The following is a 72,089-nucleotide window of genomic DNA, read 5'->3' on the forward strand; positions in this document are numbered from 1 at the left end:
CACACACGTATACACGGACACATGTATGCACAGATACACACATAGGCACTCACACAGACCCTTACAGACACACACACACTCCCATACTCACACAATCATCCTCTCAGAGATTTAGACCACTCTACACTCACGCACACACATATATACACTCTCTCTCACAAACACTCACAACCCCGACCACAGACACACACACACACGCTCCCACACTCACACATGCACCTCCTCACAGACTCAAGACACTCTACACTCACATACACACACTTATATACTCTCTCTCACACTCGCAATCCCCCAACCCAGACACATACACATGCACACATATACATATATTTTGTGGGGTGAATTTGTACTTGCAGAGTTACATTGTACTTTGCTCAAAAACTGCATGAATTCATGTAAAACTTTGTTATCTCACCTTTTAGATTAGAATCAATCTAAACATCATGACATAGACAGAGAACACAGGGGCTAACACCTTAAACATATTGTCTAGCTAACACCAATATGTTAGCTAACCTGAGAATGCAACTTTAAAAAAAAAACATTTTGTGATTTACACATGAAAGAAGTGAAACTATCATGGTATTCGAATAGATGAAAGACTCAACAGACAATCAAGGAATTTTTCAATGTATAATTTCAGTTACATCACACTGTAAATTTTTGCTATAAATTCTGTGCCTTACAATTGTGGCCTCCACAGCCACCTGATGAAGGAGCGACGCTCCGAAAGCTAGTGCTTCCAATGAAACCTGTTGGACTATAGCCTAGTGTTGTGTGATTTTTAACTTTGTATTCATAATAGCTTTTTCAAGAGATAAACATACATTATTACTCTATTGTTTCGAGCATTTTGTTTGTTTGGTCTTTCTTATGAAAAGATAGATACAATTTTCTCAAACACAACTTGCTAGATTGTACTCAACTTTTCTTCTTTTAAAATTACTCTGAATTCAAAATTGACAACAACAGACTCAAGGGTTTCTTTTATGTACAACCCCAGTGATATTGTTGGGCTGACAGGTTTCATTTGTGGTCAATTAATTTCCTCCCAAAATGATGTATCCTATTTTATCTTGATACAAATTAAAACCACATACTTTTTCCTTTGGCTCTTCTTTTAAACTAAGATATAAAGTTTTGAATTTACAGACACCTTAAAATTCAATTAAATTTTCCAGTGTGTGTTTGAATTATCAACTTGTATCAAGTAATTTTATCAATCCCAGTTTCAGAAACAATTACATCCAGGCTTGGTAGTTTTAAACAGTTCTCTTATATTGAAGATTCAAGTGATTCCAGTCAGTTTGGGCTTCTCCTGTTTTCAAAGACTTTGTCTCCACAAGACTTTCGGCTTCCTTGCTCTGTTCTTGAAGTCTGTTTAAAAGCACAAAAATAAAATATACTATGACTCTGCAAGTATAATTTTAGAAATTCAGAATTTAGTCCTATGCAAAATGACACAGCTCCTCAGACAGAAGGCATGTGGAAAGGTTTAAAAGCTGCTGGCCACAAGAGTTAACTCTACTGGTCTGAGAAGGGACAGGCCTAAATCACCCAGTGACATCATGTTGTATTCTCACATATTAGGTTTAAAACTGTCAAATTCTTCTGATAATTTCAAATTGGCAATTTAAATTTCTATTGTCTTCAAGAAAACTTTATCAATACTCTTTTTAAAGAATTTCAGAAAAATACAAATAATGGACAAAATATTTTCATTCCAAATTCTGAGTTCAAATTGAATGTCTTCTAAAAACACATCTATTTTTTCAGAACAAGCTAAACCATTTTTTCACAACATTTTTCTATAGCAGTTTTTAAAAACAAAACAGTTTTTAAAACTTTTCAATCAAATAAGATTTGAAAGTCTTGTCCACCCCTTCTGGCTTATGGGAGACAGTACACACCAACTTTCTCTCACTGCACAAGGATGGAACAGTTGCTGTTAATTACGTTCCCAAGGTTACTTCCTTGTCTTGCAAGATAACAGTCCCAGCTGCTGTTGGTTCACAGACTGCTGTCTGGCATGTTTTTATTTTTGCTGTATTAAAAGAGAAGTCCATTTTATCTTTGTTTCAATATCATGTTCCAGTTTGTCCAGTCACAATGTTGGGTCCAATTGCAGCCTTTTCTTTGTACTACATATAATGGCTACAATGCTTTCCTATTGGTAATTATATTAATCCTGTAGCTGTTTTTCCAAATCTCACAGCGTTTTATTTTCTCTAACCAACTATAAAGCACATAAATGGCACTGTAGGCTAACCTATTCCAGATAGTTTCCAACTCAGTTGTTCCTTTCATAACCTGTTTCAAAAGTCTAGCAAGGACACTCATAATTATCATCACATATTTCTACAATTTTCTGTACAGCTCCCACTGTCAATGATCCTAGTTTTTCTAAAACTTATCAGTTTTTGAATATGCCAGCAATATGACAACTTCAATTAAAGACGGCTGCTTCTCACAGCTTCTCAAACTTAAAGTCAATCAAACTGTTGCTACTGTCATACATGAGTTAATTAAGTAAAGAAAGTACACAATGTGACAGTTGAGGCTGGTTCACTGATACCAGATGACAAACAAGCTGTTGGCATGGAATGTTTCAGTGTCATTAAAGTGGTATGAGTAGCATCCTGCTCTCCAGCCGAGGTGTTAAAGAACTCGTCCTTCAGTCTTTCTCCTCTCCTTTTCCCTCTTGAATGTTTTGCTCAGACTCTGCTTGCAGCATCAAGTGTATTGTTAAGCTGAAAGTGCTGAACATGTTCTTTAAAGTCTGTTCAAAATGAATACAGGAAAACACATGCATTTTGATATAAGGCAAATTTGTTAGCTTAATCTAACTTAGATACATGCAAACCAATGAGCAAATGCATTAGCTTAAACTACTTCAGGCAAAGTTAAAAATCACACAACACTGAGTTATAGTCTTGAAAATGTATTGCTGGAAAAGCGCAGCAGGTCAGGAAGAAGGGCTTATGCCCGAAACGTCGATTCTCCTGTTCTTTGGATGCTGCCTGACCTGCTGCGCTTTTCCAGCAACACATTTTCAGCTCTGATCTCCAGCATCTGTAGCCCTCACTTTCTCTCTGAGTTATAGTCCAACAGATTTATTTGGAAGTACTGGCTTTATTCAACAAATGAGTCTCACTGCCTTCTACCCATCATGAATTCCTGGGTGATGGTCAGCACTTGGAGTTCCATCTCAGTTTCAATGGCCCTGGTTTCATGAACTCCAATCCAATGGAGATAAGTCCCCCAAGTTGGGAAAAGTCCTAGTCTGAATCTGATTTTACACAATCTATTGCCTTCACTGAGTACTTTTCCCATGCATTCCTTTGTGAAATAACTGGTCCAGGTGTCTCTGTGTTTTTGCATACAACCTGTTCCCAAATCCAGCTAAGGTCATTGCAATTACCATTCATCCAAAACAGACTGTTTTTACATCAAGCCTATTTTTCATGTATTTTCCTTCCATTGCTTATAGGCATGTCCAATTAACCTTTAATGATTAACATTACAAACACCCTGTGGTACTGCCCTTCACTACTTTTGCTCCATCCCTTTTTCTTGTGTGTGCCATATTTGGGCAACCATGGGGAAGGCAAATGAAGGACCCATTGGAACCCTCGAGGCTTTTCCAATACTGGCTGAAATCACAGGCCATACATAACATTTGGGACTTGACAGATTAGACACTGAGAGGATATTTCCCCCCAGGAGAGAATCTAGAAATAAGGGATATAGTTTTAATACAAGAGATCCCTCATTTAAGACAAAGATGCTGAGGATTTCTTTCCTCCATCATTTTATAATGATTGACATTCTCTCTGGCATTGGAGGCTGGGTCATCAAATGTGCTGGGTTAGAATGCCTGCTGAAATTAAGGGTTATAGAATCATACAGTGTGGAAACAGACCCTTTCGTCCAACCAGTCCATGCAGACCATGTTCCCAAACCAAGCTAGTCCCATTTGATGCATTTGCCCCATATACCTCCAAACCTTTCCTATTCCTGTACCTTTTCAAATGTCTTTTAAATGTTGTAGCTGTGGGGCACAAGCTGAAATGTGGAGTTAAGACCACTACCAAATGAGCCTTAAATCATGATCTTTTTGCTTGACCAAGCAAGGTTATGGGTGGACTGGCCGACTCCTGCTTATGTATTTTTTGAAGATCACTCTTGGGATGTGCATGTGAATGCTTGGCCAGCATTTATTGTCATCACGAGTTGCCCTTGACGAGGTGGTGGTTAGCTACCTCCTTAACCTGTTGCAATCTGTATTGGACATTCGGGTTAAGTTTGTCTTTTTTCCTCTGATTCAGATTTCTAAATGTCCCACTCTGAAAAAGATGGCACTTTTATTTGTTTAGTTTGATGAATATCATTCAACTCCAAAGATCCCTTTCGTACGTTGGAACAAAGTTTACTAGCGCACCAACTTCCTGTCCACCCGGATCTATTTAAGTGTAACCCAGCCGGCGGCAAGAGCTCGATGAGTTGACTGAGGTGTACAGACCGAGGAAAAAAAAATAAAATTCAATTAACTAAAGAGGGGGTTAAATAGTGAGTGAAGAAAATAGTGTGAAAGAGAAAGAAAAGCCCTTTCTGAAAAAAAAACTCTTATTTTCTCTAGCGACAGTCGAGATCTTGTCAAAAGAAGATTTAAATAAAAGTGAATAGTTTTTCGGTGCCAGTGACAGTCGAAAGTGGCCGGGGAATTATGATTCACGTTATTGCAGAGATAAGCACCGAAAATCAAATCTTTTACTCGGTGCTACTCTTTTCATGGACCGTGTATCTATGGGAGGCCTATCTGGCTCACAGACAGGTGAGTGGGTGTCTCCATCAAACACCTTCCCCCAGGTATGGTGGTCGGGATGGAGGGGTGGGGGAAGAAAGAAGCAAACACCAAAAGACCCAAAATCCCCCGTTTGGAGAATCTGAGCATTTTGTTACCACGCCCTGTTTGGTGGAGAAAGAAATCGCACCCCTCGCTGAGACAATGTATCCGACAATCTTGATACAATGTAACAATGTATGGAGGCGTTCGATACATTGTAACGGTGCAGCAATCTAATAGGAAGCTTTGAATATCATCTCACTAAATCAGCTTTGATGCTCCATTGTAGCTTTTGATTTAACGTGTAAAGACTTGGTTACAATGTTTTTTAAATTAATAGCTGAAGTTGAAACTAAAATCCTCCCCTCCCCTCTCAGCTTTAGGCTTGGTTGACGGTTTTTGAATGAGTTGGACAATGCGACAGTGGGGCTAATGCCCCTCTCTGTCGCACGCATAATTCCTCTCTGCGCAGTTAAATTTTATATACGATGGCTTGAAATGATATAAATTTTGTTTTCCACTGACAAATCAAACATTCATTGGTCCAGTTGTAAAATATTTGAAGGGTGGGAAACGATCGGGAATCGGTTGGGGTAAAGTCATTAAGGTACAGGAGGAATGCATTTGGCCATCGAGTCCGTTCCAGCTCCCCCTGGAGTATTCCAATGAGCCCCATTCCCTTGCTCCTCCGCTGGTAGTCCCTTAGATTTATTTCCTTCAGGTGTCAGTTCAATTTCCTTTTGAAATCATTGATTGTCCATGCTTCCGTCACATTGGTGGACAGAAAATTCCAGGACATTACCACTTCCTCCGTGGGAAAAGTTCTTTCCCATGCCCTTCCAGTCTATAGCCCTAAACCTGTAAAATCATCACCTTTCGTGAACAGCTGCAAATGACTAAAATTGTAACCTTGCGTTAATGTGTTACAAGTTTGGGATAATCACTTTGAGTAATAGAGATGCACAGCCTGGAAACTGACCCCTCGGTCCAATTTGTTTATGCTGAATTATCCTGAATTAATCTAGTCTCATTTGTCAGTATTTGAACCATATCCCTCTAAACCTTTCCTATTCATATACCCTGAATAAACCCTTTGACAAAGGGTCAGTTAGACTCAAAGCATCAGCTCTTTTCTCTCCTTACAGATGCTGCCAGACTTGCTGAGATTTTCCAGCATTTTCTCTTTTTTGGTTTCTATACATATGCCCATCCAGATGCCTTTTTAATATTGTAATTGTACCAGCCTCCACCAAATCCTCTGACAGCTCATTCCATACATGCACCAACCTCTGCATGAAAAAGTTGCCCCTCAGGTCCCTTTTAAATCTTTCCTCCCACCTTCAGGTTTGGACTCCCTACCTTGGCAGGAAAGATGTGGACAATTCATCCTATCCATGCCCCTTATAATTTTATAAACCTCTATAAGGTCACCCCTCAGTCTCTGATGTTCCAGGGAAAATAGCCCCAACCTATTTAGCCTCTCCCCATAGCTTAGAACCTCCAAACCAGACAGCATCCTTATAAATATTTTCTGAACCCTTTCAAGTTTCTCAACATCCTTCCTATAGCAGGGAGACCAAAACTGAATGCAATTTTCCAAGAGTGGCCTAACCAACACCTTGTACAGCTACAATATGACCTCCCATCTCCTACACTCACACTGAACAATAAAGGCAAGTGTACCAAATGCTGCCTTCACTATCCTGTCTACCTGCGACTCCACTTTTAGGGAGCTATGAACCTGCACGCCAAGGTCTCTTTGTTTGGCAACACAACCCAGGACCTTACCATTAAGTGTTTATGTCCTGTCCTGATTTGCCCTACCAAAATGCAGCACTTCACATTTATTTAAATTAAACTCCATTTGACAATCCTTGGCCCATTGTACTCTGAGGTAATCTTCTTCATTGTCCACTACACCACCAATTTTGGTGTCATTTGCAAACATCACTAACCATACCTCCTATGTTCACATCCAAATCATTGATATAAATAATCAAAAAGTGGACCCACATCGAACCTTGCAGCACACTGCTGGTCAAAAGCCTCTACTCTCTGTCTACTACCTTTGAGCCATTTAAAAAATTCATTCATGGGACAATGGTGTTTCTGGCTTGGCAGCATTTGTTGTCCATCTGTAATTGCCCAAGGGCAGTTAAGAGTCAACCGCATTGCTATGGATCTGTAGTCACGTGTAGGCCAGATCAGGCAAGGATAGGAGTTTCCTTCCCTTAAAGGACATTAGTGAACCAGATGGGTTTTTTTCTGACAATTAACAATGGATTCCTAGTCATTGTCAGACTCTTCATTCCAGATTTTTTAAAATATTGAATTGAAATTTTACCATCTGGTCTGACAGGATTCGAACCCAGGTATCCAGAACATTATCTGGATTAACTGTCCAGTGATAATATCACAAGGCCATTACCTCTCCCCTTTCTAGCCAAATGGCTAGTTCTCCCTGTTTCATGTAATCTAACCTTACTAATAAGTCTACCATGTGGTACCTTGTCAAACATGTGACGATATTATGGTTGATTATGATACTTGGGAGTTTTTCACTCTGGTGCCAGATGCACATGCATATGATTTGGAAAGTTGTGTTGAGTATTGAAAAGAAACACTTTCTTAAAACAATGCTGTTATACCTGACATGTATCCTTGCTTCAGGGTTGTGTAATAACATCTGTGAACAGGTTGATTAGAAAATGTACAAGCTTGAACCAGTTAGTGTTAGCAAATTGATTGTGTTGAGAGACTGGCAATGCTTTGTTTTGGTTTTAAAAAAAAGACAGGACAGTAATTCCTGGATTGATCTGAATTAGATCATGTCTTTGAACTAGGGAGGTCAGGTAGAGCTTTCATTGCACACAGGTACTTCTGCTGAAGAGTGGAAATATTTGGCAAGGATCACTTCCGTAAATTATTTTCCACAGTTAAAGTTCATGATTCACACTCTGCCTAGTCTTTCAGATTTTTTAAAAGATGTGAGACTTTGACAGTTTGATGATCACAAAGTTTTTTTGTGAAAGAATTATATTTAAAGGAGTATCTTAAAGGAGGAAATTAAACTAGGGGAAGAGTATACAGGCATTTCCAGAGCTTGGCAACTGGAGGTTGGGCAGTTATGATCAGGGGAGCTGAAGAGCCCAGAATTAGAGGAACACTGAGATCCGAGGGTTTTGGAATAAAGGAGGCTTGAAGGTGATACAGAGATAGAAAGGGGTGACGTCATGGACGAATGTGAAAACAAAGATGTGAATTTTAAAATCAAGAGTTTGTTTATCAAGAGCTATTTACAAATGGTATCCATATGAGTTCCAACACTCATCTCAGAATCCTGTGTCACCGAAGTTGCAAAAAGACTAAACTTCAGACTGTTGCCCGGGAAAGGGATTGTAGACTGGACTGGGGGCACCAAAGGCTCTTCAGTCTTTCCAATATTTAATTGGAAGTAATCCCTGCTCATCCAGTACTGGATGTCTGTTATGCAGTCTGACAGTTTAGCAACAGTGAAGGAGTTGAGAAAGGTGGTTGTGATGTGGAGCTGGGTGTCATCAACATGCATGTGGAAAAAAAAACTGTATTTGGACGACATGGCTGAAGGGCAGTGTGTAGATGAGAAATAGGAAGTGGCCAAGGATAGTTTTTTGGACACTAGAACCAAGGACTTGGAGCAGGGAGAGAAGCTAATTCCAGTGATTCTCCAGCTGTGATTAGATAAGTAAGAATGGAAATTGTCTTTTTGTAAAATTATAATCCTATAAACTAGACAGTAAATGCAAAAAGGATGTTCCCAATAAACAGGGAGTCCAGAACCAGGCTTCAGAATCTAAGGGTGTGGGATAAGTCATTGAAGACTGAGATGAAGAGCAAGAGTTGTGAGCTTGCAGAATTCTCTGCCACAGAAAGCTGTTGAAGCCAAAACATTGAATGCTTTCAAGAAAGCACTAGATATAGTTCGTAAGTGTGAAGGGATCAAAGGGTACATGGTACTGAGATTGATGATCAGCCTCAATCATATTGAATGGCATTGCAGGTATGAAGGGCTGAATGGCCTGCTCCTCCTATTTTCTATCTTTTCTATCAGTTCTTTTAAGACTGAGATAGATGGATGTCTGGAATCTCAGACATCGAGGGATAAGGGGAACGGTGAGAAAGTGGAGCTGAGATTAGATTCCCAGATTGGATTAGATTTCCCACAGTGTGGAAACAGGCCCTTCAGCCCAACAAGTCCACACCAACCCTCTGAAGAGCAACCCACCCAGATCCATTCCCCTACATTTACCCCTGCACCTAACAGTACGAGCAGTTTAGCATGGCCAGTTCACCTAACCAGCACATCTTTGAACTGTGGGAGGAAACTGGTGGAAACCCACGCAGACACAAGGAGAATGTGCAAACTCCACATAGACAGTTGCCCGAGGCAGGAATTGAACCCAGGTCCCTGGTGCTGTGAGGCAGCAGTGCTAACCACCTGTGACTATAAGAGCTGAATGGTCCTCTCCACTCCTATTCCTTTCATTCGTGTGTAAAAATCAGAAGCAGAACTGATGCCTGCAAGTGAGATCTCCCCTCCCCATCCCACCCCAAACAAAAGGAGAGTGAGCTACTTATCATCCACCGTCAATTGCCATTGATCGTAATATGGGTTGGATTTTGGCACCAAGTCTCCATAAATGAATTGTTACATTTTCTTATAGCCTCTGATTGGCTATTGTAAAATTTCTAATTGATTGAACAAGTCTTCTAACTTCTGCCATTGGACGAAAATTAGTATTTTATTTCAGGATTTCCTATTGTAAAATGGGGAAAAAAGTGTAAAGCAGCTCATGTATTTAGCTTGATTACCACCCCCCACCCACGCCTTATAATGTTCAGTGAATTAATGCACTGTTTATCATTGCACCTAAGTCATAAAGGACCAGAGGTACTCCAGAATTGGTGGACTGTGCTGATCTTGACCAAGGTACTACACAGATAGCTGCTGGAGGGAGAAGGCGGAAGCAGTAGTCGGAATTTCTGGTTTGGGTAACTATGAAGAGATCCCTGCTGAAACGTGAGTTAGACTTGGTGTCTCTGTGGTTGATGAGACTGCTCGCACTCTATTCAGGCTTGTAAACAACCACTTTACTAAAAGGCATGGGAGGCAGGAATCAGAGAGAAAATGACAGTGTATTGGAGAGTAAATGGGGATATAATACATTTCTACTGCAGACATGATGCATGAACTGTCTCTTTCACCTTTTTTTAGCGCAAGACATACAGAGACACCACATTGGTGCCTGAAGAATTGGGAAAGATCATGGATTCTGAAACATTTGAGAAATCGCGTCTGTACCAGCTGGATAAAAGTACTTTTGGATTCTGGTCTGGGCTTTATTCTGAGACTGAGGGGACAGTGAGTAGTGCTGTGTATGATATATTTGTACATAGAAGTTTGATTGTCTAATTCCAAATATATGATTAAATGTGTATTTCTTATGAAGTCTTAATTTTCTGTCAGTTATCTTGTACTTTTTAACTTCAGTGTTGTATTAGCTTTCTTGCATTTTTCTACATTATCATGGTAATATTTCATTAGGAATTTGGTTTTGCATTTTTCTTGATTTTATTAAAGTTTTCTTGCAATGTTTCACGAGTGCTGTATCCTAACCTCAGGAAATAGGAAAGGCGGGGAAAGTTAATGTCTTCCAAAAATCTGAAATGATGTACCCATGTGCCTTCAAATATTTATATGTTGTGGTGCAGCTGTCAATTGCTTGGTAAAACAGCATGGTGTTTCACATCTATCCTAAAAGTCCTTCCTTCTTCTGTTTTTGTCCTTCCATTAGGAGTTGAATTTGAAGTGAAATGCAGGTAGAACAAGATTGTGTGTGTGTATGTGTATGTACTATGTGGATTGGAGTTGCAGGGATGCATTTGTTCAACTGTCAGTAAGCGTAATGCTCCTGATGGCTCACGGTGGGAGAGTGACTGGACTGTAAGGAGGTCAGGAACAGAGTGGTCCTAGTGGAACTTAAACTGAATATCAGTGAGCAGATTATTGCTGATCTAGTGCCATTTGATAGCACTGTCAATGATATCTTCCAACACTTTTCTGATGAGCAAAGGTAGACTGACAGAGCAGTAATTGCTTGGATTGGATTTTGTAGACAGGACATACCCAATCAGTTTTCCACATTGTTAGCGGTGCTGGAACAGCTTGGCTAGGGGCACAGCTAATTCTGGAGCACAGCTCTTCGGTAATGTTACTGGAATGTTGTCAAGGCCTTTGCTGTATTCATTGATTCTCAGGCCTCTGAATGAAGCTGGAATGGGCAATTTCTTTGGCATATCTAGCTGAAGATGTTTTAACCCTATCTGTTGTAATGATATACGGAACGCCCCCATTGTTGGGAATGGGAATATTTCTGGAGCATCCACCACCTGTTAGTTGTTTTCGACTACTGCCTTTCATGATTGAATGTGGCTAACAAGCTGTGCTACAGGAAATAAATGTGAGATCATAATCCAGTACAATGCATTTGTGTGTGCTAGAAACTATGTAGATAAATATTCAGACCTTGTTTTATGTGGGCATATATTGCACCTTATTAAGAAAAAGGGTCATGAGACAGCCAAAGCTGCTATATCCCCATAGTGACATCCTTACCAATCAGAATATACATGCCTGGCCTGAGAATTAAGATTAACAGTTAACTATTCTTGCTGCATTGCTATGTTGATGATGGCCTAACCAACCAACATCTCTCATGCTATATTATGATGTGGAGGTGCTGGTGTTGGACTGGGGTGGACAAGGTTGAAAATCACACAACACCAGGTTATAGTCCAACAGGTTTGTTTGGAAGCACTAGATTTCGGAGTGGTGCTCCTTCATCAGGTAGAGGATCATAAGACACAGACTTTATAGCAAAAGATTACAGTGTCATGCAACTGAAATGCTATATTGAACAAACCTAGATTGCTGTTAAGTCTTTCATCTTTTAGAATGGGTTGCAGGTTTTTGTTCATTAATATGTAAATCTCAGAACTTAATGAACTGAATGAAACCTGTTGGACTATAATCTGGTATTGTGTGACTTTTAGCAATATGAAGACGTGGTGTCTCTTTTTCTCGAGTCTGTTTCTTCTGACCTAGTACTGATGAGTGAAGATGAAAAGTCTCGACTTCTAGCAGCTTTTTAGCAATGTTTAATACTGAAGGTTGATACCATGTTTAGTGTGGACAAGCTATAAGTGACAGGTCGGAAACAATTAAACTTATACCATAATCCGGTGGATTTCAGATATTTCCCCTCTCGCTGCTTTTCTCTTTTTCCATTCCCCCCTCCAAAAGATTTGTCTGCAGTTCCCCCCTTTCATGGTTGGATAGCCTGGTGATCTCAGTGCTTTGATTGAAGAATGGTTACCCTTTTGAGAGTGAGATTTCAGAACCGATTTTGTAAACAGTCAAAGAGAAAATGTGAACCCCAAAGCAAAGTGTGAAGTGTTGAAGGCACAATTCTCATCTGGTTTAATATTGGGTGATTTTGGGTACAACTGTGGCCCATTTGTTACAAGTAAAGGTTTAGTACCAAATCATCACTGGTTTAAAAAGCTATCATTGTAACATGATTCGTGTAATTGTACTTCTCTCTTTGCAGCTTATCCTCTTGCTTGGTGGAATTCCTTTTCTATGGAATGTATCCGGACATGTCATTGGACGTTTTGGTCTAGGACCTGAGTATGAAGTAAGCACTCTGTAACTTAGAATATCAGATTTTCAATATTGAATGATTTTGGTGATTCTTCCTGGCAGTACCATAGAACACATCCTTCAGTTTGGCTTATATCTAGCTTCCATAATGTGGTTTGAATCTCGTCTGTATTTTCCTCTGTCTGGGGTGAGGGGGAGGCGGGCATCATATACAGATAGCTCGCAACAATCATTTAATTACTTTCAGGACTGTGATCCTAATTTTCCTTACCAGAAAAAAAAGCAAAAATTAGCCTTGTTCCATTAGTCAGGTTGTTTTGTGAAGTTATTTTGGGTTATATTTTTCAATCATAGCTTCCCTATAGCGTGGAAGCAGGCTGTTTGCCCCTTCAAGTCCACCCCACCCCACCAAAGAGCACCCCCACCCCCTGTCCTGTCCCTTTAACCCTGCATTTTACATGACCAACCCACCTAGCCTGCATATCCCTGAACACTATGGGCATTATAGCACGACCAGTAAGAACATAAGAACTAAGAGCAGGAGTAGGCAGTTCAGCCCTTCGAGTCTGCTCTGTCCCTCAAAAAGATCATGGCTGATCTTTTCTTGGACTCTGCTCCACTTACCCACATTTTCACCATATCCCTTAATTCCTTTATTTTTCAAAAATGTATTTACCTTAGCTTTAAAAGCGATTACTGAAGTAGCATCAACTACTTCCCTGGGCAAGGAATTCCATAGATTAATAACCCTCTGGGTGAAGAAGCTTCTTCTCAGTTCAGTTCTAAACCTGCCTCCTCTAATCTTGAGGCCACCCTCTTGTCCTAGTCTCACCGGCCAATGGAAACATCCTATCTATTTCTATTTTATCCATTCCCTTCATAATTTTATATGCTTCTATAAGACTCCCCCCTCGTTCTTCTGAATTCCAATGAATATGATCCAAATCTACTCAGCTTCTCCTCACAAGCCAACCCCCTCAACTCTGGGATCAACCTAGTGAACCTCCTCTGCACTCCCTCCAGTGCCAGTGCATCCTTTCTCAAGTAAGGAGACCAAAACTGCATGCAGTACACTAGGAGTGGCCTCACCAGCACCTTGTACAGCTGCAACGTAACCTCTCTGCTTTTAAACTTAACATCTTTAGCAACGAAGGACAAAATTCCATTTGCCTTCCTAATTACTTATTGTACCTGCAGACCAACCTTCTGCGACTCATGCACAAGGACACCCAGGTCCCTCTGCATAGCAGCATGCTGCAACATTTTACCATTCAAATAATAATCTATTTTATTGTTGGTCCTACCAAAATGTATGACTTCACATTTACTAACATTGTATTCCATCTGCCAGACCTTTGCCCACTCATTCAATGTATCTATGATCCTCTGCAAAGTTTCACAGTCCTCTGCACACTTTGCTCTGCCACTCATCTTACTGTCATCAGCAAATTTTGACACCATGGATGTGGTCCTCAATTCCTAATCATTTATATAAATCTTAAATAATTTTGGTCCCAACACCGATCCCTGAGGCACACCACTAGTTACTGATTGCCAGCCAGAATAGCACTCATTTATCCCTACTCTTTGCATCCTGTTAGTCAACCAATCCTCTATCCTTGCTCATATTGTACCCCCAACACCATGCATCTGTATCTTATGCAGCAACCTCTTGTGTGGCATTATGTTAAAGACCTTTTGGAATTCTAGATACACCACATCCACTGAGTCCCTGTTGTCCACCTTGCTTGAAATATCTACATAGAATTCCAAAGGGAAGCATGACCTGCCCTTCATGAACCCGTGCTGCGTCTGTACATTGGGACAATTTCTTTCATGATGCCCTGCTATTTCTTCCTTGATAATAGTCTTAAGTATCTTCCCCACTGCAGAGGTTAAGCTCACTGATCTATAATTCCCCATCTTTTGTCTAGTTCCTTTTTTAAACAGTGGCGTAACATTTGCTATTTTCCAATCTGCTGGGACTGCCCCTTAACTTGCACATCTTTGTACTGTGGGAGGAAACCACAGCAGACAGGGAGAATATGCAAACTCCACACAGTCAGCCAAGGGTGGAATCAAAGCCAGGTGCTGGGTGCTGAGAGGCAGCAGTGCTAACTGCTGACCCACTGTCATGACCTTTCTTTCTCCCTCACTCCTTTCCTAGTCTAAATCTCTCCATTATCTTGCTTTACATGGAAGAAATGACCATTGAGCTGGTCAAATTTTTCAGTTTTAACTAACCCGGCCTCAGCATGGAAGGTGAGATCAGTCTAACTGGTAGCTTTGAGTGAGGAGGTGTGGTGGACAGGGGGTTAATTGAAGTGTAAAACATAATTGCTAGAACTTGCAATGACTCTGTTTTTCCTATAAGGTTAATTGAAGAATTTAGAATTTCTTAACATTTAGCCTCGGCTTCTTTGCCAAACCATAATTTTTAAGTGCAGTTATTTTAACCCAGCAAAGCTATAATTTTAACATTGTTATTTTATTCAGAAGTTTGGTACAACTTTAGTTCCAATCCTTTTTTTTAACGCTCGAGCTAGACCAACTGTCACCATTCATCCTTACCCTGCCTGAGGCCTCAAAAGTAAAATGATTCTTGCCTGAATACCATATTAGCTAAAACCAATCAAGGACAGTCACGCTTGATTAGTGCCATCCAAATGAAGATCGTGCAGAGATGAAAGAGGCACTCATTGAGAAAGGGAAGAGGAAGAGGGAAAATAAAACTAATCTTTGGTCAAGAGGCAGCGCTCTCACCTTTTGACTCAAAGTTGATTTGAGCCGTGTTGCTGAAACATCAGTGTATTAGCATCCTGGGTTGATAACTCAGTGCAGTGCTTGTGCAAGTGCTGCATTTCAGGGGAGGCAATGGCTTTGTGGTATTATCACTGGGCAATTAATCCAGAGACCCCGGTAATGTCCGAGGGACCTGGGTTCAAATCCTGCCATGGTAAATGGTGGAATTTGAATTCAGTGTGGGGAAGAAAATCTGGAATTAAGTCTGATTATAGTCTTCAGGGAAGGAAACTGCCATCCTTACCTGGTCTGGCCCATATGTGACTCCAAACCCACAGCAAAGTGGTGGACTCTTAAATTGCCCTTAGAGCAATAAATGCTGGTCGAGCCAGCAATGTCCACTTCCCATGAATGAATAAAAAAAATTATTGCAAGTACCATATATTGCATGAGATTAACTGAGCCCTGTGGGCGGCACGGTGGCACAGTGGTTAGCACTGCTGCCTCACAGCGCCAGAGACCTGGGTTCAATTCCCGCCTCAGTCAACTGACTGTGTGGAGTTTGCACATTCTCCCCATGTCTGCGTGGGTTTCCTCTGGATGCTCCGGTTTCCTCCCACAGTCCAAAACAAAGTTAGGTGAATTGGCCACGCTAAATTGCCCGTAGTGTTAGGTGAAGGTGTAAATGTGGGGGAATGAGTCTGGGTGGGTTGCACTTCAGCGGGTCGGTGTGGACTTGTTGGACCGAAGAGCCTATTTCCACACTGGAAGTAATCTAATCTATCTGCCCCCTCAGATGGATGTAAAAATAACTGACAGTATATAACAAGACAAACAATTATATTCTGTGTCCTGGGGAACACTAACTATAACCAGTTATCATGTTTTCATGGTCTCATTTTAAGTCTACACCTCAGCAAGTTCCAAAACATTTTAGCTGAAGGGAGCAGGAAAATGTCAAAAGAATAAAGTACATTTGAAGATGGCCTATTGTTTGTACCAAACAGTGAAAATGTTTGGATGGAGGACCTACAGAAAACATTAAAATGGCTGTCTGCGTCCTTTCTTCACTCCATGCATGTACCTGCTTTTCAAACAAATCGGACATCTATGCACTTTCAGGGAGTAACTTGTAGTTTCAATTCATTACCACTTACAATGAATCTACAATTCTGAATTCTCACTTGCAAAGCTTCATATTGGAAGATATGGATGTGATTTCATTATTTTTGAAGTTATGTACAAATTGTAGAGTATTTCATATGAGGAATCCGTCTTTTCAGAATTGTCTTTGTGGTGCAGCTTGTGCTTTTATTTTAAGGAAACTTTTCCTTCATATTTTTGTTTTCTTTGAACAGATAACTCAGTCCTTGGTATTCCTATTTCTCGCAACATTATTCAGTGCAGTCACAGGTCTCCCTTGGAGCATCTACAACACCTTTATCATTGAAGAGAAGCATGGTTTCAATCAGCAGGTCTGTGGATTCCAGAATTTCTTTAAGTGAAAAAATTAATTCTTGGAACAGACTACAAATGGCTTGTGAATTATAGTTTGTTAATATATCAAACATTAACATTTTTAAAGTTAAATAGGATGGACACTCTGTTCCACTGCTCTCGGAAAAGGAGGCCAAAATATGATCAATATTGTTAAAAACAAAAAGAAAATAACTAACCACAAGTTATAAGTTTTTAAACTTCAATATTTCCTTGAGTTTGATTTCATTCTTGAAAATAGTACATACACAACCAGAGTGAGCCTTTATCTGCTGGCTATCAGGACATGTAGCAAGAATTAATGTCTGAATAACATCCCTTGTCACTGTGCTGCAATATTTCTCATGCTGATCGTCAGCAAGCCATTATAGTGAAATTCACTGTCAAGACTATAAACTGCCAAACAAATTAACTGAATAAAATAGGATAATGAAGAAGGCTTTTGGTATGCTTTCCTTTATTGGTCAGAGTATTGAGTACAGGAGTTAGGAGGTCATGTTGCAGCTGTACAGGACATTGGTTAGGCCACTGTTGGAATATTGCATGCAATTCTGGTCTCCTTCCTATCGGAAAGATGTTGTGAAACTTGAAAGGGTTCAGAAAAGATTTACAAGGATGTTGCCAGGATTGGAGGATCTGAGCTACAGGGAGAGGCTGAACATGTTGGGGCTGTTTTCCCTGGAGCATCGGAGGCTGAGGGGTGACCTTATAGAGGTTTACAAAATTATGAGGGGCATGGATAGGATAAATAGGCAAAGTCTTTTCCCTGGGGTCGGGGAGTCCAGAACTAGAGGGCATAGGTTTAGGGTGAGAGGGGAAAGATATAAAAGAGACCTGAGGGTGGTACGTGTATGGAATGAGCTGCCAGAGGATGTGGTGGAGGCTGGCACAATTGCAACATTTAAGAGGCATTTGGATGGGTATATGAATAGGAAGGGTTTGGAAGGATTTGGGCCGGTTGTTAGCAGGTGGAACTAGGTTGGGTTGGGATATCTGGTCGGCATGGACGGGTTGGATCGAAGGCTCTGTTTCCATGCTGTACATCTCTATGACTCTAATAAACAGATAAATAATCTGGTCTTACTAAATATTATTCAAACTTCATCATGCTAGTATGAAAAACAGCCAAGGTGCCTCAGCGACACTAACCCCAAGTATGTAACTAACCTGTGAAAGAAATAATCCTTTGCTTCGCTGTCATTATTGAATCTTCAAGCTCCAAGTTGGCTTTGCTGTTGGTTCAGCGCAGCTTAAGAATATAGCTTCAAATATTTCCGAAGATATCCTTGTATGCCAGACAGTAGCAATTGTTTAAATGTTAGCAGTTTGGAGAATTCAAAACAATGTTTGCTGACTGCAAATCTGCTGTCAAATATAAAAGGTATGGTGAACAATATCTGGTGATATTTATAATTCAATGGAATGATTTGACTTGATTTGACTCCTCCCTTTAAGACAGATTTGATATGTTCCAAACACTTGAGATTCTATTTCATAGTCACTGAATGGACACTAATTAATCTGTATTGGCAAGCACATTGCAGCGTTTCATTGTTTTTGGCATGATACGCAAAGCTGTAATGTATATGCCCTGAGGCTTACAGAGACAGTTAACAGTAAGCAATATTAACTGTGTTTGGTGTAGTCAGTCAAAAAGATAATGTATTTATATGGGGGGAAACAAGCAACTTGCATTTATATTGTGCCTTTAACATGGTGAAGTGTCCAATGGAACTTTAAAGGAGTATTGTCAAACCAAATGTAACTGTTTATGCCTTGTAAACTATTAGGGCTAGGGCAACAAAAGCTTGACAGAGAGGTAGGTTTAAAGAGTATCTTAAAGAAGGGAGAGATAGAAGGAGAGAGATTTAGGGAATTCCTTAAAAACTAAAGAACTGTAGATGCTGGAAATCAGAAACAAAAACAGAAATTGCTAAAAACTCAGCAAGTCTGGCATCATCTGTGAAAAGAAAACAAACTTAACGTTTTGGTCCAGTGACCCTTCAGAACCAATTCTGGCTAGAAAGGGTTGCTATATTTGCTGAAGATGAGGATGGAAGAGTAAGTAATAGATGGAGATAAAGTCCAGAGGGACAATGGAATGGGTAAAGGTCAGCCTGGGAAAATCAAAAGCTGCTAATGGGACTGTTCGTGACCGACAGTGGTTGGTTGTGGTAGCAACCCATGTGATAACAAATTCTGGATTAGTGGTGCTGGAAGAGCACAGCAGTTCAGGCAGCATCCAAGGAGCTTCGAAATCGACGTTTCGGGCAAAAGCCCTTCATCAGGAATAAAGGCAGTGAGCCTGGAGCGTGGAGAGATCTCCACGCTCCAGGCTCACTGCCTTTATTCCTGATGAAGGGCTTTTGCCCGAAACGTTGATTTCGAAGCTCCTTGGATGCTGCCTGAACTGCTGTGCTCTTCCAGCACCACTAATCCAGAATCTGGTTTCCAGCATCTGCAGTCATTGTTTTTACCACGTGATAACAAAGTCTGGTCTGGTGGGTCGGGTGGTGGGGTGATGGAGAGACACGGGGGAAAGTTATTGAACACTGTATTGAGTCCTGAAGGTTGTGGGGTCCCCAAGTGGAAAATGAAATATTCTTCCAGCTTGTGCTGAGCTTTGCTGGAGCACTGTAGCAAGCCTGAGACAGAGATTTTGGCTGGCATACTTGGTGGTGTGTTGAATAGGCAGGCAACAAGAATCTTGGTCACTTTTGCAGACAGAACATTGTAGTGTCCTTCTCATATCCCCCTCTTCGGCATATATACCAAACTTTTCTTAGCTGCAATCCGTTCTGACAAAGGGTCACTAGATCTGTTACATTAATAGTTTTCCCTCCACAGACGCTGCCAGACCTGCTGAGTTTTTCCAGCAATTTTTGTTTTTGTTTAGGAAATTCCTTGCTTGAGGCAAAAGTAGCTGATAGCTTCATATGCCACAGAATGAATAGAGTATATGTTATTGAGTTTGTAAATTGTGAAACTAAATCTGCAGTGTTCCAGTAACTGTTGTAATCAGGGCTTTTTTTTTTAAAAAAAGAGGAAGAGTTTGTACTTTCCTCTCCATTGCTTTTTCTCACAGACTGTGATCTTGTTGTGCATGCATCCTCATTCATTGCAGCCTCCCGGTACCCGAATGAAGTAGCTATTCCTTTGTTTAAAACTAAACCAGTGAGTGTCAGGCTATTTACATCAGGCACACTGATGTTGATCCTGGTTCTGTCTGGAAACGAAACCTCCCAACCCCTTTCAATGCCCTCCCTAGATCAGGGCCACTGCAGCTGATTGCATTGATTCCATTACTGCCCTGACTGATGGCCAACTCAGAACACACCAGGGATTGAACCAGGAACTCGCTTGCCTGGACAAAGCAAAATCCAGTGGTTGCTGAAAATTTACAATGAATTCTGGAAAAACTTAGCAAGTAAGGCAGCATTCATGGGAAGCAAAATATGGTTTGTGTTTGAGGTTTGTGACTTTTCATCGGACCTGGTCACCATGGTTTAGTATCATGCTGGAGGAGCCACTTATTCATTCAGCCTTTACTGGAATTTAATAAAAAATTTTCTTCCTCAAAATAGGTTAGAAATGTTTTGACTAACTTTTATTGAAGTTTCCTGATTTACTCTGTATTTCTGAATGAAATGCGGCATGGTGGCTTGGTAGTTAGCACTGCTGCCTCAGAGTGCCAGGGACCTGGGTTCGATTCCACCCTCTGCTGACTGTCTGTCTGTGTGAAGTTAAAAGTCACACAGCACCAGGTTGTAGTCCAAAAGGTTTATTTGGAAATACAAGCTTTGGTGTGAAGGAGCAGTGTTCCGAAAGCTAGTGCTTCCAAATAAATCTGTTGGACTATAACCTGGTGTTGTGTGATTTTTAACTTTGTACACCCCAGTCCAATACCAGCAGCTCCACATCATGTCTGTGTGAAGTTTGCACGTTCTCCCCTGTGTCTGCATCTGTTTTCTCCAGGTGCTCCGATTCCCTCCTCAGTCCAAAGAGGTGCAGGTTAGGTGGATTGGCCATGCTAAATTGTCCATAGTTGCTAGGAGTGTGTAGGACTTGAAAGGGTGCAAAAAAGATTTACAAGGATGTTGCCAGGGTTGGAGGATTTGAGCGACAGGGAGAGATTGAACAGGCTGGGACTGTTTTCCCTGGAGTGTCAGTGGCTGAGGGGTGACCTTATAGAGGTTTACAAAATCATTAGGGGCATGGATAGGATAAATAGACAAAGTCTTTTCCCTGGGGTGGGGGGGTCCAGAACTAGAGGGCATAGGTTTAGGGTGAGAGGGGAAAGATATAAAAGAGACCTAAGGGGCAACTTTTTCACACAGAGGGTGGTGTGTATATGGAATGAGCTGCCAGAAGAAGCAGTGGAGGCTGGTACAATTGCAACATTTAAAAGGCATCTGGATGGGTATATGAATAGGAAGGGTTTGGAGGGATATGGACCAGGGGCTGGCAGGTGGGATGAGACTGGTTTGGGATATCTGGTCGGCATGGATGAGTTGGACCGAACGGTCTGTTTCCATGTTCTACGTCTCTATGACTCTATTAGCCACGGGGAATGCAGAGGTACAGGGATGTTGGGCAGTGGTGGGGGCTGCTCTTTGGAGGGTCAGTGTGGACTTGATGGGCTAAATCGCCTGCTGACACACTATAAAGATCCTATAAAATATCTCTTTCTTCCTATGTGTACAGGACTAAGAGGTTGCATAAAAATAGCCTACCGTACCTCATTCAGTTATCTTCCTGGCTCCACAGTCCCTTCTGTGAGAAAACATTTGACTGGGATGAATTATGAGCAAACCTGCCAAATAGAGAGTAAAATGGAAATTACTGTTGTGTATGGAAATCTGATTCTGTCTCATGCTGGTTCTCGAGATTGGTCCAGATAACTCAGACACTTGCTTTGTAAACTTTACAGTCTCGCTGTCTAAAAATCGCAGATTGATTCTGACTCTTCAGCTAACCTGTATGTGCTAAGTACCGTAATGTAAATATGCTGGAGTGGCATCTAGGAAGACTGGTGACAGTCTGAAACAAAATTCGCTTGATCTTTTTAAAATTTAAAAAGCACCATCAACTTTTGGCTTCTGTTGGCTCTACAGAAATCACAAAAAGCAGATTTAAGTTCAGTTGCTATCATTTTTCACAAGTTATAAATTAACTTAATTTCAGTTAAGATAATTGCTTTATCTCATGCTTTAAACCAATTGCGTTACCTACACCTAGACAACCACCTGAAGAAGGAGCGGGACTCCAAAAGCTAGTGCTTCCAAATAAACCTGTTGGAACATAACCTGGTGTTGTGTGATTTTTAACTTTGTCCAGCCCAGTCCAACACTGGCTCCTCCACATCATGGAGAATCTTAGGCTGTGGGCATTGGCACATACCATCCCTGAGGCTAATTGCTCCTTGTATCACCTCGTTGTGTTCTGTAACACTCCTTTATTTACAGCAATACATACTATGTTCTCAAATGCAACTCTCTCATGTAGAGTCTGAAACCTGTCTTTTTTTACATGCTTGTTGTAGACTGGTGTCTCCCCTCCATGATTTGCATGAATCTCATTCTCTCCCATTTTTGTCTTAAACTGGATTTTTGAGGGTAATTATTTGTAATACTTGGCCAGATTATCCTTCCAGAAGTTATGAAAATAATTGTGGCGCAAAAGGAGGCAATTCAGCCCATTGTGTCCACTCTTCTTGTTGAAGAATGGCCCAGCCTAAAACCACTTCTGCACCAGATCTGTAATCTTGCAGGTCATGGTATTTCAAGTAGAAGTATGTTTTATCTAAGAATGTTTTAAATGGGGTGGCAGTTCCTGTCTGGATCACCCTTTCAGGCTGTGAGTTCCATGTTCCCTACCACTCTTTCTGAGAGGAATTGTTTCCTCATCCCTCCTCTTAAGTTTTCTATCAATTGCCTTAAATCTGTGCCCACTGAATTTTGGCTGCTCTGTTAAGGTTGCCCTGATTGACTTTGTCCGGGACACTCATAATTTGTTCTTTTGAGGATTGAGTGAACACGTTATTGCAGCTGGTTAGTTTCTCCTTTAAACCTTTGTATACTTAATACATTGATAAATAATAAATGGGAAAACAGTTGTGTTGCCCAGTTGTGACAGTGAAATGTATGTTTTAATAGGCAATCAGTGCTCAGTGTGATATTGCCAGGTTGTAACAAATGCAGTGTCTTTCTTTTCTGCAGACTTTGGGATTCTTTTTTAAGGATGCCTTGAAGAAATTCGCAGTGACTCAGTGTATTTTGCTTCCCGTGACCTCTCTGCTTTTGTACATTATTAAAATTGGTGGTGATTATTTCTTCATTTACGCTTGGCTTTTCACATTGATTGTTTCTCTGGTGAGTACACAGCAACCCTCTTTATTTTTAATTCTGATTTTGCTCCGATTTCCAATTTGACTTCCCATTCCCTATTCTTTCCTTTGCTGAAGGTGGTAATTTTAGGATTTGAGAGAGTCAGGAGCTCTCCATAGAGAAGAGAGTTGAGAGGATATTTGATAAATGTGTTCAATATCAGTGGTCCAGACAGAACATTGGTGTCCAGCAAGGAATTAGAAGTTATTGGGATCAAATAGGTATGTGGGATCTGAAACTAACAGATCAGCATGGTGTTAATGAGTGGTGGGACAGACTTGAGCAGCTGATGGATTGATGACAAGGTTGTGAAATGTTAATGTGCTTCTAACATTTCTTCCCTATCCATTTTGTCTTTAGGTGTTGGTGACTATCTATGCTGATTATATCGCACCACTGTTTGACAAATTCACTCCACTTCCTGATGGAGAGTTGAGAGAGAGTATTGAGGAAATGGCCAAGAGTATCAGCTTTCCTTTAACCAAGGTTTATGTAGTAGAGGGTAAGGCACTTTGTTTAATGAGACAATACGTCTTTTCTGTAGCATTTTAATCAATGAAACTTGAAGACGCAATTATTTCACGTTTTCACTGAAAGTAGTCTGTTTAAAGAGAATACTATGCTGCTTAATGAAATCCTTCTTGTTAACTGAAGTGGAGTACTTGGCTCTTTTCTACTGTCTGCCTGAAAGCGCAGTTATATCCTGGTGAGCCTTTTCAAAAGCAAAATACTGAAGGCGTAAAATGAAACTGTAAAATGCTGACAGTGCTGAGAAAGTCAGGCAACACTTATGGAGAGATGAAAAACCAGAGTTCTTCAGGTGGTTAACTTTTCATCAGGCCGTTTAGAAAAGTTGTCATCAGCAACCTGAAATGTTAAACCTGTTTCTTTCTCCATTGGGAGCATTCTCACTTCCAAAGCACAAGGTAGCAGGTTTTAGCTTCCATTCGAGGACTTGAGCACATAATTAGAAGCTGACAGTCTAGTTATAATGCTGAGGGAGTGCTGCATTACTGTAGATGTCTTCTTTTTGGGTGACACATTCAACCAAGGGCTCAGCTGTCTGGTCAAGTGGCTGTAAAGGTCTGAAATTTATCCTACACGCAACAGAGAAACAAAACTAATTATTTGGTCATTATCACATCCCTGTTTGTGGAGGTTTGCTCTGAACTTGGCTGCCACATTTCCTGTCTTACATTCACAACTTCGTTGTTTGTAAAGCACTTTGAGAATTTTCGTGATTGTGTATAGTACTGTATAAATACAACTTTTGCTCCCTTCTTTATTCTGTTTAATCTGCTGAGTGTTCATTTTTATCTCAAATGAAAAAAAACTGGCTAAAGGCTTTTTGAAGTGGCCTGCTCCTGTGGCACTACAACCTCGCAATTCCTTTAATTATACTGCATCCGCTCAGGTGTAGTCATAGAGTCATAGAGATGTACAGCACGGAAATAGACCCTTTGGTCCAACCGAGCCATGTTGACCAGATATCCCAATTTAATCTAGTCCCATTTGCCAGCACTTGGCCCATATCCCTTTAAACCCCTATAATGCAAAATCTTCAGACTAGGGCACAGATTCAGCTGAGAAACAATTAGGAATCACACTATTTGAAATCTTATCAGGTTTCTTCAAACTGTTTTGCTAAAAGAAATATAGAGTGTACTGCATTCCAGTCTTGCTAACTGAGAGAGATAGTATGGCATTCTTGCAAACTTCTCTAGGAGCTGCCCATAGCTTCTAGCTTCTAGGTGTGTACTGGAAAAAAATCTTTACCTCAATGTTGGTTGATGTTGGCAGCACAGATCCATCAGGATTTTCCATGTTTGTTTGTTTGTTTGTTTGTTCAGCAGCTAAAGTAACAAAACTTCACCCTTGTCTGTCTTAAAAGTTTTGAAATCCATCTCCAAAGTCACTTTTTTTTTGTAAATAGCAGATAAGCCATATTCTCCTTTGATTTTTTGATTTTGCAATTCTAAGCAATCACTTGATTTATCCTTTGCAACCCAATCCAAATGTGTATTTTCTAGTTCATTATATTCCATATAGTAGGCTTATACACTGGCCATTTCCTACATTTCTTTGATTTTGTATCTGTGGAATTCTCTGACCACGGTTTGTGTAGGCCTCTGTTTCTTGAAGCTAGCCCTGCAGTGTGGTAGGAGATGTTTACAATGGCTCGAAATGGAACTGCTGTTCCTGAAAGACTTAGAAACCCAATGTGTGGTGTTCTTTCCCTAAAATTGTAATACATATATTATTTTCCTCTCCTCGATCCTTCATCCTGCAGTCACTCTGATATTATCCCTAGGTAGCCATACTTTACCAGTAGCCCAGTCTGAAATTGACCAAAAAGACATGATAGCTCAGTTTGTATGTTAATGGTATGGAGTATGGGTCAGTTTATTTGATCTCTCATGATATCAGTTTAGGAGGCCTTTTGGTATGCTTCTTTTCCCAATTGATCCTTTGTAAAGGACTGGCTCACATTTCTGCACCTGTGGCCTACAGAGTGTCTAATTTTAGTTTGTATATCATGGAACAGTGAAAATTCTGGTCTGTAAGCAGCACTGATAAATCACCACTGTGTTGAACAGCGAATGATATACAAGTACGTTAAATTCTGTCTTGAAACCCATAATTATTCACATTATCCAGCTTTCATCGATCTCCTTTTACTTTCTCAACAAATTTGATCAAGTTAGACAGATACAGCCTGCTTTCAAATCAATCCATGCTAGCTCCCTTTGTATAGCTCATACCTTTCCAATTGAGAGTTTGTTTCCTCTTAATGCTTTCCAATAACTTCCCCATCACCAATCACTGGTTGATTGACCTGTAGTTTCCTGATTTATTCTCATTCTTGAACAGCAGCAGAACATCAGCAACCTTCCAGTCCTCCTTACACTAGTAATCATTCACGATGAAGAAATAATGATCCAATGCATCTGCTATTTCTACGTTTGTTCCTTTCAGCAACTTGGAGTTCACTTCATTTGAACCAGCTCACTTACCAACTTTCAGTATTGTTATTATTTTTTAGTGGGATTCCTCTGTCTATTATCGTGTACAAGAGCATTCTTCTGTCCTTAGTATGAACTTCACATTATCCAATTGCTTTATGAAAGCAGGGGCAATATTTTGTATGTTTTTCATGTCCTCTCCCTCGATGAAAGGCTGTCCTTTGCTTTTTAAAAGGTCCATGTTTCTCCCTAGCTAACAGCTTACACTTTATATGTTTATTAAATGATACAGAGTTGAATCAAATATTGTCTGCCAATATTTTCTCGTGATCTCTCTCTGGTTTTTCTAGGAACTTGTGCAATTCCCTCTTGTAGCTGCCATAATCTTCCAGGTCATTGACTGAATCTGGGTTCTGTCAATTGTCATAAACATCCTTTTTCTGTTTTATTTCATCTTTGTCAACCTGGGTACATTAATGTTAGCCATACTCTGTACCGAAAAGGATATGTTTTGTATATAATTGCACTAACTTTTCCTTGGATGCCCTCATTGCTGCATTACTGCCTTACCCTGTAATTGTCCTTTCTGGGCTACGTGCGCAAGCACTTTGGGAAATAACTGAATTCAGTTCCTCTTCACTTGTGTTTTTGCTTGTTACATTGTTTTTAATTTTAAAGAGTTCCCAGTTTGACCTAAACCTTCAATTAACTTTCATTACCTTTGGCACGAGCAATATAGTGAATGTACTGTATATACTCAAGTAATAGTTGATCTCGTGTAAACGTTGACCCCCTATTTTTGTCCAAATAATCTGGAATTTTCCATATATTTTGTGTAAAAGTCAACCCTAGTTCTTCACAGATAACAGATCAATGTTTATGAGTCAGTGTGCTGGCTGTCACATCCCACTCCAGTGTTCCAGTCTGCCGTTTGTTCTGCTCTGCTTCCAGTCTGCTGGCTGTTTTGTTCCACTCTGGGTTTTCAGAATTACCATAATTCATTTTCTTTCCTTTATTTGTTTAGAGATCAATTGGGTTTCTGCTAATGATACGGTATGAATTTTGACAGGGACGAATTTCAGCCCCTCAAAAATAGTATGCATGTAATAGTCGACGCCATAAATTTAACCTTAAAAATTGTCAAAAAAAATTTGACTATTACTCGAGAATATACAGTACACTGTCCTTCATGACACTAAAGTCGGTGGAGTGGTGGACAATGTGGAAGAAGGTTGCAGGGGGACTTGGATAAACTGCAGAATTGGGCTGAGAGGTGACAAATGGACTTCAATGCAGCTAAGCGTGAGGTGATTCACTTTGGGAAGAATAACAGGAAGGCAGAATACTGGGTCAATGGAAAGATTCTTGGTAATGTGGATGTACAGAGGGATCTTGGTGTCAGTGTACGTAGCTCCCTGAAAGTTGCCACCCAGGTTGATAGTGCTGTTAAGAAGTGAGCGTGTGTTGCTGGAAAAATTCGGTTCCTGATAAAAGGCTGCAGCCTGAAACGTCAATTTTCCTGCTCCTCGGATGCTGCCTGACCTGCTTGCTTTTCCAGCAACACACACTCAACTCATCTGTAGACCTCACTATCTCTCAGTGCTGTTAAGAAGTCAAACGGTTTGTTAGGTTTTATTGGAAGAGGGATTGAGTTCCGGAGGCGTGATGTCATGCTGCAACTGTACAAAACTCTAGTGTGGCCTCACTTGGAATATTGTGTACAGTTCTGGTCGCCCCTATTACAGGAAGGATGTAGAAACATTGGAAAAGGTGTGGAGGAGATTTACCAGAATGTTGCCTGGTCTGGAGGGAAGGTCTTATGAGGAAAGGTTGAGGGACTTGGGTCTGTTCTCATTGGAGAGAAGAACACTAAGAGGGGATTTAATAGAGATGTATAAGATGATCAGAGGATTAGATAGGGTTGACAGTGAGAGTCTTTTTCCTAGGATGATGACATTTTACACGAGATCAACTATTACTTGAGTATCTGCGGTGCATTCATAATATTGCTCGTGCCAAAGGTAATGAAAGTTAATTGAAAGTTTTAGGTCAAACTGGGAACTCTTTAAAATTAAAAACAATGTAACAAGCAAAAACACAGGTGAAGAGGAACTGAATTCAATTATTTCCCAAAGTGCTTGTATGATGGGGCATAACTGCAAATTGAGGGGTGATAGGCAGGTTCTTTACTCAGAGTGGTAAAGGTGTGGAATGTCCTGCCTGACAATGTAGTTAACTCAGCCACATTAGGGAGATTTAAACAACCTTTGGATGATGACGGGATAGGGTAGGGGGATGGGCTTAGATTAGTTCACAGGTCAGTGCAACATCGAGGGCCGAAGGGCCAGTTCTGCAGTGTACAGTTCTATGTGCATGTTGTGAACATTCCAAGGATACTGATCTGATTGGAAGTTTAGGGTGATTTTGACTACAGAGCCTCTCCAAAGTTTTGTGGAAAAATGAGGTGGATAAAACGTATGTTGCAATACTTTGTAATAAAATCTATAAATCTTTAATGTTTTAAATAGGATCAAAGAGGTCATCGCACAGCAATGCATATTTTTATGGGTTTTTTAAGAACAAGCGTATTGTTCTGTTTGATACGCTTCTTGAAGATCATTCCCCATTAAATAAAGGGACAACTGATGAGAACGTTGAAATACAGACAGCTGCAGGAGATGGGAGTGAAACTGAGAGCATTGAAACCAAAGTAAGACCAAAGGTAAGCCAGCAACTTCTATTCAACTTTCTTCTATTGGTTATTCTCGAGACAATGGGCGATGATTTGCTTTAGTTTAATTTGATATTGATGCCTGGCATGTGGGGGATCAGGTAGTGGAGAGAAGAGTGAAAGCGCCATCTCAAGGTAGTCATAAGTAATCAAAAACCTAGGCTGAAACTGTTGGCAGGGCACTGGAGAAAGTCGAATCATAGAATCAAAGAGGTGTACAGCATGGAAACAGACCCTTGGGTCCAACTTGTCCACGCCAATCAGCTATCCCAACCTGATCTCATCCCAATTGCCAGCACTTGTCCCATATCCCACTAAGCCCTTCCTATTCATATATCCATCCAGAGACCTTTTAAATTATGCAATTAATACCAGCCTCCACCACTTCCTCTGGCAGCTCGTTCCATACAAACACCACCCTCAGCTTGAAAACATTGCCCCTTAGATCCCTTTTATATCTTTCCCCTCTCACCCCTAAACATCTGCCCTCTAGTTCTGGATTCCCCCACCCCATTTATCCTATCCATACCCCGCATGATTTTATAAATCTCTGAGGTCACCCCTCTGACACTCCAGAGAAAACAGCCCGAGTAGGCAACATCCTTGTAAATCTTTTCTGAACTCTTTCGAGTTTCGCAACATCTTTCCAATCGGAAGGAGACCAGAATTGCACGCAGTATTCCAACAGTGGCCTAACCAATGTCCTGTACAGTCGCAACATGACCTCCCAATCCCTACACTCAATGCTCTGACCAATAAAGGAAAGCATACTGAACATCTTCACTAACCTATCTACCTGCGACTCCACTTTCAAGGAACTATGAACCTGCACTCCAAAATCATTTTGTTCAGCAACACTCCCTAGGACCTTACCATTAAGTATATACATCCTGCTAAGATTTGCTTTCCCAAAATGCAGCCCCTTGCATTTATCTAAATTAAACTCCATCTGCCACTTCTCAGCCCATTGGCCCATCTGGTCAAGATCCCATTGTAATCTGAGGTAATGTTCTTCGCTGTCCACTACACCTCCAATTTTGGTGTCATCTGCCAACTTACTAATTATACCTCTTATGTTCATATCCAAATCATTTATATAAATGATGAAAGGCAGTGGACCCAGCACCGATCCTTGTGGTACTCCACTGGTCACAGGCCTCCAGTCTGAAAAACAATCCTCCACCACCACCCTCTGTCTTCTAGCTTCGAGCCTGTTCTGTATCCAAATGGCCATACCCAACTGTCGGTCACTATCAAAACAGGCTATGACGTCTGAGATGTTGGCTCAAACACATGACTGATCTGTGAACTTCTCACCACAGTAGACTGGGACATTACTTTTAAAATAATTAAGTTTCATGTAAGGTATGCTTTCTTTCCAGAATAAGAAGCAGGGCTGCAATAACCAAGAGGTTCTAGCAGTACTTGGTCATGAGCTTGGGCATTGGAAATTGGGCCATACTGTGAAAAACATCATTATTAGTCAGGTAATGTGTGGTCCATTTTTATATTTGTGTGTCTGTCTGTCAGGTTGTCTGAAACACAGATTACAATTCATTGTTACCTGTAAAGAGATATTGTCTCCCCTTTCTGGAGACAGTGATTTGCTGCAATAAAATTGTTTTATTGTTGTTTCCCATGTAGGCATTCTTAAGATGGGAGTCTTGGTAGAATGGGTATTTCATAGTTGAGAGCTTTTCAAGCCAGTCCACTTCTCAGAGTCTGGGTTTCCATCTAACTGCGAGCTGTACTGGGCTGTCCAACTTTGCCGGCTGAAGTGGTTATAGCACTGCTGCCTCCCAGTGCCAGGGACCTGGGTTCGATTCCTGCCTCAGGCGACTGTCTGTGTGGAGTTTGCACATTCTCCCTGTGTCTGCGTAGCTTTCCTCCGGGTGCTCCGGTTTCCTCCCACAATCCAAAGATGTGCAGGTTAGGTGAATTGGCAATGCTAAATTGCCCATAGTGTAGGTGCATTAGTCAGCAGTAAATATAGGGTAGGAAATGGTCTGGATGGGTTACTCTTCGGAGGATTGGTGTGGACTTGTTGGGCTGAAGGGCTTTTTTCCCTACTGTAGGGAGTCTAATCTAATCTAAACTCAGTTCAATGATCCAAAGAAGAGCCACATTGGGCTCAAAATGTTACCTTTATCTCTCTCCACAGAGATTTTTATTTTAAAGAGTTCCCAGTTTGATCCAAGACACACAATTAACTTTCATTATCTTTGGCATGAGTATTACAGTTCATGTTGTGAACATTACAAAGATGCTGATCTGATTGGAACTTTTGACTACAGAGGTTCATGAGTGACCTGTTGAGTCTCTCCTTGTTTTTATCTGCAGTTCTTTTGCTCTGATTACATTTGTGAGGCAAATTTGTTTTCATTGTTCGATCCATTATCCATTGTTAAATTGTCAGACCTGTTGATGTGGAGGGAAAACCAAAGTAATTTTTCACAAAATTGCTGCTACCTATGGTGTTTATGGGGTATATCCACTTGGAAGAATTCAAAATTGCACAGAATCACTTGATTTATACTGGCTGCAAGTGAATGTGGAAGAGATATCAGCATATTGAAGGGAAAAATAAATATAATTCTCCCCTGGAAGATATTATTTACTCATTACACCATCTGCCTTAATCCCTTTCTGCTCCCAACTGTGCTTGATTAGTTTTAATGGCTTCTATTCACAAATTCATTGCAAGTGAAAAACCTCTGGGTTCAAAACACTCAGCAGGTTAGGCAGCACCTGTGGAAAGAGAAAGCTCAGGCTCTCACTGACGTTTTGTCATTGCTTAATTTGCTGAATATTTCTAGGATTTTCTGTTGCTTTAGATTTTGCCTACATTGATCAAATCTGGGACTTGCCAATGTCAGTGCATGCATTGTACTTCCTCACTGTGCTAATGTGGTTTAGATAAGATGTCTTGAAGGGAGCTGAAGTGCTTCTGGACTGTGGAAATGATAACATTTCTGAAATCAGTTTGATGCAAATAAAAATGTTCTTGCTTTTAAAATACTACATTCCAAATTTCCAGTATTTTTAATACAATCCATTGGTTTATATTTGTATACATACCAACCCTAACCCTGTTGTATTTAATTAGCTCTGACTTTTACTCTAGTGCTTTAATTGAATGAGGGCTTGTAATTGTTTGTGTGCAAATGCAATCGTAGGAATCATGGGCGTCAAGTTCCATTTTGTATTAAGATTTACAAAAGTGTAATGCATGTAATAAAACATGAGTTAGGTAACCATCCACAGGACTGTCTGGAGTGGACTAATATGTAGATGTTTGCTCTTTTATGATCTGCAATGGTAGGTATTGCTGTATTAGCATGTTGTAGCCTTTATTGGTCTAGCTTACCTGTGCTTGTATTTCAGGTGAACTCTTTCTTCTGCTTTTTCTTGTTTGCTGTTCTCATGGATAGAAAGGAGCTTTTTTCTGCTTTTGGTTTCTATGACACCCAGCCTACTCTTATTGGATTGATGATCATCTTCCAGTTCATTTTCTCTCCCTACAATGAGGTAAGCTGAAGCTATGATGAATTCTTGTATCTTTACTGTTTTGAATCATTTTAGTTGCTACCACTGGGGCTTCTCATTTTCAGCAGGAAACTGAGGGATTACATTACACTTAAGCTAAGTTGGTTTAATGTGTGATATTCTGAGGTCATCAAAATTCATTAGATTCTGGAAAGGTTCCATCAGACTGGGAAGTAACAAATAAAACACTTAGAGTCATAGAGATGTACAGCATGAAAACAAACCCTTGGGTCCAACCTGTCCATGCCGACCAGATATCCCAACTCAATCTAGTCCCACTTCATGAAGAGAGAGAGGCAGAAAACGGGAAAATGGGCCATTTAACTTGCTATCTTTATGGGAAATATGTTAAAATCAATCATTAAATAGATTAAAATCAGACATTTAGAAAATCTCAAGATAGTTGGGAAAAGTCAGCATAGTTTTGAAAGCAAAATCATATTTATCCAATTTAATGAGGTTGTTTGACAGACTAATGTGCTGAGGACAAATGTGAGCCTGTAGATTGTCGGTACTTAGAATTACAGAAGGTATTTGCAAGGTGCTGCACACAAGGTTATTGTGAAGAGTGGGAACTCCTAATGCAGGATGTGATATGTTAGTATGAATAGAAGATTGGCCAGCAGAAAACATTATGCATAAATGAGTCTCTAATTGGCAGGGCTTTTGCCAGAAACCTTGATTTTCCTGCTCCTCGGATGCTGCCTGACCTGCTGTGCTTTTCAAGGATCACTCTAATCTAGACTCTGATTTCCAACATCTGCATTCCTCACTTTTGCCCCTCAAAGATCACCAAGGCAGCCTTTATGTGGAGCTGCAGAAGATGGCGGATATATTAAACGAGTATTTTGGATGATATAGAATGTAGGGAATTAGATGGTGACATCTTGAAAAATGTCCATATTACAGAGGAGGAAGTGCTGGATGTCTTGAAACGCATAAAAGTGGATAAATCCCCAGGACCTGATTAGGTGTGCCCTAGAACTCTGTGGGAAACTAGGGAAGTAAGGTGCCTGAAGACTGGATGTTGGCTAATGTGGTGCCACTGTTTAAGAAGGGTGGTAAGATCAAGCCAGGGAACTATAGACCAGTGAGCCTGACATCAGTGATGGGGAAATTATTGGAGGGAATCCTGAGGGACAGGATGTACATGTATTTGGAAAGGCAAGGACTGATTAGGGATAGTCAGCATGGCTTTGTGCATGGGAAATCATGTCTCACGAACTTGATTGAATGTTTTGAAGAATTAAACAAGAGGATTGATGAGGGCAGAGTGGTAGATGTGATCCACACTGACTTCAGTAAGGCGTTCAACAAAGTTCCCCATGGGAGACTGGTTAGCAAGGTTAGACCTCACGGAATACAGGGAGAACTAACCATTTCGATATGGAACTGACCCAAAAGTAGAAAACAGAGGGTGATGGTGGAGGGTTGTTTTTCAGACTGGAGGCCTGTGACCAGTGGAATGCCCCAAGGATCGGTGCTGGATCCATTGCTTTTCATCATTTATATATATTTGGATGTGAGCATAAGAGGTATAGTTAGTAAGTTTGCAGATGACACCAAAATTGGAGGTGTAGTGGACAGTGAAGAAGAGTACCCTCAGCTTACAACAGGATCTTGACCAGATGGGCCAATGGGCTGAGAAGTGGCAGATGGAGTTTAATTTCGATAAATGCGAGGTGCTGCATTTTGAGAAAGCAAATCAGGGCAGGACTTATACACTTAATGGTAAGGTCCGAGGGAGTGTTAGTGAACAAAGAGACCTTGGAATGCAGGTTCATAGCTCCTTGAAAGTGGAGTCGCAGGGAGATAAAATAGTGAAGAAGGCGTTTGGTATGCTTTCCTTTATTGGTCAGCATATTGAGTACAGGGGTTGGGAGGTCATGTTGCAGCTGTACAGGACATTGGTTAGGCCACTTTTGGTATACTGCATTCAATTCTGGTCTCTTTCTTATTGGAAGGATGTTGTGAAACTTGAAAGGGTTCAGAAAAGATTGACAAGGATGTTGCCAGGTTTGGAGGATTTGAGCTATAGGGAGAGGTTGAATAAGCTGGGACTGTTTTCTCTGGAGCATTGGAGGTTGAAGGATGACCTTATAGAGATTTATAAAATCATGAGGGGCATGGATAGGATAAATAGACATTTATCCCTGGGGTGGGGGAGTCCAGAACTAGAGGGCATAGGTTTAGGGGGAGAGGGGAAAGATATAAAAGAGACCTGAGGGGCAACTGTTTCATGCAGAGGGTGGTACGTGTATGGAATGAGCTGCCAGAGGAAGTGGTAGAGGCTGGTACAATTGCATCATTTAAAAGGCATCTGGATGGGTATATGAATGGGAAGGATTTGGAGGGATATGGGCCAGGTGTTGGCAGGTGGGACTAGATTGGGTTGGGATATCTGGTCGGCATGGACAAGTTGGACCGAAGGGTCTGTTTCCGTCCTGTATATCTCTATGACTCTATGATGACTTCAGTGAGGGAGTAAAAGCACAGCAGGTAAATTTGCAGATGACACAAATATACGTATGTTGTGAAGTAGATATGAGATTTCAGATGGCCATAAATAGTTTGAATGAGTGGGCAAAAAGGTGAAGTTGCTGACTTTGGCAGGAAAAATAAAAATGCAGAGTATTGCCTAAATGGATAATGGCTGTAAGGGATCTAGGTGAACTAGTACATGCATTTAAAAAGATTAAACAGGCAAAGAAAGTCATGAAGATGACTCTTTGAATGCAATCCATTTATTGTAAGAGAAATTGAACATAAATGTAGGAATATTACGCTCCATTTAAATAGGGCATTGTTGAGATCACATCTTGAGCTGTGTTTGCAGTTCTGCTCTCCCTCAAGGAAGTATGTAACAGGCTTGGAGGGAGTTTAGGGGAGATTCACTAAGTTGATACTGGAATGAGCAGGTTGTACATGATTGGTTGCACAGACTGGACTTATTTCTACTGGAGTTTTAAAGTATGGGATGTCTTTGAGATTCTGAACAACCTTGATGTGGAGATGCTGGTGTTGAACTGGGGTGGACAAAGTTTTTAAAAAATCACACAATACCAGATTATAATCCAACAGGTTTATTTGTCAATAATCTTGACAAGGCAGACTTGGAAAGGATATTTCCTCTTGTAGGTGAGTCTGAATCAGGTTTGTCCTTTTGGGTCAGGGATTGAATGGTGCAGCAGTGTGGAGGAGCCAATCGGTCGACATATGCATCACCATATGTGAACACTGGTGGGACAGGGCAGACTTCTTACGATCTTCAAGCCATGACCAACTGTTTTGTTAAACTGGAAACTGCTTCTGAATGAACTTCCATTCTACTTCCACCCTTCAAATATTTAGGATGTTTTTCTTGGCTGAGATGTGTAAAACCAATTTAGAGCATAGATGAGAAGAAAATTTCTTCATTCCAAGGATAAGAAAATTTTTGGAACTCCCCACCTCAGAGGTCTGTGGACACTCAGTCATTGAATATGTTCAACACCAGAATCTGTAGATGACTGGAGAATAATGACATCAATGAATATGGGGATTGTGCAGGAAAATGGCATTGCAACAGTTGATCTAGAATGGTGAAGTTGGGTCAGGATGCTGAATGGCCTACTTTTGTCCCAATTTCCTAAGTTTGCATCTGACATTTGATGAACTTTTGTTTTTAATAGGTGCTATCCTTTAGCCTGACTGTACTGAGCAGGAGATTTGAATTCCAGGCTGACACATTTGCAAAGGATCTAGGAAAAGCCACAGACCTGTATTCTGCACTGATAAAACTGAACAAGGATAACTTAGGTTTTCCAGTTGCTGACTGGCTGTATTCCATGTGGCATTATTCCCATCCACCTCTCCTGGAGAGACTCCGTGCCTTAAAGGACAAGAAGAAGGACTGAGAGAAGGGAAAGGAACTTACTTTCACCCTTAAGAAATTGGATAGTATTTTTTGTTTAAATTTTTTTTAAAAGTTTTCATTCCATGAACAGTGCAGATCTGTACTGTATGTTTGTAATATGGGAACTGGATTAGGATCTGAGCGCATTTAGCTTATGCACTGACTGCCAGCAGTACAGATCAAAATAATATTTTAAGTTGTGTTAAAACTACACTGAGACTTGAATTAGTTTTTAATTTAGCACATGCCTAGTTTAATGTGGTATAAGTGAATCTATTTAAGCCACACCAGCACAGATATCGAAGGTTATAAATCTTTCAATCTAAGTTGCATCATATCTGAGATGTTGTTCGAAGTGCTCTTGGAAATTGCTTCATGTACGTCACATTCAAAGTAAAAGTGCAAATTTATAAAGCTTTATTTTGGTGCATCCTGTAGCAAATTTTACTCTTGCTTTAGCTACCTTCCAAACCAGCAAACTGTGAGATAACATCTCTATTTAAATGGCTTTTTAAAAAAAAAATCCTTTTTATTAATGGCCTCAAGTTTTCTAAATGATATAGATTAGAGTTGAACTTGAATGCTGTTTTGAGATACAATTTTTGAGAGACCATAAAGGTCTGGGTTGGAAGAGATTAGGAAAAGAATAAATGTAAATGTAGCTGGTCGCCAAATGAGTTTTCTCCTTTCTCTTCTGAAATGAAGGTGAGGTGATAGTAAAATGTTTTATCTTCTCCTTTTCCCTGCTTCTTTTTGAGGGAGCGGGGCATGTTGGGTGCACAGTAGCTATTTGGTGAGCTTCCTGTCTATTCTAGGGCTCCGTGATAGCTCAGTTGGTAGAACAGCCTTAACCATACATATGAGGAATTGGCTTAGTAGTGCTACAATTGGCATTTAACTGCCAAATTAAGGATTATGCTTTGACACTTCCTTACTGAAATGGTCTGTGTGTGCATGTTGGAAACTCAGTCAACAAGTCTACTGACACTTGCTATCTCGACATAATGAGCAACAGAAAAGTACTGGACAATACTGATGGAACTCTATCCCACTAAGAGCCAAGGCTTTTAGAAAAGAAATGGCGAGGAATAGTGTCTGGGGAGAAAATTCAGTCACTGTGAAAATAAGTTAAAATTGTAAAAACATATGGAGGTAAATGGTAGTTTCAAGTTTGTTCAGTAGTTTAATTGTCAGTTTTCACACTACAAACATTATTAGTGAAGAGGGTTTCTTTAAATTGCTCATGTCTATGTCAACAGATGTAGGATGTGAGTAAATATGCACTATAATAGCTTTTCCTATCATGATTAAAAGTGATTCTTGTGTTTTGATAATATGTATGGTGCAAAATTTGCTCAATCTGGTGCCAGTTTTAGCATTTTGTTTATCTCTGCAGGGTTGTGGATACCCCTCATTTTATGTCAGGTTTAATTTTATTATATTTGGAATACTTGAATTCTAGTGAGCTTTGACCAGTGAAGGTTAAAGTATATATTTTGTTTCTTTCATTTGCAAGTGACTGTACATGAAGCAACTTGACTCTGACTGAAATAATCCTAGTCTGTACCTTAACTGGCATGTGATAATGCATTTTTATTTGGTACCTGTGAAGTAATTTGTATGATACCTTACCTTATCTTTCTGTATTGCCCAGAGCATCTTGGTCCATTTTGTTTGCATTAATGTATGCTACAAGAGAGGTCAAGTGAGGGTGCTGCTAATTGTATTCAGTTGTTAAATTACCAGTTCCAAGTATAAAATAAATGTTCATGGTGTGTACAGTTTGAGGGATGGAAGAGATTTATACATATTTCACTGAATGTGACTCTGCACACAGTTAGTTGGCACCACCTGTGTTGTCCCTGCTGAATTGTGGACCTTTGTAGTTTACTGTCATAGTTATTTCATGAACTGGGATGCCAGAAGTTTCATTGACTTCCCATTTGTTGCTGTTTAAATTTCCAAATCAGCTGAAGTAAGAAAAACTAACTTGCAGGGTTTCATGAGCTTTTCTTTTCCTCCCTGTTGATCTTCCATTCCAAGTGGTGCTCTCCATCAGTAATTCTAGCCCTCCACTACCTCGCCCAAGTTCCCAGTTTTTCATGTGCGAACTTTAATGAGCTGAGTGTTCCAATGTGTTGGAGTGAGCGTCACTGTCAAACCCATTCCAATCCCAACCTTGTGGGTCAATCAACAACAAGTGGCAACAGGAACACCCCAAGTAGCCCAGGATTCTGGAATCTCTTCCACTGTCCACTGGACATCTGTGATGCTAGGGAAAACAGCTGGTCAAACATTCCTTGTTTGATATACACCTCGGGACCCCACAGTCTGACATATTTTATCTATAGAACCAGTAGAGGTAGCTAGAAGTTGTTTACAAATATTATCACTTGGTTGCGTTGCAAAATGTTTGAAGCTGAGGGCAATGCAGATTTTATGTTTCATGTGAGGAATTTGGAGATGAAGTTTGCCATTGCTTTTTGCGTTGACGATGGGCTCAGCCCTTAGCTTGTGGTCAGTCCATTCAAAAGCCTGAAGTTGGTTTGTTAACTATGCAGAACAGCTTATCAGGAATAAGTCATTTTTGCACAGTGAATAAGCCATAATGTTACTTTGACAATGGAAAAGAAAGGACTTACTGCACATCTGTATCTTGCACACCAATCAACGGTGCAGTATTCTTAATACTTTTTATTTAGTCCTCTGTGTATACAAAATGGAAATTAAAAAAATTGCTTGAAACCATTCTGATGAAGGGCTCCATTGCCAAAGATTAGTTCCTGTTTCATGTGCTGATCTGTGCATTTACACTATTTTCAGTTTTTAACTTTTTTTGTGGCTTTGACATTAAACAGATGTTGCAAATGAGGCATTAAAGTTGAATTTAAATTAAGCAATGGAACTTTTAAATTTTAAAAAATGGACAATGAGACAAGACAGGAAGTATTATTTAAATTGGGGAGTGGATTAAAAATATTTCTCTGGTCAATGATTTCACAAGTCACTAACAGTAAGGTCGTTCACATTTCAAAGGCAGTGTGAATATTGGAATCCTGCTTGTTTTGTTTTATCTTTAAAGTATTCAATATCTGTAAGCATGGATTCCTTGAACCAAACTATGATCAAAGTCAGTATGATTATTTAATTGGCATGTTTTGGAATTGTTAAACCAAACCTATCTTTAAAAAACTGTGATAAATTCAGTTCCACTGTGGTGTTGATTTACAATAAATGGACAAATTGAGAGGTGAAAGTCGTTTTGTGACTCAGGTGTTGTATTAAAAAAAACAATATGCCCACGACTAACTTACATCTTTAGTACTTTCCTTATGAAGCATGTTGATTGGTCTTATTTGGACATCAGGTTTGCAGGTCAAACTACCATTGGGAATGAGCAAGTTGTATTTTTATGGTGCCAGGTTTAAAAGGAGCATTTTTAGTCGAGAATTTTCATAATTGTGTGGTCGTATTGCATGATCTTTGCTTTTTAAACATCCCCTTTCCAATCACTTTTAGTCTTCCTAGGCTACAGACTAAGGTGACTTGTTATGGTGTAACTGCTGAGGCCATGTTTCCCTAACATTTTTCACTGTGGCCTAATTTTAAGAATCATCGCAACTCCTCTGTGACAACTGTGGCACGGGAGGGTGGGTGGATGAGACGAGTGTCGGAGAGGCTGGATCTGTGAGACCAGGAAAGGTTTGGGGGGGCGGGGGTCTAAGGCAAAGCCACATGGTAGCTATTGCTGTCCTTGCAGCTCACATTCCCAAAAATCTCAATGTACAATCCCACTTGGTGTCCTGAACCTCCCCCATCCTCTTTCATCCTCTCTCTCTCTCTCTCTCTCTCTCTCTCTCTCTCTCTCTCTTTCTTCCTACACTCTTTACTCATTAGTTTCTCACGGCATTCTGACTTAAGTAATGAGAGGACTAAGAAAATGCTTGAAATTCTCTGTGCAAACCCAAGGCCTTTCACTCCATGGTACTTTTATTGGGACTTCAACTTTATTCATTTTGTATCAAATCAACTGAGGTCTCAAAGTGTTTTCCCCATTTCTTCTCTAGTAGTCTATTTTTACTTGTAGGTCAAAAGTTGGTAGAAGACTTTGGAGAAATTATTTTCTATTCATCTACCAACCCGACTACCCAGCCAACCTCCCAAACTCTCAATTTTCCTCCCTCACCGTTTTGAATGCATTGATTTTTGGGGATATTGTTTCATGAGTCCAGTACCTTAACAAAGTAGCCTTTATTCAAGTGTGAGGCTTGACTGTATAGGTCTGTGTTGGTAAGAGGAATGAAGATAGCGGATTCACAGTTTGGTCCAGTCCTGCCCTTGGCTAATATCTATGTTAGTGCTCTCCATCAGGAGAGTGCAGCAATGGAGGGTCATTGATGGTGATTAAGGATTTATACCATAGTTTTCTTTTCCCTTCAATTTAACAACTTTTTTGTGAATTGTAGTGGTACCAATACGAACAAGGAACAAGAGTAGGCCTCTTTGTCCTTTGAGTCTGTTCTGTTATCCAATGAGTTCATGGCTGATCTGATTTTTAACCTCATCCCCACATTCTTGCATATCCCCAATAATCTTTCACCCCACCCCCTCACACCAGCAATAAAGAATCTATCTCCATCTGCCTTTCAAAACAAAATTAAGGATTCTCATCCAGTGCCTTTTGAAGAAGGGGATTCCAAAGGCTCTCACCCCTCTGAAAGGGGCAACCCCTTTTATCTTTGAACTCTGACCCCTATTTCAAGATTCTCTCACAAGCGGAAACATCCTTTTGACATTCACACTGCCATGTTCTCTTAGCATCTTTTATGTTTCATTTAAGTTAGAGAGTCATAGAGATGTACAGCTCAGAAACAGACCCTTCGGTCCAACCCGTCCATGTCGACCAGGTATCCCAACCTCATCTAGTCCCAATGGCCAGCACTTGGCCCATATCCCTCCAAACCCTTCCTATTCATATACTCATCCAGATGCTTTTTAAAATTTGTAATTGTATCAGCCTCCACCACTTCATCTGGCAACTCATTCCACACATGCACCACCCTCTGCATGAAAAAAGTTGCCCCTTAGGTCTCTTTTATATCTTTCCCCTCTAACCCTAAACCCTCTAGTTCTGAACTCCCCCAACCCAGGGAAAAGACCTTGCCTATTTATCCTATCAATGCCCCTCATAATTTTATAAACCTCTATAAGGTCACCCCTGAGCCTCCAATGCTCCAGGGAAACAGCCCCAGCTTATTCCACCTCTCCCTATAGCTCAAATCCTCCAACCCCTGGCAACATCCTTGTAAATCTTTTCTGAACCCTTTCAAATTTCACAACATCCTCCAATAGGAAGGAGACCAGAATTGCATGCAATATTCCAAAAGTGGCCTAACCAATGCTCTATACAGCCGCAACATGACCTCCCAACTCCTGTTCTCAATACTCTGACCAATAAAGGAAAGCATACCAAATGCCACCTTCACTATCCTATCTACCTGGTATTCCACTTGCAAGGAGCTATGAACCTGCACTCCAAGGTCTCTTTGTTCAGCAACACTCCGTAGGTCCTTACCATTAAGTGTGTAAGTCCTGCTAAGACTTGCTTTCCCAAAATGCAGCACCTCACATTTATCTAAATTAAGCTCCTTCTGCCACTCCTCAGCCCATTGGCCCACCTGATCAAGATCCCATTGTGATTTGAGGTAACCTCTGTCCAGTTAACCTCCAATTTTGGTGTCATCTGCAAACATACTAACTATATCTCTTATGCTCACATCCAAATCATTTATACAAATGACAAAAAGTACTGGACCCAGCACCGATCCTTGTGGCACCCCACTGGTCACAGGCCTCCAGTCTGAAAAAAACCCTCCACCAATACCCTCTGTCCTCTACCTTTAAGCCAGTTCTGTATTCAAATGGTCAGTTCTCCCTGTATTCCATGCAATATAACCTTGCTAACCAGTTGCCCATGGGGAACCTTGTCGAACACTTTACTGAAGTCCATGTAGATCACATCTACTTCTCTGCCCTCATTAATCCTCTTTGTTACATTTTCAAAAAACTCAGTCAGGTTCGTGAGACATGATTTCCCATGCACAAAGCCATGCTGACTGTCCCTAATCAGTCCTTGCCTTTCCAAATACATGTACATCCTGTCTCTCCGGATTCCCTCCCACCACTGACATCAGGCTCATTAGTCTATAGTTCCCTGGTTTGTCCTTACCACCTTTCTTAAATGGTGGCACCACGTTAGCCAACCTCCAGTCTTCCAGCACCTTACCTGTGACTATCGATGATACAAGTATCTCAGCAAAGGGCCTAGCAATCACTTCCCTAGCTTCCCGCAGAGTTCTCGGATACACCTGATCATGTTCTGGGAATTTATCCACTTTTATGTGTTTCAAACCATCCAGCACTTCCTCCTCTGTAAAATGGGCATTTTTCAAGATAGCACCATCTATTTCCCTACATTCTGTATCTTCCATGTCCTCCTCCACGGTAAACACTGATGCAAAATACTCATTTAGTATCTCCCCATCTCCTGCAGCTCCACACGAAGACTACCTTGCTGATCTTTGAGGGGCCCTATTCTCACCCTAGTTACCTTTTTGTTCTTAATGTATTTGCAAAAACCCTTTGGATTCTCCTTAACCCTATTACATATGACTCTTCTATACTGCAGAGAGTACAATTTATTAGATTAGATAACTTCGTGTGGAAACAGGCCTTTTGGCCCAACAAGTCCGCACCGACCCTCCGAAGAGCAACCCACTCAGTCCCATTCCCCTACATTTATCCCTTCACCTAACACTACGGGTAATTTAGAATGGCCAATTCACCTAACCTGCACATCTTTAGACTGTGGGAGGAAACCGGAGCACCCGGAAGAAACCCACGCAGACACTGGGAGAATGTGAAAGACTCCACACAGTTGCCTGAGGTGGGAATTGAATCCGGGTCGCTGGTGCTGTGAGGCAGCAGTGCTAACCACTGTGCCACCGTACTGCCCTGGCCTGTCTAGGCTTTCTTCTTCAGGTACTAAAATGGTGTAGTAATTCAGAACAGAGCACTTATCTGGAATATCTTTTATCCAGGGTGATACTTATCAGTTTTCCCACTGTAAACTTGTTGAGCCAGTTCCTTTGTTTGAAGAATCACAAATGAATCCCAAAGCTCAAGCCCTCTCCATCTGTTGTGTTGTAAATGTTCATTGAAGTCATCCTTAAACTGTCTTTTAAAAGATTGTAGCCATGATGTGGAGGTGCCAGTGTTGGACTGGGGTGGTCAAAGCTAAAAATCACACAACACCAGGTTATAGTCCCAACAGGTTTATTTAGAAGTACAAGCTTTTGGAGCGCTGCTCCTTCATCAGGTAGCTACCTGATGAAGGAGCAGTGCTCCGAAAGCTAGTACTTCCAAATAAATCTGTTGGATTATAACCTGTGTTGTGTGATTTTTAAGTTTTAAAAGATTGGTCTCAACCTTTTCCTGTGATAAAGTATTCCACGATTCCAGCAACCTTTTCCATGAATATTCCTTATACTACTTTGTGCAACATTTTAAATTGACCTGTTGACATTGAATTCCCAATCAAAGGGATTAGCTTTTTGTTTCTCATCACATTATCATACATACTATGATTGTAAATAAACCATTATTAAATTTCCACCGAGGCCTCTCTGCTCTGGTGAAAATAATCTAAGTATCTTGAATCTTTCCTTGTACTTTATGATTCTGGTTGTTATTGTCATGCTCACAGTTACATTAATGTTCATAAAAATATGTATCTAACTTTAACCAAATCAATATAGGCATACATTCATTGTTACTTATGTTTTGCTAAAGAATTACTTTGTTTCAGGATATTTTGGGTGCATAAATTGGCTTGTGTGCTTTCTACATTGCAATGGTATCAAACCTTAAATGGCTGTAAGTACTTTGTAATGTTTTGTGGTCATGAATAATGTAAAAAAAAAATGCAAGTTTTTGTCACACTGTGGCAACCAAATTTTTTTAAAAATTGTAATGCAAAGTACTGCAGGTATTGAAAATCTGAAATAACGGTGCTGGAGAAACTCAGCAGGTCTGCAGCAATTGTGGAGAGAGAGAAACAGTTAAAATTTCAAGCCCAATATGACTCCTCTTTAAAGTTCTTCTGAGTTCAGAATCACTGTGAAGAAGTCATACTGGACTCAAAACATTAACTCTCTCTCTTCATAGATGCTGCCAGACCTGCTGAGTTTCTCCAGCACTTTCTGTGCTTGTTTGTTCTTATGAACTCTGACCATCTTCTACTCGCACGCACATCCACAAACGGAATTCAGATACAAAAACTAGAGTAGATTATTTTAATCATTATTAGATATTTTTCAAATTTTTTTCTAATATTTAGCAGTACATTTCTTTGCAGTATTTCATCTGTCTGATCCAGCCACACTAACATCTGTGCCAGCTGTACCAGTACTGGCATTGTTGCAATAGGAACATGCACAACATAAGTTTCTGTTGTGGCCATGAATATGTTTCACTTTTCTCTTTTTCTTCAGAGAGCTGAGAATAGCTTTTAGCAAGCCAATCTTTAACTCGACAAGTTGCATCTTTTTCAGTATAACCTTTTGGATGGTGATTCCATAGTGCAATCTTCTAGTTTCATCTGGTGTTAAAGGATTGAGTTTGTAATGTCTTTCCTGTGTTGGAGAAAGTGAAATGGTCAGTGCAAGCCAAAGGGAACTTCTTGATTTCAGACGACTGTTTTAAAAATAGAAATCCTGGTCTCTTGTCCTTGATATAATGTGATAACCTTTTAAAAACCCAATGTATTCAGGATTGTATCTGCTGATGAATAATTTCTATGCTGTTACTTTGTTCACTATCAGCAATCCATTTCTTTGTATTTGCTTAAATGTGATGCTTTGAAGCATGGTGTGTTAATAAGAGCAGTTATAGACCATTCAGCCCCTTGAGACTGTTCTGTCATTCAGTATGATCATCCTGGCGGCAGTGTGTACTATCGACAAGATGCAATGCAGAAATTTACCAAGGCTCCTTAGATAGAACCTTCCAAACCCATTAAGCCATTATACTGCAAGTATGGTCCCAAAAGCCTTAGTACTGTCAGATGGTAATTAACAAGAGAATGACCACTAACCTTTGAAGGTTGACGGGACAAATGCCTAATGAGAAAGTTTACCACGTGAACCACAAAGACAGCAAGGCAGAGGAATAGAACAGCATCGAGCACAATCTGACCAAGCAAAGTGGCTTGTGTTGGTGCAGATTTACTGGTCGCCCACAGATTAAAGTCTTCTGGAATCATTTCCATCCTGACTTACAATGTTTTGAGATCCTTTAACAGAGGAGAGGGAGAAAAGAACACAATTGAAAATTTTCAGAATCTGGAATATTGCAGCTCAGATCATATTAAAATCAATATGTTGAATGTCTGATGGAGATGAACTCTCAGACCAGGAAAACTGGGAGAAGTTAGTGACAGGACAATATGATGGGCAGAAACACCACCTCCTGTACTGATTCTACAGCCGGAAGGGGTATTGATGATGAGGGATGACGATGTGATCAACTTATATCGGACAAGTGTACTGAAAATCACATTGTTCACATACTAGAGGATAAATGTGCAAAACACTCCTCCATGATAAGTATGCACACTCACCATGGAGGTGAATGATGATGGTAGTGAATCACTGTGGGGAGCTAGGTACCCATGTAAAACCAAACGAAGTAACATCAAGAATTCACCATATTGTCAGCCTTGTGTTGTAGATAGTATGCAGAACATTGATCATCATGCATAACTTTGTAAACAAAAGAATTAAACATTGGCAGTTCCTAGTTAATTGATCTTTGGGGATCATAATCGTCATTAGCTAGTGGCAAGGATCTCATTGAAGTCCTGAGATCTTTAGTACAGGTTGTCAGGACAACCCAGTTCAAGCAATTATATTTTAGGTGCTTCTTACTTGTTGTGGTTCTATGTTTAACAGAAACTTAACCAATTTCACAGTGTGCTTAATTTAAAGATACATTCCTGGATGGCTCAGCAGACAGGTTCACTACAAAGGTTCAATAACTGCTGTTCCAACCTAGTGCAGCTGCAACTCCCTTACTCTGCACGGGGCAAGCCACGTTTTACATTCTGGTTACTTTGATCATCTTTGGGGTTCCCATTGACCAGAAACTGAACTGAACCAGCCATATAAACATTGGCTACAATAGCAGATTACAGGCTAGGAGTTCTGTGGTGAGTAACTCACCACTATGCCCTCATTGATGACATGCCCCCCAAAGCCTGTCCAGCATCTACAAGGCACAAGTCAGGAGTGTAATGGAATACTTCCCACTTGGCTGGATGGATGCAGCTCAACAATACTCAAGAAGCTTGTCATCAGTCAGAACAAAATAGCCAGCTTGATTGGCACCACCACCACCAACTTCAACATTAACTTCCCATCACCACTGATTTATATTGGCATCATCTGTAAGTTAAACTGAAAGAACAAGCCAAGGTTTCTTCAATAGAACGATTTCACACAGAGGATGTTTTGCATGTGGAATGAACTGCCAGAGGAAGTGGTAGGTGCAGGTACAGTTACAACATTTAAAAGACTTTGGACATGAATAGGAAAGGTTTAGGGGGATACAGGCCAAATGGGAAGGTTTAGTTTGGGAAACTTGGCATGGACGAGTTGGGCCAAAGGGTCTGTTTCCGTCTTTTATTTCTTCCTTTTATAAATTTATTTCTACCTTTGATTTGTCTGCTAAGCCTCCATTAAAGGATGGCATTGACTCTTGGCTAGGGATGCCCCTGCTTGCAAATTTCTCAAAGAATTAACCCACAAGATGCACTGGGAAAGGTCAAAAGTGCAAAGCAGATTTCAAAAATAGCCTCAGTGACGTCCTCTCCAGCAGCGGAAGAATTTAGAACCTCCTGACTTTGAGAAACGATTATTATTTTCTCTACCTTGGACTGTATTACTTTCATATGTTCCATTAAAACATGAAATATTTATTTTTAAAAGGTTCACTAATGTCCTTTAGGGAAGGAAACTGCTGTCTTTACTTGGTGTGGCTTACATGTGACTCCAGCCCCAAAGCAATGAATGCAACAAGGGATAGGTAATAACTGCCAGCCTGGCCAGTGACACCCAATTCTATGAATGAATTTTTAAAAAAAGAGTAACTTAGATATATTTAAAGAGAAGCTGGATAAGTGGACCAGGAAGAAAGGAATATCAAGCTATTACTACGACGGTCACATGAAGAGGGCTCAGAGGAGTCTTGTGTGACATTTAACTGCTGGCATAGACCATTTGGGATTCATGTCTTATTTTTGTGTCGTGAACTCTTTATAAGATGTAACATAAACATAGCAAAATTGATCCCATCTTGTATCATTTATTGGACTGTGGAATCAAAATGAGAGATTTTCCCATGTGTGAGGATAAAGAATTGGTTTAGACCCAATGCTGAATAAATAATGGGAGTTTCATCCAAAGCTATCCCTCATTTTACTGAGCATGTGAATACCAATTGGATTCAGAAGTTTGTAATTTAAGCACTGAAATGCTATCCATTTATTTTAAACACTTTGGAGTATTAAAATAAATGAATGGCTGTGAGAAAGAGGCACTTTCATCAGGAATGAAGTGTCCATAAAGGACATAAATCACAAATTAAATTCCAGCCTGACTACTCCTCATCCATTCTATGTGTAAGCTATGTATAAAGGTCAAAACTATTTTCAATAATCTTAAAAAACACTTATGAGTCCCAATGCATATGTTTAGGATTATTTTCATGAAAATTATAACAAATATTCCTCATCACAAAACCAGATGTTTCTTTTGGGATTAGTCCCACACTTGCACATGATGCCTTTTCCAGGAGAATAATTCCATTGTCCATCATTTTTCCTTTGGTCTTCCGTGCACATAGGTTTTTCTTTGTCATTGAATCCGGTGAATTTGAAATAGGCCAATTCAAACACGGTGGCTATGATTTTCTGAGCTTGTCCATACTTGCACTTGGCATTAGAAATCAATCTGCTTTGGTTTTTTTAGTTTCCCTTTCCGTCAGTGCAGTCAGTTGGTCTGTTCCAAGTGCCATTCTAACAGATTTCCTCACTCCGTTGATGTGAAGTGATATGGGACTTTCTGGTTTGTATCTCACAATTATGCATAATGCATCATGAGAATCAAAAAGAAATTAAATTCTTGACAATGAATTTTGGAACATATTTGTATTTCTTGCACCTCTATATTCTAAACCAAGGCCCATTAAGTGAGCTGCTCTTACCAGTCAATGACCATTAGATTCTCCTGCACTTCTTCTTGAACATCTAAACTTATGAAGAGCTTGTCTCATCAGATTTTGTGTTGAAAGTGAAAAGATGAGGAGGGATATTACCTTCTTATTAGTGTCACAATCAGTCTACTGATGTCACAAACCTTTTCCCATGACTGCTTGTAAACACACTGTGATAGAACTTCAAAACGAAATGGTTAACAAACTTAAAACTGCTCCTGCCTTCAAGGCATGGTTAGAAATGAATTTGACATATGACATACATCTAACTCTGGATGATGTTCAGGCATCCTGGGTGGGCACCCTAAACAGACATGACACCCTTGCATATGCCAACAAGGGGCCTAACATCTGATCAAGGAAGTCTTTGTCAAATTGGTCAGCAACAAGCAGAATCCTGCAGTAGCAGGCTTTAACTTCAATGTTACTTTCATTTAGAGTCAGCAATCCCTAAGGACATGCTGCAGGTGCAGGTTTAGTCCCATTCTCCTTGACCTCATCTCCTTCCTTCTGGGAAGCTGCCAGTGATGAGATGACCCTAGATACTCAGTTAACCAGCTCACCAGAAATAAGTTGTGTAGGCCCAAGACCCACTTTCAGATGCATTAACCTCAGGACTGTATCTGAAAATAGGCCGAAAACAACTAATAATTCAAATCCACTTCAACCTTAATTTCCCCCTCCTTTGTTCGAAATGTAATTGACTGTGTTCTAGCCTTGTTTTCATTTTCTTTCAGTTTGAGGAATTAAAGACTAGGCTGGTAAAAGTTACAATTCCATTGCAAACTCACCTTTGCTTGAATAATATTGTTTTCTCTATGCCTTGACAACCGTTGGTATCCACATGGTATAGAAGATGCCAGGGTTAGTCCTGAGTCAAAGACTAGCCAAACAGTTTCATGTGGTAAAATCCTAAAGAAATGCAGATGCTGTAAATCAGAAATAAAAACAGAAATTGCTGGAAAAGCTCAGCAGGCCTGGCAGCATCTTGTGGAAAGAAATCAGATTTAATGTTTTGGGTCAAATGACCTTTCCTCAGAATTGATGGTAGCTAGGAAAATGTGGGTTTATATGCAGAACATAGGGTGGGGGTTTCATGTGGTGGTTTAAGATTGGTGTTGTACAAACAGATTCTTGCAAGAAAATGGATGCTGAAGTTATTCATCTGAAAGAGAGGAGAGAGGTGATAAACTAAAATAGGATGTTTAAAAAAAAATTGGATGTGCATGTTATCAGCATTTATTGCCCATTCCTTATAGCCCAGAGGGCAATCGAGATTGCTATGAGTCTGGAGTCACAAATAGGCCAGTCCAGTTAAAGATAGCAGTTTTCCTAAAATAAATCAGATAGGCCTACCCAACAATGCCCCTCATTAGACTCTATATTCCAAATTTACTATTGAATTGACATCCTCGTCACGTTGACTGGGTCTCTGAAGTAATAGTCTAGTGATAAGACCACTAGGCTATCATCTCATCACCAAATTGAACTATTAAATCAACATGTCAGACTGCCTTTTCATGTGAACAATTACAATTGGTCAACATTCCTTCATTATCAAAACAAAATATTAATTGGTTATTTATTTCATGGTCAGATTTTACTGTTGTTATGGACCAGACCAAACCCCCTCAAAACGTATCAAGGAGATAGCTCGGACCCTAACTTTTACTTTATTTACAGGCAAATGTAAAGTGCTGCATTCCAGGTGCAATTCAAATTAGTCTTTAAGCTAAATATATTTTATTCTTACACCACAATTAAAATATTAAGAAAAAATTGGCAGAACCTAACTACTCAATTGGCCTTTCAATTCTCTCACCATTTTCTTGTAAGAGTACAGCACTGACACCCACATCAATTGACACCTTGAATGATTTTGTTAATTAGGCGTAGCTAACACTGGAGCAGTAGTCAACACAGCTTCCAGACATCAAAGGCTTTCTGACACTCCTCTATCCACTGAAATTCTCTGCACTTCTTCAACAGGTCAGTCAGTGGAGCAACTACACTGCAAAAATTCAGAATGCATTTTCAATAAAAACCACAGAGGTTACCTCAGATTACAACAGGATCTTGATTAGGTGGGCCAATTGGCTGAGAAGTGGCAGGTGGAGTTTAATTTAGATAAATGCCAAGTGCTGCATTTTGGGAAAGCAAATCTTAGCAGGACTTCTACACTTAATGGTAAGGTCCTAGGGAGTGTTGGTGAACAAAGAGATCTTGGAGTGCAGATCCATAGCTCTTTGAAAGCGGAGTCACAGGTAGATAGGATAGTGAAGGCAGCTTTTGGTATGCTTCCGTTTACTGGTCAGAGTATTGATTATAGGGGTTGGGAGGTCATGTTGCAGCTGTACAGGACATTGGTTCGGCCACTGTTGGAATATTGCATGCAATTCTGGTCTCCTTCCTATCAGAAAGGTGTGAAACTTGAAAGGGTGCAGAAAAGATTCATAAGGATGTTGCCAGGTTGGAGGATTTGAGCTACAAGGAGAAGTTGAATAGGATAGGGTTGTTTTTCCTGGAGCGCGGAAGCTGAGGGGTGACTTTATAGAGATTTATAAAATCATGAGGGGCATGGATAGAATAAATAGACAAAATCTTTTCCCTGGGGTGGGGGAGTCCAGAACTAGAGGGCATAGGTTTAGAATGAGAGGGGAAAGATATAAAAGAGACCTAAGGGGCAACATTTTCACGCAGAGAATGGTGGAAGCTAGTACAATTGCAACATCTAAAAGGCATCTGGATGGGTATATGTATAGGAAGGGTTTGGAGGGATATGGGCTGGGTGCTGGCAGGTGGGACTAGATTGGTTTGGGATATCTGGTCGGTGTGGACAAGTTGGACCAAAGTCCTATACATCTTTATGACCCTATGACTCTAAGAGTGTTAAGTCTATAAGCACATTGCTTAAGTGAAGTAGCATATCCTGATGAAGGGCTTTTGCCCATAACGTCGATTCTCCTGCCCCTCGGATACTACCTGACCTGTTTTGCTTTCCCAGCAGCACACTCTCGACTCTAATCTCCAGCATGTGCAGTCCTCACTTTCGCCTATCCTATATCTACATCAAGCATAATTTGCAGCTTTTTAGCTTTCACCATGCTTTCCTTTATCACCTTTTCAAAGCCCTGGCTTATCCAATTTTCCCACACCCACCTTTCCAGTGTTTTTTTGTAAACCACCAACACTGAGACTGCATGATTAGATTACTTACAGTGTGGAAACAGTGCACACCAACCCTCCGAAGAGCAACCCACCCAGATCCATTCCCCTACATTTACCCCTCCACCTAACACTTTGGGCGATTTAGCATGGTGAATTCACCTAATCTGCACATTTTTGGACTGTGGGAGGAAACTCACGCAGACACAGGGAGAATGTGCAAACTCCTGAGGCCTGAGAAAGTTGCCTGAGGCAGGAATTGAACTCGGGTCTCTGCCGCTGTGAGGCAGCAGTGCTAACCACTGTGCCACCCTTCATGTGGCCTACTTTATTGCAGTGAAAACACCTGAAGTTTTTTTACTTCTCTTTCTCCCTCATGGGTTTCTTTTTTAAACTGTGGTAACCTATCTTTACCGTCTTCAATAAGACCTCCTTTTCCTTTAGCAGCTGAGGATTTCTCTTTTTCCCAATTTGTATCCCTCACAGATTGAAACTAATGTTGGAAGCCAAACTTTGGTTTATGAACCAGATCGTATTCATCTGCCATTTCTGCTGCTAATCTTCAGGAAGTGAATTTGGAATTCCTGCAAAATAACTGTCTAAGACCGTCATATGTTTGATCAATTTTCAATGCCCTGTCCACCTATCAAAGATTCTTTGTTTGAATCATCAAAACCCACATGGCTGGTGGCTATTTAATTTGCTTAGTCACTTGCTCAAATAAAATTATAAAGCTTCTACGTCCATCCTGTCAAACCTAGGCAGAGCTTGAACAGGTTTAGACAGATCCGCACCACTCTTTTGGCTACGATGGGTTTGCTCTTCATCACTGTCCTCAGCACTACTCCAATCTTTCACCTCTACTTCAGCCATAGTTGATCTTGCCTAGTGCATGCCCTGTGTTAGGTAACCCGTATGCCTCAAAGTTTTCTTTCACCCTGTGATCTGTATGTCCTTGCTTACAATGATCTGCGTGTACTGTTTGCACCATGGTGCCAAAACCTAATGGTACTTAAGGACATAACAATAAATAAAATCAAATTTTAAGTCAACTTCCACTTTTCAGTTCCAACTTCCAAAGTTCAAAAGTTCTTTCCTTATCCCTTTCTTCTACTTTCAGCTGTAACTCAAACTGTTTCATATCCTTTTCAAATTCAAGTTGTTTTATTCGCAATTGAATTTTAGCTATTTCCAATTATTCCGATTGCATTTCTGGCCATTGTAAATGCTGAGCTATTGCTACAATTACTTCTCCTTTCCACACCATCAAAGGCAACCCCAACTTTAGCTTGTCTGCCAATCCTGAAAGCTTTGCCTTAGGCACCCTCTGTAAACCATCCCAAGTGACTTCTTCCACATCCAGAAAATGCTTACAGCTCTTTCAGTGGCTTATTACACAAGATACTCCCTATTTAAACCAACTCAATTCAACACTTGAAAATACCAACACTCACCATTCACTTTCTTTGAGTCCAATAATTCTAAAACTCAACTGGAATGAGAGATTTTGATCCCATCAAGAGCCCTCAATTTGTTATGGACCAGATCAAACCCTCTCAGAACATATTAAGGGATTTAGCCTTGACCCCAGCTTTTATCTTATCTAAAGGCAAGCAGCTGCATTCCAGATCTGATTTGAGTGGTCAAACTACTAGGTTTTAAGCAAAATGTTATTCTTACACCACAGTTAAAATACAAACATGAAAAGAAGAATTGGCATAACTTTAACTCTATTGAAATATTTAACAAAGTGAAATATTATTGAACTATTTCTCAACTGTTCCAATACAGTAGCATCCCATAAAAGACAAATTCAGCAGAACAGATTTGCTAATTTTTCATCTCCTCCAGTCCGGAAGAAAGAAAAAGCCAACAGGAAAAATCTCGCAGCAGAAAGAGAGAACCCAAACGTTTTGCAGCAGCAGAGTGAGAGCTGTATCTAGCAACTTCAACTGTGAAATCCCCAACTTCAACAACTGAAAGCAAACTTAAAACCCTGGGTCGGTGTGAGCCTGACTCCACCCACTCATGCTTCTTCAGTCTAATTTTTTAAAAAGCCAGAACAATTTAGTCAGTTTCCATGGTGCGGACACCTTGGCACCAGATTTTCACCACCCCTCTTCAAGAGGACCAGGACCAAAGAAATCCCTCTTAAAACCACATCTCACCACACTGTACACAAAGGGGTTGTGATATTTGCCTGCAATAATGTTAATTTCAGTTGAAAGTAATTTATTTTTAAGCTCTTTGGCAGAATAAAAAACATATATTTTCTTCCTGTTCTCTCCTCCGTTTTTATAATGATTTCGGTAGAAGTTAAGTTTTACATAAGGAACTGTTATTGCTATCAAACATCTGAGCATGTGAGAAACTCCTTGCTCATAATTAAGTCAGTAGCAACATAGAAAGAGGAGACAATTCAGCTCCTTGAACCTTTTGTGCTATGTAATTCAATCATGCCTGATCGTTACCGGGGATAGCACTATTACCTCACAGAGCCAGAGACCTGGGTTCGATTCCAGCCTCAGGTGACTGTCTGTGTGGAGTTTGCACATTCTCCCGGAGTCTGTGTGGGTTACCTTTGGGTGCTCTGGTTTCCTCCCACAGTCCAAAAATGTGCAGATTAGGTGAATTGGCCATGCTAAACCGCCTACAGTATTCAGGGATGTGTAGGTCAGGTGCATTAGTCAGTGGAAATGTGGAGTAACATGGTAGGGGAATGGGGCTGGATGGGATACTCTATGGAGTCAGTGTGGACCTGTTGGGCCAAATGGTCTGTTTCCACACTGTAGGGATTCTATGATTAATTCCAGTTTATTGTCCTGTTTCCTCAACCCTTACCAAACAAAAACAGAATCAATCTTAAAATTGTCAGCTGATCTAATCTTTATGGCTTGCTTTCATATGAAAAATGCCTCCTGACAGCTTTGCTGTAGATTAGATTACATTACAGTGTGGAAACAGGCCCTTCGGCCCAACAAGCCCACACCGACCCGCCGAAGTGCAACCCACCCATATCCCTAGATTTACCCCTTACCTAACACTACAGGCAATTTAGCATGGCCAATTCACCTGACCTGTACATCTTTGGACTGTGGGAGGAAACTGGAGCACCCGGAGGAAACCCATGCAGACATGGGAGAACGTGCAAACTCCACACAGACAGTCGCCTGAGGCGGGAATTGAACCCGGGTCTCAGGCGCTGTGAAGCAACAGTGCTAACCACTGTACCACCGTGCCACCCGATAATGTTAAGGTTATTCCCCTTTGAGAAGGCCTCTCCCAAGGGGGAATGTTTTCCAAACTATCCTATCTAGAATACAAAGAAAATTTACAGCCCAGGAACAGGCCCTTCGGCCCTCCAAGCCTGAGCTGATCCAAATGTACTGTCTAAACCAGTTGGTCAATTCCTAAGCATCTGTATCCCTCTGCTCCCCACCATGGGGAACCGTATCAAACACCTTACTAAAGTCCATGTATATGACATCAACAGCCCTTTCTTCATCTATCAACTTGGTCACTTCCTCAAAGAACTCTATTAAGTTGGTAAGGCACAATTTCCCTGCACAAAACCATGTTGCCTATCACTAATAAGCCCATTCTTTACTAAATATAAATAGATCCTATCCCTCAGTACCTTCTCCAGCAATTTTCCCATCATTGACATCAGGCTCACTGGTCTGTAGTTACCCGGAGTATCCCTACAACCCTCCTTGTACAGGGGACAAGATGACCAACTCTCCAGTCCTCCTGCACCTCACCTGTATTTAAAGATGCCACAAAGATATCTGTCATAGCCCCAGCTATTTCTTCTCTCGCCTCCCTCAGCAACTGAGGTAGATCCCATCCAGTCCTGGGGCTTTGTCCACCTTAATAATCTCTAGCCTACCCAACACATCTTCCCTACTTATGTCAATGTGATCCAGACTAATCAAACTTCTATCTCTAATCTCAACATTCATCATGTTCCTCTCCTCAGTGAACACTGTTGCAAAGTAATCATTCAGAATCTCAACCATTCTCTCAGGTTCGACACACAGCCTTCCTTCATTATCCTTTAGTGGACCAATCCTTTCTCTAGTTACTCGCTTCTTATATAAGAATAAAATGCTTTGGGATTCTCCTTAATTCTGCTCACGAAAGCTATTTCATGACCCCTTTTAGCCCATTGGATTCCTCATTTAAGACTTGCCCTACTCTTCTGATATTCCTCCAGGGGGCTCGCTCTGTTCTTAGCTGCCTAGACCTTATGCACGCTTCCCTTTTGCTCTTTGCTAGTCGTACAATTTCTCCTGTTATTCACGGTTCACGAATCTTGCCCTTCCTATCCTTTGCCTTCAATGGGACATGCTTATCCTACACGATCTTTAACCTATCTTTGAAAGCCTCCCACATCTCAAATGTGGACTTCTCTTGAAATAGCTGTGTCCAATCCACATTTCCGAGCTCCTGCCTAATTTTGCTATAATTGGCCTTGGCCCAGTTTAGTACTCTTCCCTTAGGAAGAATCTGACCTATGAACGACTACAATCTCAAAAAAAAACCTTATGTAACTTCCAAATGCTCCATTTCTTGAAACAAGAGTTCCAAAAGTTATCAGTAGTTTGAGGATTAGTTATGGTTTTTCCAACTGGCAATTATCTGACTCTTGCTGCTTGGGAACACTACACTTGCCTTTAAACTGACTGAATATCCCTTATATTCTTCACAAGCCACCAATCTGGTAAATTTTGTCTACTGATGGGGAGTGTCCCTTTAAATTGCTACTAGAACTAAAGTTTCAACCTGAAGAAAACATTGTGTTATTAAGACTTTTACTGGAGATGTTATTTTAAGTAGATGATGGATTTATTATTGCCTTAAGTGCTTTTAGGAGTTTGAGAGCTGCAGTCTATTCAAATCTTGCAGGTTGGTAAATTTTGAATAGAAAATTGTTGGAGCAACCAATGACCTAGTATTTCAGAACAATTACCTGGAGAGAATCAACTCTTTGAAGCACTTGCAGATTCTAATGCTTTGTTCCAGGACCTGGTGGCACAGTGGTTAGCACTGCTGCCTCATGGCGCCAGAGACCCGGTTCAATTCCCGCCTCAGGCGACTGACTGTGTGGAGTTTGCACGTTCTCCCCATGTCTGCGTGGGTTTGCTCCGGTTTCCTCCCACAGTCCAAAGATGTGCAGGTTAGGTGGATTGGCCACGCTAAATTGCCCGTAGTGTGAGGTAAGGGGTAAATGTAGAGGTATGGGTGGGTTGCGCTTCGGCGGGTCAGTGTGGACTTGTTGGGCTGAAGGGCCTGTTTCCACACTGTAATGTAATCTAATCTAAATAACCAAATAAATCAGCGGAGTCTCTAAAAAAATGACGTTTTAAACAAAAAACATGCTTCTGGTCCTCTGACTCTGTTGCTTTGGAAGGATGTCAAAAATTATAAATCACAGAAACATCCATACAGCTCCTGCTCTCAACTGTTTCTGCAGTAGGAGAACATTGGGATTTTTCAGATGAATTTCCAAGATCACGTCCAGCCAAGACTCGCTCAGTACCTTCAGATTCCACAATAAACTCATGCTTTATTATCACCTTTCAAATGAAATCAAAAGAAATTATTTATCATCTCGCATTTGATTAATGTCTCTTTTAAAGGAGCCATGTCTTTACAGTTCTGCAACTTCTGTGGTCAAGTAGGACAGTGTGAAACCATGAGCCTGTTTACAGCACAGACTAATAAGTAATGGTGCGGATCAGAGCCTGTGGATGGTCACTGGCTTTCCTCAGCAGGACTGACCATGCTTTCTATAGGCCTGGTCTCAATGAGTCATACAGCACCCAAACAAACCCTTCAGACAACCAGTCCATGCCAAACATAATCCCAAACTACAACAGTCCCACCTGCTTTATCCATCTAAACATTTCTTAATCATGCACTCATCTAAATGTCATTTATTCATAACTGTTCCCACATCCATTACTTCTTCTGGAAGTTCATTCCATGTACAACCACTGCATTAAAAAAAATGCCCCTCATGTCCTTTCTAAATCTTTCTCTTTTCACCTTAAAAATATGCCCCCAGTCTTAAATACCCTAACCCTAGGAAGCAAACACCTGGTGAGTGGAGACTAGCTTTCCACACTCCAAGTCTGACATTCTGAAGGGATGTGTCTCTTTGGTGGCAATGCCCCCCCCCCATCTTCCCTTTTATGGGTCATGGTTGATCCGACACACTGGGAATAACCAAACACCCTATGTTTGGCTTTCTTTCTGGAATGCTTGTTGGTGAATGATAGGAGGAGAGCCAATGTTAATTCGTTCCAAAATGATTTACAAGTGTATAGCTCCAATCCCAACCATGTCACAGTTTCCATGTCTCTTTATACTTCTAGGAAAAAGAATGAACTTAAAAACCAAATTAACTAATTAAACCAGGAACTGGTATTTAAAAGGGCCAAGTGTCTCTTTATAATACCTTTAATAAAGAAACTAAAATGAAACAAAATTAACAATTGATAGCCACTTGAAGGGACAATAACTCCAATCAAATTCTCAGCAGAAAATTACAAGATTTAACTTAAAAAAAAACTAAAAGAACTGCAGATGCTGGAAATCAGAAACAAAAACAGAAATTGCTGTAAAAGCTCAGCAGGTCTGGCAACATCTGTGGAGAGAAACCAGAGTTAACGTCTCAGATCCAATCACCCTTCCTCAGATGCTGGTTAGGAAATGTTTTTTTAAAAAGCAGAATTTAGGGAGGAGTTAAGGAGCAAACATTGGTGGGGATAGAGGCCAAAGAGAGAGAGCATTTGGATAGACAAAGGAGTGGATAAATGTCTGGCTAGGCAGGTGAATAGCTGCTAATGTGGGCTGTCAGTGGCTAACAATGGGTTGTGTGGAATAGCAGACTATGTGATAACAAAGCCTGGAGTGTAGTGGCTGGGGTAAGGACATGTCTTAACAACTGCTTGGTAACTGGCTACTCTATGCCACCATGACAAAATTGTGCCCTGCAGTAGAATATAAAGAGGAATGCTGAGTCTTCAGACAGTCAATGCCAAATGGAACAAGGAACAAGGAAGCTACTTCCGATAAGAAGGCGCACTGCTGACTTGCAATATTGTGGATGAATGAATCTAAAAGATCATCAATAATATCACACCACAAGCTTGCAAGAAAGAAAACTGTATAAGAATTCAACTTTAGAATTCCTCAGGAGCAGAATTTTGAAGAGCAACACTGTGCAAGGATCGACCCTTGGACATGGAGACAGATACTTTGTTGGAAACATATCTAAATTTCACCATTAATCAGGTAATAGCCAGGTTGGGTTATGAGGCCTAACTTGCTTATACTTGATGGTAAAGGAGATGATTCCTAAATAGAGAGCCTCCTACTAGGCACTCCCTGCAACTTCCATGCAGCAGGATGGATCACTGCAGTGTGTCCAGATGGTTGATGAAGGTGATGAAATGCAGCATATTGAGCAGCAGCCTTTACGAGGACCCCCCCCCCCCCCCCGCACCAAAGGGAAGGGGGGGGGGGGGGGGGTGAAGAGGGGATTTTGATGATTTGGATCAAATTATGAGGTGCAGGTTTCCAAGGGACGTTCTGGGGGCTGCCTGAAGGATGGCCAGGTCAGACCAGAATCCATTGTATACTTCAGTCATCTTGACATCATGATGTCTCATCTTTTTCAAAAAAAGAATCAATCCAATTGGACATGTTACAATCTATCTCTGAAGTGGGACTTGAAAGCATACATTCTGGTCCAGAGGAAGGGACACTACCACTGTACCACAATAATCTCTGAAGCATGTCCCTTTATAGGGGTGCAAAGACTAGTTTCTAGTCAACCTGTTCCGAGCCATTAGGCACACTTCTGGACCAGGTGGGATTTGAACTGGGGCCTCATCTGGCTTAGAGGCAGGGACACTACCACTGTGTCACAAGAGGCCTATATGTGCTCAAGTGATATACTAATCATCTATAAATACAATTAATATACAATAAATAGACCATCCAAGTGATTTATTGTACTTCTTTCAATCAAATTTATTGTTGCTCAGGATGCATTCTCCTCTAGAATGGGGAGGCCAAATGAAGATTAGGTGACTGCTTTGTGGAATACCTCAGTTCAGTCAGTAAGTACAGCGCTTCAATTTGTTTGAATCCGGTGCCACAGTCTGTCGCTGACTTCTCTGTCCTTGGCCTATTCCAGAGAATCTCAAAATGCAAGCATGAGGAACACCAACTCATCTTTCAGCTCAGGAATGTTCACCCTGAATTCAACATGTCAGACCCCAACATCAGCCTCTGTTTTATTTTGTGCTCTTTCTTACTGGCTTGTTTTTCTTCTTTCGTTTCTTTTACATGGCACTCAGACAGCTACTGTCCAATCAGCCATTCACACGTCATCTAGCGGCCATTTTTCTTTCCTTCTTCACCTATCGCCCTGCCCTCTTACCCACATGCCTACCCACTCAGTACCTCTTCAAAACAACATCAGAAATTACTGAAGCAGCTGAGCAGGTTTGGCAGCATCTGTGGAGAGTAATCAGAGTTAACATTTTGGGGTGAGTGACCCTTCCTCAGAACCCTTTTCTTAAAATAATTTGTTCAAAATCATTAATTTACTCAGTTCTGACCAACAGGATGCAAGCCTGAAATTTTACAGTTACCCTCGGCAGAAGCTGCCTGACCTGCTGAGTATTTCCAGCATTTTCTACCCTCATGAAGCCCAGAGAGATGTTGCTCTAAGACCAGGAAAGGCTTGGAAATTATCTTAAGGATGGCAAGAAAATAAAATTGGCAAAAAATAGTTGCCAGAATGAGCTGTAAATCGGAGATCAATTTATCAGAAAAGCTGTGGTATTGAAACTGGACCAGATGAATATATTCCCAATGTATTGGATTCTAATTTGGTGAAAAGACATCAAGTTTTAATGTTATTGCTGGAACTGCCAACATAAACTGCTAACCAGGCAAGTCAGTGATTTTTGGTGTCTGTAAATTTGATGGTGCTCTCTATTTTCAGAAAGCTAATCAGCAAATCTGATAAAAAGGGACGACAATAGTGTTAGTGCTTACAAAGCAATTTTATAATACATTAAATTGACAATTATATGATAAGCTATTTTTAAAAAATCTATTGAATTGATCTATTGAGATTAGAAAAACTATAAAATGGAGTTTTATGTAATAACTCAATAAAACATATCAACTTGATTGAATATGTTGAGTAGTTTCACACAATAAATCTTACTACTGGAACCATTGGTACTCAAGTGACCACAAGTTTAAAAAAAAACATTTTTATTAACTCAATACTAAATCATCCCCACTTTCACCATTGTAATCTTTCACGGTGGAAATAAATCTGTAAAATTAAAACAAGTTTAAAGAAAGTGTATAAATCATCTGTGCTATAGAGAGAAAGCACAATACAATATATATAAAAAAAAATCAAAAAGCTAAATTTCTGTACTTTGCTCAAGATTAATATAATAAGTGTCGAGTTAATTTATAGGAAACACCCATAGCTTCTGAAACAATTTCCTAGTAAGTTTCACAGGTATTGCATTTTGTGATTATTCCACTTTGCGAATGTTCTGTCCTTGATATTTAATGTAGACTATGAGCATTATTATTCCTGTGACAATAGACACACTGCCACACACAAGATAGGCGATCCCCAGGAATGGGTTCCTACCACCCATCCAGGATATGGTGCTGAAAGTCACTCGTTTCTGTCCGTTGAAACTTAAAACTGGATAATCTGAACGTAAAATTAAGGAGTAATAGAATAAATGGCTTCTAGCAGTTAAGAGTGAGACATTACTATTAAAAATGTATTCATTCATCATCATTCATGTTAGTCATCCATTTAATAAATAAGGAGTCAGACAGTCAGATACATTGTCAGTTTCCTTGTTCCATACACCTCTAGAGTCATAGAGATGTACAGCATGGAAAAAGACCCTTCGGTCCAATCATTTCATGCCGACCAGATATCCCAACCCAATCTAGTCCCACCTGCCAGCACCCGGCCTATATCCTTCCAAACCCTTCCTATTCATATATCCATCCAAATGCCTCTTAAATGTTGCAATTGTACCAGCCTCCACCACTTCCTCTGGCAGCTCATTCCATACATGTTCAACACTGTGAAAAAGTTGCCCCTTAGGTCTCTTTTATATATATCTTTCCCCTCTCACCCTAAACCTATGCCCTCTAGTTCTGGACTTCCCAACCCCAGGGAAAGGACTTTGCCTATTTATCCTATCCATGCCCCTCAATTTTGACAACCTCTATAAGGTCACCCCTCAGCCTCCAATGCTCCAGGGAAAACAGCCCCAGCCTGTTCAGCCTCTGCCTATAGCTCAAATCCTCCAACCCTGGCAACATCCTTGTAAATCTTTTCTGAACCCTTTCAGGTTTCACATCTTTCCAATAGGAAGACCAGAATTGCAGGCAATATTCCAACAATGGCTTAACCAATGTCCTGTACAGCTGCAACATGACCTCCAAACTCCTGTACTCAATACTCTGACCAATAAAGGAAAGCATACCAAATGCTGCCTTCACTATCCTATCTACCAGCGACTCCACTTTCAAAGAGCTATGAACCTGCACTCCAAGGTCTCTTTGTTCACCAACACTCCCTAGAACTTTACCATGAAGTGTATACGTCCTGCTAAGATTTGCTTTCCCAAAATGCATCACCTTGCATTTATCTGAATTAAACTCCATCTGCCACTTCTCAGCCCATTGGCCCATCTGGTCTAGATGAGGTGGCATGGTGGCTCAGTGGTTAGCACTGCTGCCTCACAGCACCAGAGACCTGGGTTCAATTCCCGCCTTGGGCAACTGTCTGTCTGGAGTTTGCACATTCGCCCAGTCACTGCATGGGTTTGCTCTGGTTTCCTCCCACAGTCCAAAAATGTGCAGGTTAGGTGAATGGGCCATGTTAAATTGCCCATAGTGCTATGTGGATTAGTCAGCAGTCAGTCAATGTAGGGGGGTGGGTTGCTCTTCGGAGGGTCGGTGTGGACTTTTTGGGCTGAAGGGCCTGTTTCCACACTGTAGGGAATCTAATCATTATGTTGTAATCAGAGGTAACCTTCTTCGCTGTCCACTACACCTCCAATTTTGGTGTCATCTGCAAACTTACTAACTATACCTGTTACGTTCACATCCAAATCATTTACATGAATGACAATAAGTAGAGGACCCAGCATTGATCCTAGTCTGGTATCTCTCCTTCCTAACCAACTATGCTTACTTCGTCAAACTAGCCTTTTTTAATCCAAACCCACCACCAAATCACCCAATTAAACAACTGAATAACATTTAACAAGCACTGCCCACCAGAGACACAACAGCAATAACAAAAAGGAGGGTGGGCAAAGAGGGATGGGTTAAATCAAAATGGTGTTAGAAGGGGTGAGAATGCACAAAAAGACTTTAATACATGCTCCAATGAGCATCAACTACACTCTAAAATCTCTGAAGTATGTCTTAGTGTATTCTTAAAGGAACCATCCTTTACAACACTGTCAATGGGAAGTGAGTATCACTGGTCCCTCCCCAAATGCCCTTTATATGATAGTGATTGAAGAAGGGGTGACTTACAGACTATAACCTGTAAAGGAGTGATACAACCACTGCTGTCAAATGGGTGGTGCCAGAAGTTTGACCCACAAAATGATGAAAGAATGTCAAGTCCATGTTAGAATGATATGGGGGCTCTCAGGGGAACTCAGAAGACAGGAAGCAAGCCTATTGTAGTCAACTAATTTAATTTATTGGTGCTCAAAGTGCTGGCAGGTCTGCATCTGTTATCCATCTCCAGTTTCCCAAATGGCTAAGTTTCTTTCAAGAGTATGAATTAAGAGTCAGTCACTCATATCATATCAGACTTAAGTCACAAGTAAGCTAGCTTCGAGGCTCTCATGGTGCAATGATAACCTTTGAGCCAAGAGACCCAGGGTCGAGAGTGTGTTGCTGGAAAAGCACAGCAGGTCAGGCAGCACCCGAGGAGCAAGAAAATCGATGTTTCAGGCCGGAGCCCTTGTCACTCCTGATGAAGGGCTCCGGCCCAAAACGTCGACTCTCCTGCTCCTCAGATGCTGCCTGACCGGCTGTGCTTTTCCAGCACCACACTCTCGACTCTGATCTCCAGCATCTGCAGACCTCACTTTCTCCCACGAGACCCAGGTTCAAGTTCTGGCTGCTCTATGAAGTGTGGAATAACGTCTGTACTCGTTGATTAGGAAAATATCTATGAAGATGGATTATACAGAGATAACAGATTCCCATTGTTTCAAACCTTTTTTTTAAAAAAATACACAATAAAAAAAAGTCAACAGTTTAAATTAGTTACATTTCATAGTATAATTCCACAAATTAAAATCAGTTTTAGTTTGTCACAATGGATTGGAATCCCAGGATTTTGGTGATCTCAACCACTGCTTCCCAAGGAAATTGGCTTGGGTGGAAATCTGGTACAATAAAGTAAGAGTACTGAAAGGCTCTCTTGGGGAAAATGACAAACCTCAAATGGTTATTTCAGAAAAATACATTTCTCCTCAGCATTGTAAAGCAGGAAGGCATGAAACCCTAATCCCACATCTTCACAATGCTGCTCTATTCTTATCAATGCATTTGTAGCCTTGTAACACACACCATGCATCAGCGATTGCATTCTCAACACCATTCCCTCCAGTCTCTTGTTGAAAATGTCTTCCATCGGTTCACTGGTTCAGTGTGAGAAACTTGCACTGCCCTGTGGTACTTTCAAATCTAAAGTGTGTGTTTCTGGCTTTTTATTCCTCACTGAATAACTTTCACAGATCAAAGCATGGAACCAGAGAACAGAACAGAAAGTAAAATGTCAGCTGCTGCAGAGCCTAGTCTCGAGAGTCGACAGATTATGGGTGGGGGGGGGGGGGAAATGATGAAACTTACTGAAATAAAGATGCTGGAAATCTGAAATAAATAACAAGAGCTGGAAAAACTCAGCAAATCTGGCAGCATCCATAGAGAGAGACAGACAGAGATAACATTTCAAATCCAGTATGCCTCTTCTTCAGAACAGAGATATATTGAAATACTGGAAGAGATTGCGTTGAACAGGAGTTAGAATTTGATTTTAATAGGTTAAGGACAAGAGACAAAGAAGGGATTGAGGAATATACAGGGAAGAAAGGGCAGCAGCACTAACTGTTCTTTCCTACAAGAGTGAATTAGAATTAGAATCCCTACAGTGTCGAAATAGGCCCTTTGGCCCAACATGTCCACACCGACCCTCTGAAGAGTAACCCACACTACGGGCAATTTAGCATGGCCAATTCACCTAACCTGCACAATTTTGGATTGTGGGAGGAAACCGGAGCACCTGGAGGAAACCCACGTAGACACTGGGAGAATGTGCAAACTCCACACAGACAGGCACCCAAGGCTGAAATCAAACCCTGGTCCCTGGCAGTGTGAGGCAACAGTGTTAACCACTTAGCTACCGTGCCGCCCTGGATTCCACAGGGATTGCTTCATTTTGGAGTTTGGAAGGAAAATGTTAGAATGACCGAAAGATTTTAAACCAAGGAGAATCCTTTTTAGAATTAGACAGCTGAATAATTACATAGAACTTGCAGCAGCCATTCAGCCCAACTAATCAATACTGGGATATCTGCTCTACATTTGCCTCCTCCCAACATTCCTTATCAAAAGTTCATCTTTCAATACCCTTATATGCATAATGAGATTCCTCCTAAAGCCATGGTGTCCAACTCAGACTGCGAATACTGGTTGATGGCAGAGCCTCTGACAGTCAATCTCACGGAGTGTTATTTCCAAAACCACTTGTATGTTGATCGTCACGTTACTGCATGACCTCTTCTGGAAGCCACATGGCTAGAGAGAAAATGAGTGTCTTTAACAGGCTTTGCCAGCTTGTTGTATTGTGCTTCAGTTTGGTCTAGATGGACTTGCATTGCAGGTTTTACGCTGACAGTGCAAACAAACAAATAAGGAATATACTAGGAATCAATGCCTGAAGCCCACATATTCCAGTACTATAAACAAAGGAGATTATTAGCCCATCACATCCATGTGGTATCTCTGCAATAGCAGCTCAGCTAGTTCCATGACTGCTGTTCCAACACCACTTAAGAAGCTTGACACCAACCAGAACAGAGCAGTCTGCTTGATTTGCGCCAAACCCACAAACATTAACTCTCTCCACTGCTACTCGGTAGCAACAGTGTGTACTAGCTTCAAAATCCACTGCAGAAATTCACCAAGATTTGTAATCTCTCAGTCACTACCATCTCGAAGGATAAGGGCAGCAGTTGACTTGGAAATATAACACTGTTCCTTCAGCATCACTGGGTCAAAATCTTAGAACTCCCTCCCCAACAGCATTGAGAGTATACCTACAGCAAGTGGATTGCAGCAGTTCAAGGTGGCCAGTCACTACCACCTTCAAGACCAACTAGGGGCGGGCAAAAATGCTGGCCCAGCCAATAATGCCAACATCCCCAGAAGTGAATAAAAGAAAAGTTGATTTTTAGGTTTATGTAAGATTTATCCACTGAAAATAAACTTTGTATTCTTTAGTTTCTTCAGGGTAGATTCTCAGTTGGAAACTACAGTCTTAAAGACATTGGATACCATTCAACCCAATTAATGCTTGATGTAATGAATTCCACATCCTGACCACTCTCGGAATAAATAAATTTTCTCTTTAATTCCTAACTGCATTTGCAAGGGAATGATCATAGTTCTGATCAGTGGTTCTCAAGTCCCCCAGGCCTGGAAATATTGAAGTAATTTGTCTCCAGATATCATTAGAGAGAGTGAAAAGTTTAATAGGAGGTGTACCTGGTGTGGAAAATGATACATTTCCAGTTTAAAGGAAAACAAAATCAAAAAGCACCAACCCAATCAACTGAAACTGAGTACTATTTTCCTCAGGATGGACTTTAAAAACATTAGAAGTAGTTTAAAAAGTCAGGAAAATGTACAGTGCTGACAATGTCAGCAGCTGGGGAAAATTTGACTATTACAACTTTCTCCAATTCAATTTCACACAGTCAAATGGTTGCTTCCTCACTTGAGTGATATGAGCAGACAGCCACAATGGTTGTGAAAGCAGAGCCCCAATGCATGTGGTGCAGTGCAACCACAGAACTAAACAACTTAACTTGAATATGACCCAGTTCATTTACTTATTTTCTTTTGGTCATATTGCCTCATGAAAAAATGCAAGGATACTGTAACTTATCTCTACCAAATACTTTCCTGGCTGCAGCCCACCATCAATACGACGATAGAGTTTGCGAAATGTGGGCAAGGCTGCCGTCCTCATCCAAACAATAAAGTCTTCATTGATGAAGCCATTGTTTTCTGGGTTTGTGTCCAGCTCATAGGCTGGCCTGGGCCAGTTGTGAGGTTTTACAGTTCCTGTAATGAAGTGAATTGGGCTCAATGAGGAAAAGGAGAAAGAAAGTCCCTTATTTAAAAAGACAGATGAAATAAATATTACCCAACATTGGTCCCAAAGTGACATTGGTCCTTAGCAATTAAGTGATTTCCTCATCTGACCAATTTAGCACGATCACTGACAATGCAGTGACGCAACTGTTATAATCAGGACTTTAATCAAATAGAATTTTCATTAGAGGGCAAAAAACAGAGGTTAAGTGCCATGTTGGAAAGATATATAGAACTTGAGGGCCACCTGACATCCCAAATTGTGCTACAGCAGGTGAACTGTCGTCAACTTTGTAATGGAGGAAACAACAGGCCAGCTGGCTACGTGGGAACTGTGGTATCATCCAGGGGGAACAATCAATTGGCAACTGACATTTCCTCCAGAGGTATTGACACTTCCCTGACCTACACGGACAATCTTTTGCCTGGATTATACATGGAACAATAGTCAAACTATAAACACTTTTTCAGTTGGACAGCTTGATCACCTTCCCTTTCTTTGTTTAAATTAGGTTCTGAGGATGTAATTTAGGAAGATTGGGATATCAAAGTCCTTCCCATTCCAACCCAATCCCAGCCCCTATGTGCCCCCTCTGCCCATCTTCTTGTAAGCTGAATCGGTGAGTGCCAGGGTGAGGATTTGAGGCGATGTTGGGACTGCTTTCCTATTACTGGCAGGCAGCCAAGTGAACAATGTGAAGGCCCATTAAGACCTTTCTATTGAGGCCAAATGGCACCGTGCACCCCCAGCCCCTGGTGGTGTTCTGTTGGGTGTCAGGTTCTCCACCTGAGGCAGCCTCCTGGTGGCAGACCAGGGAGTCAGTGCTCTAACCAGACCCAGGGGGCCTCCCTGCCTGGTTGGGGTCCAGTTCCTTTGCACCAGGCCATCCTGTGGAGGAGCTGTCCACTTCCACAATGACAGTCTGGCTGCTACGGCCAGTTATTATTTTAAAACATGAAAATGTTGGAAAGGGCACCTCCATTCTGAAGCTACATGATCCTCACTTCCCTGTATCCTGCTGTTCAGTACCCAGGCCTCCTCTGAGCCCTCCATCTTTAATAATTTGAAGGTTAGCCTACCCTTTCTCATTGATTTGACAATTTGTAAGGGGGTGGGGGGGTGTTGGGGAAATCATGAGGGACAGCTTTGCTCATCTTCTGACTCCCTTTTCCCTTTCAGCTAAATGGGAGGGTCAGGGACCCACGGGGAAAGTCCAAATTGTGGTGGCCCCTTTGAATGTCCGAAAACTTTTCTGACATCACCATTAATCCGTCAAATGACTTGGTCAGAACAAGATTTGATCAAGACCAGTCGGTCAGCAGAAACACTTAGTGAAAGCAATCAATTCACCTTCAAATGCCTGCTTTAGATCAGTTCCGTTGTCTAACTTGGGGTTATTGAATTTGACATTGTAGTCAGTCCACCAAGAAATTCCTTTGCTGTTCAGAGGCACCTTGGAGATCTCACTGTTGTTTACCTTATACAGCACAAAGGAATCTGTGAGAAAGAAATACATTGACAAATATATTTTCCACTTAGCAAAGAACAGTTGACAGTAGTTACTTAAATAATGTGTGCTTTTTTTAATAAAGTCATTCATAGCATGAGGGCTTCACTGGCTAGGCCAGCATTTATTGCCCATCGCTAATTGCCCTGAGGATGGTTAACAGTCAATCACATTACTGTGGGTCTTTTTTTAATTGAATTGAAGTTCCATCTGCCATGGCAGGATTCCTACCTGGGTACCCAGATCATTACCTGGATTAACAGTTCAGCCATAACGCCACTAGGCCATTGCCTCCCCTATTAGATTAAATGAGAAGCAATGTCATGAGAGTTTTGTTTAATATATTGAATAGATGCTGGTCTTTAATGATGTTGCCTTCAGGTTCGCTTGAATACTGATCTAGTCTGCTCTATGCCCTGTCTTCCCTCTGTTCCATTAGTCTTTTCTTCATTCAACCACAGGATGTGGACATCGCTGACTAGGCCAGTATTTATTGCCCATCCTTAAGTGCCAAGAGGGCAATTAAGAGTCAGCCATATTGCTGTGGGTCTGGAGTCACACCAGACCAGGTAAAGGCAATAGTTTCCTTCCCTCAAGGACATTAGTGAACCAAATTAGTGAACCGTTTTTCTGACAGTTTCACAGTCATCATCAGATTCTTAATTCCAGATCTTTACTGAGTTCAAATTCCACCATCTGCCGCGGCAGGATTTGAACTCAGGTACCTTGAATGTTAGCTGTCTCTGGATTAATACTGTAGCAATAATACCATAAGGGCACTGCCTCACCCTGAGCAGGCATGACTGATGATCACAACATGCAGACTCATGGATTTTCTTCTGAGACAGCTTCCCATCGCTATCCATCTCTCTTTCGACCCTCAAAAACCTCCTCGGAGAGTCTGCTGTTGAAACAGTGCTCTCAATCTCCCCTCCTCCTCCCACCCTAACCCAGAAACACTGTCATATAGATTGCTGCTTCTAACAAAGCAGCCTTCGTGAAAAATAATAAATTAACTATTTTTCCAATCTGAAATACCTCTGACAAGTTCTGGTCAAACTTCCATAATTAACCATGCCCACTATCACAAGATATTAATTCATAAAAAAGAGAAATTTAGAGAATTTGCTTTTAAAACAAAGACAAAGACAGAGTGGAAGATCAGAATATTTTGCCAAAATTACTGGTTGAAGCAGAATCCATAATAACTTTATAAAAGGATCTAATGTTTGATAATTACAAACCAAAAGCAATAAAATTGTTTTCATGGGAGCAACTGGTTGAATAGCCTGTGCTACAAAATCCTGTGATTTTAATTTTTAAATGCTTGTTTTTGTTTAAGGCTTTACAGAAGTACGTAGACACCGAATGATCTGCAGTCTCCTAAATGATATACGTGTATAAACCGATGGGGTTGAAAATTTCAACTGCATAAAAAGCAACAATCACAATATATTGTGTTAATCTCAATTGAATTGTACAGTGAGTGAATATGTGCATATGTGAACTGACCATTAAACATGCTGTTTGCGATGGCTCCACATGGAGCAATAGGCCTGTTCTGTTCATCCCGACGAAATGGAAAACAGTATTCAGAAGGTTCCTGCAGAAAGATTGAGCAGGGAACAAAAAAAAAAGCATTGACAGTCAGTTTTGCAGATTTGCATTGTTCTGGTGAGAGATTTATTAATACGTGTTTGTTTTCATTTGTTTTTAATGCACCTGTGAGATACTGAGCTCTTCGAAAAGGGCATGCACAGGGCTTTTGACTTCTGCTTTTAGTTTTCTTGAACTGTTGGGTTGGGAACACAATTGAAAGTTCGGTATTTCTATAACAGTGTAGTGACAAAGGTAATATTCCGATGGCATAGAAGGGAGTTGGAGTCAGAAGTTATATCAACTGTTTTCCCTATCTTGGGTGAAGGTACAAAACTCACTAACAAGAAGAGACTAGAAGGCACCATCTTCCGACCCATCACTACTTTCTTCAGATTGTTCTTGATCGTCAGGAAACTAGAAAAGTGAGAGCTATCGTAGTCTCAGAGAACCATAGACTGCTCTTATTAGACAAAGGCAATAGGTGAAGAGTTTAGTCTGAAGGTCACCACATCTCAGGCAAGGTCTTTATAGTGACTTCAGCTGGTACAGAAACTGAACCTATACAGTTAGCATCACTCTGCATCACAAACCAAGTGAGAACGAACTGACTCCCATCATAGAAATCCAGAAATAAACAATGGCAATAGGATGGGAAACACCAGCTTTAGTAAAAGTGAATGCCATTCTGCCAGGAGAAAGTGAGGTCTGCAGATGCTGGAGATCAAAGTTGAAACTTTATTGCTGGAACAGAACAGCAGGTCAGGCAGCATCCAGGGAACAGGAGATTCGACGTTTCGGGCACAGGCCCTTCTTCAGGAATGAGCAGAGAGTGTTCAGCAGGAGAAGATAAAAGGCACCAAGCTTGCGCTTTGATTTATTATTGTCACGTACCAAGATACAATAACAAGTATTGAAAATCATATCTTAAGTACATCAGGGTAATACAACAGAATGCAGAATATAGTATTACAACCATATAAAGAGGGTGCAGTAAAAGATCAACTCTGGGAAAAAGCTGTTCTTGAATCTGTTGGTATGTGTTTTCAAGCATTTGTATCTTCTGCCTGACGGAAGAGAGGGGGAGAGATTATAACAGGGCAAGGAGGGGTCTTTGATTACATTGGCTGCTTTCCCAAGGTAGCAGGATGTGTAGCTGGAGTCAATGGATGGAAGGCTGGTTTTGTGATGGACTGGGCTGCGTTCACAACTCTAATTTCTTGCTGGTCTTGGGCAGAGTAGTTGCCATACCAAGCTGCTATGCATCCAGATATAGCTGCACCATAGAAAGCATCCTAAAAATTGGTTAGTGTCATTGTGGACATGTCGAATTTCCTTAACCTCCTGAGGGAGTAGAGGTGATGGTGCGCTTTCTTGACTGAAGTGAATGGACCAGTTGGTGATATTTACTCTGGAGGAACTTGAAGTTCTCGACCACCTCTACCTCATCACCAGTGATTCAGACAGGGGTATGTCCTCCATTCTGCTCCTTGACCAGTGCCTTCATTTTGCTGACATTGAGGGAGTGATTGTTGTCTTTACACATCATGACACTAAGCTCTCTTTCCAATACTCTGTCGCATTGTTGTTTGAGATTCGACCCACTACAGTAGTGTCTTCAGCAAATTTGTCAATGGATTTTGAGCTGAATTTAGCCACACAGTCATGAGTGTATAAGTAGTAAGGGGCTGAGTACGTA

General features: G+C 40.8%; 2 protein-coding genes across 2 annotated transcripts in view; one reads left to right on the top strand and one right to left on the bottom strand.

Moving 5' to 3' along the window:
* Positions 1 to 4,487: 4,487 nt before the first annotated feature.
* Positions 4,488 to 39,567, top strand: zmpste24 (zinc metallopeptidase, STE24 homolog). Its single transcript, XM_043717383.1, has 10 exons — positions 4,488 to 4,834; positions 10,101 to 10,247; positions 12,496 to 12,582; positions 16,649 to 16,765; positions 23,006 to 23,158; positions 23,534 to 23,675; positions 28,665 to 28,858; positions 30,250 to 30,354; positions 32,252 to 32,395; positions 36,085 to 39,567. The coding sequence occupies exons 1-10, from the start codon at positions 4,727 to 4,729 to the stop codon at positions 36,307 to 36,309; spliced, it is 1,422 nt and encodes a 473-aa protein (XP_043573318.1). The 5' UTR covers positions 4,488 to 4,726; the 3' UTR covers positions 36,310 to 39,567.
* A 21,306-nt stretch (positions 39,568 to 60,873) lies between these two features.
* The window catches only part of tmem30b (transmembrane protein 30B), a 33,599-nt gene continuing 22,383 nt past the window's right edge, over positions 60,874 to 72,089 (bottom strand). Inside the window, exons 5-8 of the mRNA XM_043717384.1 lie at positions 70,307 to 70,397; positions 68,638 to 68,784; positions 67,068 to 67,256; positions 60,874 to 61,569 (exon numbers count right to left, since the gene is read on the bottom strand). Coding sequence (XP_043573319.1) covers positions 61,382 to 61,569; positions 67,068 to 67,256; positions 68,638 to 68,784; positions 70,307 to 70,397 — 615 coding nt within the window. The 3' untranslated portion in view covers positions 60,874 to 61,381. The remainder of the gene's footprint in view (positions 61,570 to 67,067; positions 67,257 to 68,637; positions 68,785 to 70,306; positions 70,398 to 72,089) is intronic.

This window comes from Chiloscyllium plagiosum, chromosome 27, assembly GCF_004010195.1.
Source record: "Chiloscyllium plagiosum isolate BGI_BamShark_2017 chromosome 27, ASM401019v2, whole genome shotgun sequence".
Lineage (NCBI taxonomy): Eukaryota > Metazoa > Chordata > Chondrichthyes > Orectolobiformes > Hemiscylliidae > Chiloscyllium > Chiloscyllium plagiosum.

Excerpts from the sequence above, each read along its gene's own strand:
- zmpste24 (XM_043717383.1), top strand. The coding sequence starts at position 4,727 with ATGATTCACGTTATTGCAGAGATAAGCACCGAAAATCAAATCTTTTAC. Across the intron at positions 16,766-23,005 it reads AGCATGGTTTCAATCAGCAG|ACTTTGGGATTCTTTTTTAA; the intron begins GTCTGTGGATTC and ends TCTTTTCTGCAG. Across the intron at positions 30,355-32,251 it reads AAAACATCATTATTAGTCAG|GTGAACTCTTTCTTCTGCTT; the intron begins GTAATGTGTGGT and ends CTTGTATTTCAG.